Below are 71,839 nucleotides of genomic sequence, written 5' to 3' on the forward strand. Positions count from 1 at the left end.
CAAAATCATACATCTTTGTACTTTTGATCATTACTTCCACTGCTTAATGTAACTCTGCGTTTAAAGGAAATGACATGCTAGATCAAACCATACATTTGTTTCAATACTGAACATTTCTTGCAAGGATCTTGCTGAAGCAGCAAGTTATAAAAGGTCTCCTGATAACCCATTGCTTTCTACAGAAACTGAAGGTTTTATCTGTAGTTCACCCCATTGTTTTTAAAGCTGATCCAGATCACTTCAAGATGAGGCTGTCTTCATTCTGCAACTGCAAGCCATCATCAGCCAAATTAATCTTTGGTTTATTCCCTTTGTATTTAACAGCCTGTGATTTACCACCCCATCTATCCCAGTGGTGTGGACAATCTGGAAGCTACTGCTGAAGACAAAACTGTAAGAATTGTTTCATCATTTCACTGCTAGTCATTTGAATGGCCACTTAATGGTGACACTTTGGGAGAAAGATTGCTTTTCTTTCTGGGTTTCCTGCCAAGCTTTGTGTTAGCTGGTGTTGGTTTGGTTGATGAAAGCTCTTAGCAAAATAGATGTTTGTCCAAACTTTACTTCAAAGAGACATTTTTCATATTTCACTGCAATGACAACCAGAAGTAGCTGCTATTTATTTAGAGAGGAAAGGATTGAATGTGTACGACCAGAAGTTTCTACACCACTAGAACAGAACCATTTGGAATGAGGCGTTGCTGACAGAGGGTTATCAACAACACAAGTTTCTAGATGTAGTTTAAAAAAAAAGATAAGAATCAGATTGTTTCTATTTATACCTGTCTTTGCCTTGGTAACCAGAGACTGCATGAGGGATGCAGCATCTTCCTCACATCATAGATGGCTCCAAAATCCATGCACAGCCATGCAGTGTCACATGCATTGGCTGCACAGTTATCACAAGAACTGTCACGTTCATTTCTAACAGAGGATTTTAAATATTAAGCAGGACAGAGAAGATTTCAGAAAGGACGGTATATTAGTACAGCTTCACAATAATCTATTCTCATTTCTGTCTTATATACTCGATTCTTTGATCTTCTAAGTAATACAAGGACCATTGCTCTTAAACATGTAACTATCCCAAGCAGCTTACCTGCATCTGAAGTAGCAGGATTTACTTATAATTGAACACGTTATGCTGGCTCTATCAAATAGCTGAATGAGGTAAGAACAGACTTGAATTGGTGTTTCCTTACACTTTTTTGCTTACCTTATAATCAGCTGTTTCCTACTTTACAAGTTTATCTGCAGCTTAGGTGTCCTTTTAGCCTTCTGCTGTGTTAAAAAGCTGAATCAGGCTATGGTCTTGCATCTTTACTTTTGTGTTAAGCTCTAGCCCTGCTGGGAGAAAAAGCATTTCAGTTCTGGGCAACTATTGTAGCCATAATTCTTTGCTGTTGCATTTTCCTTATCCTCTTACTATCAGGATGGGTGGAAGAAACCAAGTGTCTTTCTCTGCCACGATAATACCTGGGTACTGTGCCTTCTTAAAAAATGGATATGGAAATAGGAAAAGCAGGTAAATATAGGCTTGGAATGAACATGGGGAATCAGGGCCCTTACTGAACTTCTAGTGGACCTGCTTCATTTCTAATAGCTTCACTGTCCAGTTATGATCTGGAAAGTAATTTCTGATCTCTTGTCTAAGGCTAGCGGAAGTCAGCGCTAAAGTAACATTAGCACGGAAGAAGGAGAAATACTTCTGAGAAGCAGGGCAGGATTGGTAGGGAACTTGCTGGGCTCCAAAGATACTCGGGGATATCTGACTTAGAAAAACATGCTCTTGGGATAAAAGCACTTCCTGCATTATCATCTTTGGGAACAAATGTACACATCCTCACATGCAGCCTTTTTTCACTCTAGCTGCTATTCAGCCAGACCCTTGCTCTTACGAAGTAAGAGGGGGGAATGAGTGGGGGAAGTGGGGGGCAGTTGGGAGCACTGGAGCGCTGCTACACTCCACATCTCACTTGGAGATCTCAGGCCTGGCACGCAGTACAGGAGATGTGGGCGAAAGCTGTGTGCCATTTGGGAGTCTCCCTCCATTTGCATGGTGGTTATAGTTTAGGCACAGCATAAGAGACTCAAAACTCATCCAAGCAGAGTTCTCATGTCAGGTGCAATAATTCCCATTGCTTTTCCCACACTGCCCATATAAATAATGAAAAAATAATTGAGATAATAGGACAAGCAGTTTCAAATTCTCCAAAGCAGCAGTAGTGGCAAGGGAGCAGCACTTCAGGACATAAACCCACAGTAAGCTGAATCATCACACCCGCTCTGGCATGTTTATTTGGAGAAATCTAAGTTGCCATTAGACAAGTATGAACTGGTTTGGGGCAAGTGAAATTTTGGTTTCCACTCCCTTACAGTAGCAGAACCCTAAAAACAAGCTTTAGTTCCTGCTGCCCCTGTGCAGCCTGTAATGCTCCTCCACAAAGTCTTTCATGCATCATGAGCCACTCTGTTGAAATCAACAGCCTTTAGATGTAGCCACATTTGCATTCGTGTGCCAGCCAGATTTGCTGCTCCCTGTGGGAAAGAGTGGGGAGGGATTCTGGAGCTGCTTATGCTCCCCGGCACTGAGGGCTGGCTGCTCTTGCCGCATTGGTGATGCCACTGGGAGCTGCCAAGCCACACAGCCACAGGAGATGGATACAGGGACACCTCACACTAAACCGTCTCACCCAAGGCTTCGTCCAACCTGGCCTTGAACACTGCCAGGGATGGAGCATTCACAACTTCCCTGGGCAACCCATTCCAGGGCCTCACCACCCCTATGGTAAAGAATTTCTTCCTTATATCCAACCTAAACTTCCCCTGTTTAAGTTTTAACCCGTTACCCCTTGCCCTGTCACTACAGTCCCTAACGAATAGTCCCTCCCCAGCATCCCTGTAGGCCCCCTTCAGATACTGGAAGGCTGCTATGAGGTCTCCATGCAGCCTTCTCTTCTCCAGGCTGAACAGCACCAACTTTCTCAGCCTCACATTCTGCTTCTCTGCCACGCTCCCCTGTGTGTGCCCCCCCCAAATGAAGCCTAGCTCCAATCAGGGGCTGAGGAACATGCCTGGGAATTCTGTGCCTTTCTGTGGAGTTCCTGCAGCAACACCTCCAGACAGCCAGGGTGCTGCCAGGACACTTCCCCAGCCCTCCCGTGGCCTTTAGCTGCCTTTGGAGCAAGTTCAATTGGAGACGAAGACACACAAAGGAGAGGTGCACTGTGTTGTTCTGCCAAACAAGAGATTAAATGGAGCCAAAGGTGAAGAAAAGCCCATGCACAAACAATGCTGCAGGAGCACTGCCGCCACACCACCCACCAAGAACAACTTCAGCTTTACTGACGTGGTCAGTGCACAGGTATCAGTATCCCATGGTCAGTGGGATTGATGTGCCCTCCGCAAGTTTGCCGATGACACCAAGCTGTGTGGTTCGGTTGATACGCTGGAGGGAAGGAATGTCATTCAGAGGGACCTTGACACACTTGTGAGGTGGGCTGATGCCAGCCTCATGAAGTTTAACCATGACAAGTGCAAGGTCCTATACCTGGGTCAGAGCCATCCCAGGCACAGCTACAGGTTGGGCAAAAAGGGAATTCAGAGCAGCCCTGAGGAGAAGGACTTGAGGGTGTTGGTCGATGAGAAAATGAACATGAGCCAGCTTCAGTGTGCACTTACAGCCCTGAAAGCCAACTGTATCCTGGGCTGCATCAAAAGGAGCGTGACCAGCAGGTCAAAGGAGGTGATCCTGCCCCTCTACTCTGCTCTCGTGAGACCTTACTTGGAGTATTGTGTGCAGTTCTGGTGTCCTCAACATAAAAAGGACATGGAACTGTTAGAACAAGTCCAGAGAAGGGCCACGAGGATGATCAGGGGACTGGAGCACCTCCCATATGACGACAGGCTGAGCAAGTTGGGGCTGTTCAGCCTGGAGAAGAGAAGGCTGCATGGAGACCTCATAGCAGCCTTCCAGTATCTGAAGGGGGCCTACAGGGATGCTGGGGAGCGACTGTTCATTAGGGACTGTAGTGATAGGACAAGGGGTAACGGGTTAAAACTTAAACAGGGGATGTTTAGGTTGGATATAAGGAAGAAATTCTTTATCATAGGGGTGGTGAGGCCCTGGAATGGGTTGCCCAGGGAAGTTGTGAATGCTCCATCCCTGTCAGTATTCAAGACCAGGTTGGACAAAGCCTTGGGTGATATGGTTTAGTGTGAGGTGTCCCTGCCCATGGCAGGGGGGTTGGAACTGGATGATCTTAAGGTCCTTTCCAATCCTAACTATTCTATGACACTATGACATTATGATTCTATAAGTAGTGTTGTGCTTCTGTGACGGTTACCCAGCTATTGAGGAACCGCCTCCAGGCTGGCGATGCGCACTTGCAGACGCAACATTCACCATGCCGGCGGGCTGGACAAACACCTTTCCTGTTCACTAACTTCCGGAAACCCCTGAAACAAAAGCCATGGGCTGGAACCACAGAGAGGCAGTGGGGACAACAGACAACAGTCTACAGGGTGTTTTGCATCTCATACCTTTCTGCATGGCACACAGATCTCAAAATGCAGCCCCAGCCTCCTGCAGGAAGCAGTGCCATGCTTTTTCCCTCTGGGACGCTGCAGGCCCTGCCGAGCCAGCGGCTGCTTGGTGCCATACTGCACGCTGCTGAGGCTTGCCTCCTGCCCCCTCCTCGCTGCCTCTCTCGCCGCGGCTGAGGGCAGGAGCGCTCCGGAGACCACCCACCCGCGGCCTCGTCCCTCTTTACCCGTGACCTGACCGCCTCCCCCGCCGCCGCTCCGCAGCCTGCCCGTGGAGCCCGCACCCGGCCCAGCCCAAGGCGCTGGGGGCCGGCTCGGGCGCTCCGCGGCGCCTGCGGGGCTGCCACGCGTGAGCAGCGGGCGGGCCGGGCGGCGAGGGGCCGGGCCCAGCGCGGAGCCGGGCCTTTCCCTGCGGCTGGCCCCGGCCTGCCCTGCTCTGGGCTCGGCCTCGGGCGGCGGCGCGGGGTGCAGCGGGCCCGGGCAGGCCGAGGAGCAGCGTGGCCGCTGCCCGCCGGGCGCGGAGGCCGCGGGGAGCCGGGGGATGGCCTTGGTCCCCTACGAGGAGGGAGCGGGCTGGGTAGCGCGGCAGCTGCACAGCCCTTCGGCCACCTACCGCTTCGTCAGCCGCACCATCCGCATCAAGCAGGACTGGCGGCGGCTCGGGGTGGCGGCCGTGGTCTGGGATGCGGTAGGTGTTCGCACTGAGACAAGCGTTTCTGTAGTGATAGCTTCCTGCAGCGCTTGCCCCGGCTTTCAGAATCACCTTATAAAACTATTCAATATTGTATTGCTAAGGGAAGGCTTCCCATCCCCCACCCCCCGCCCCTTTCTCCTCTTTCTCCTCCTTTTTTTTTTTCCCACCAAAAAGTTGCTATTTTTACTTTTTTTCCCCTCATAAGAGATCCTGGAGGGCTTTAAAGAAACAGGACACCCAAACCCCTGCATGCCCAGTGCCCGATACAGGAAATCCTCTTGATAACTCGCAGAACTCTCACCCATCAATCAACAGCGGCCCATAGTGTTCGCTTAACGCCCTTCAGAGCACAGCACTGCTGCTTGTAGTGTCAAGGGGTGCTGATAGATGTTATCTTGGGGATAAGAGCCTTCCAGAACAGAGGGGTCTGTGGCTGGTGCAGGGTTGCGGGGCAGTCCATCGTGGTACTGCTGTAGGATTCATGGGCTCCCATCGGTCTGGTCTGTGTCCACACACAGGTTGCACTTTTACCTCTAGCTTTAAAGAACAAGTGTGATTTTAGCAACCTCCTGGTACAAATTGATGCACAGTGCTGGTGGTTTCCTGATGTTGGCTTTGACAGAACTTGCTATGGAGAGAGCTCCCTATGAAGTAAACCACAACACCTAAGATGAAAACAGAGAGAAGTTTACTTCTTTGTTTTGTTTGTTTGCTTCCTTACAAGCAGAAGTTGTGATACTTTTACTTTCCCTGTGTCCTTCCTGACGCTGTGCCCATATTGTGCAGAAACCTTTTGAAACACAATGTGAGCTACTATGAAACCTTCTCCTGGACTTTTGCAATTCTGCCTTCATTGACGGGTGTTTGACACCCTCCAACTTTTCCTTTCCAAATACAACTCTTCTGCCTCATTTGGGGATTCATAAAGCAGTGTTACCACATCCGAGTTATAGCCTCTGTGGCTCGTTCTTCCCTTTGCATGCAAGAGTCTTCCATAAAGCTCATAAAAGGACCAAACATGCACACAGGAGGCAGAGAAGGGCTGAACAGTCTTGCTGCAGACCTGAAGTGCCTGACCCATGACACCTTTCCCATAGCCTTCTCTCTTGGTATAAATCAGAAACGCTTGTTTAGTGTGACTGAAATGAGCCCTGAGCTTAATTGCCTTTGTCTCTTGGCTTAGGCTGTTGTCCTGTGTGCTTATCTGGAGATGGGAGGCATTGATCTCAGGGATCGCTCTGTGATTGAGCTGGGAGCTGGAACTGGATTGCTGGGAATAGTGGCCACGTTATTAGGTAAGGGCTCTTCTGTTTGCTTGCTTAAAGCAATTTACAGCTGTACTCAGACTGACACTTTTACATCTACATGCATGGGACAGAAGTTAGCACCAAAGCTACATATGTGAACTGTGATGTTTCCTGTCTGAGTCATTTTCCTTTCTTGTTAGACTTCAGAGCCTGCTGCGTTGTTTATTGTAGAGATGGTGCCACGGCAGTTTACTTTATGATTGGGACCCTGTTGGGGCTGATGCCTGTTTCCATGGTATTCGGCTCAGCAGCATTCAGTTCTGCAGTCATTCTCCCCCAGGGAGAAAGTGCTGTGCTTGTCTTCTGCTTGTCCTTGTATGCAGTGCAGATAAAGCTACAGACAGAAACCACGCTCTGAGCTTGTGTAAGCCTTGTTAGCCTATCTTGCAGACAGGAAAACCAAGGTCTGGAGAAATAAAGTGATTTGCCTGTAATCTGCCTGTGGCTGAAGCAGGGACTGGGCACTAACTTGTGCTAACTGTCCCAGGCTGACTTTGTAATTCCAAGCTCTAGTGGCTGTGAAAAGTGCCTACTGAAATAAAAAAAGCAAAGCAATTTGACAAAATACAGTGATGCTGTGCAAATATCACACAGGCATAACTTTTGTCTGACCTGTGAAAGAGGCTCTCTAGATGCCTCTCTCCTACTGAACAAATACAGAATTGGAACTGGTTAATCTTAACAACCCCTGTAACTTACTCTGTTGTCACCTATGGAAAGGCAGGAAGTAACTCCTGTACTTTCATGCACTAAGAAAAAGCTCCAGAAAACACTTTTTGTTCCCAAAAACTTAATCTTCATGTGGAGTACACCTTACATTCTTAAAGGACTGATGAAGGATAGGATGTATGTAGATAGTGGTCTTTTTGCTTGTTTTGTTCTTTTGTTTGGTTGGTTTTAATCAGGCAACTCAGGGGAAGTAAGGAGCCTGCTTGACTTAGAGCATTGTAGTTCACATGCTGTGTTTATGGACATGGACTGTCTTTGTCTGAGATGTATACTTCTGTACCACTTTAGGTGCTCATGTCACCATCACAGACAGGGCAGCAGCACTGGAGTTCCTGGAGTCGAATGTTGAGGCTAACTTACCTTCTGAACTACGTCCGAGAGCTGTGGTAAAGGAACTGACTTGGGGAAGAGACCTGGATAACTTCCCCTCAGGAGCATTTGACTTCATCCTGGGGGCAGACATAGTTTACCTGGAGGAAACTTTTGCAGAGCTGCTGCAGACACTGGAGCACTTGTGCTCAGAGCAAACTGTGATTCTTCTTTCCTGCCGCATCCGCTATGAACGGGATCACAGATTCTTGAGGATGCTGAGAGGCCGTTTCTCTGTATCTGAGGTCTACTATGATTCCAGTAAGGAGGTTCATATCTATAAAGCACAGAGGGGTAGTCACAAGGATGACTTTTGACTCTCTGCTTTGTTAGTAAACCACTAATGCTGTTCAATCCTCCCCTTATTTCTACTTGATATACTTGAGCATGTAATTGCAATTGTGTTATTTCACTGGCTTCTTGTTCTGATGGTCTTGTCTGATCATTTGATCTGATACAGCAAGGATTGTACTTCTGTGTATTGAATCTCCATTTCTCAGTAGAGTTGTATAGGGTCTTCCACTGACTTTTTACCAAATGTAATGTTTGAAACTGATGTAAGTTGCAGAAATCTCCAGGCATCAAAAAAAGTCACCAAAAGATCTGTTTAAAAATCAATCCACACTCAATTTCTGTGAGAAGCCTAAAAAGAGATTAGGGTGGGGGGTTCCCTCTTATCACTTCCTTAACTCTTGAAAAGTAAAAGTGGGTAAAATAGATAAACTAAGACACCACCTCTAAATGCTCTAACACTTCAGGCATTCTGCAACTTGAAGATTGTGGTAAAAGAAGCTACTTAAGGGAGAAAACAACAAAGGCAGCTGCTATAAAGTGATTCTGTTGCTGTCACTGCTGAATTGAAGAGGCATAGGGAAAAAAAGAACAAGATTGGTGTGTATAAACCAATATTGCAGAGTAAATCAACTTAGAAATCAGTGGTGTTTTTACCTGACTTGTAAACATGGAGGCTATGCCTGCAGTACCAAAGCAGTCATAGGTCTTGAGTTGTCCCTAACAAGAAACCTTGCTTTCATATAGATCAAGTCTCCTTTAAGCATATACACATGTGCATGTGCCAGCACAGAAATTGACACAAGGAGACTCAAAGTCTTCTTTAAATATCAAATTGATCGTTGATTCACAAAGTACTGTTAAATCATGTTCTGTCTGCCTCTGTGGCTCACTCTATCTCCAAGAGCTGTTATTTAGGAGCCTAAGGAGCATGGGGTGCTGCTGTAAAGATTTTGTAACTGGGGTGTACTTACTCTTGTATTACTTGGGAGCAGTGTCTTTCTGTGCACAGTGTTCTAAGTAAACGATTTCATACCTTGAGCTTGTAACTCTGTGTTTATTCCACAAGATTCCATGTGAGAAATGCTGCAACCTGGAATCCAGCTCACACCAGCAGCAGACTTCCTCCTTTCCAGTGGTGGAAGAAGGGACCTGGTAAAAACAGTAGGCTAACAGAAGATGGCTACACTTCTAAATGCAGGAGTTGCTATAGTACCTTTTTCTTTGGTGGATGTGGAATTTCTTTCTTCTTTAGACTTAACTTACAAAGCCCCAGGTTAGGTTCAGGCTTTAAGGATCTGCCTGTCTTTGTCAGTGGCAACAGCAAACACCAGCAGTTGCTTTGGGCCGTGAACACTAGAAGCTCTCTACCACTTCTGCTTCCATCAAACTTCCAGCTGACAAAGATGCAGAGGGTCTGTGGTCCAGGAGTGATGTGCAGACTGTAATATGGAAATGACGCATTCATCATTACAGCTTATGAATAAGGCCCGAAGGTCTTGTGCTTCATCCTGCTGTGTCTTCCGCGTGTTTTCAGCTAAGTTTCTTGCTTGGCTTTAGACATGGGCTGCAGAGTTGTTGCTCTTAACACTTGCTTACAACAGTATCCTTAGAAGCCACATGGTGTCACTAGAACAGTACTTACGCAGCTGGCTGGGGCTTCGCAGTCTGGAACTAGCGTTTCCCTCCCCCTGTGAGGAGAGGAAGGCAGCAGCTTTAATTAAAACCAGAACATGGTATGAGCTTTAATGTGCCAGACTTGACTCTTTCTGCCCTATCTACTGCTTGAGCAACGGTAGAAAAACATTACCAGCTCTCCCCACTCTCTTCGCTGGCTCTCGTTTTTGGAGTGTGGCTGTAAGTTCTCACCACTCCTCTTGCTTTTCCTCCCCACTGGTGTTTACTTGTCTCAGAGCTACCCTGTGGTCACTATGTCTTAGGCTCCTCCAGGCTGAAGATGTCAGAAAGCGGTGTGCTGGTGCTTGGGCTTGTGAGTGCATGTGACTTGTCTGTGGGGAAAGCCTGCTATATGGCTGTGCTGAGCCTTCTCTAGAGGCTGCAGCTTGCAGTACTGAGAGCCACAGCCATAGTAGGAATATGCATGAAATCCTGCTTAAATAGCACAGAATCCAGCCCTGTATAGTACAGAATAAAGCCTAGTGCATGACCTACACACTTTTCCTTGCTTTAACAATAGGAAAAGTGTTGTACTTTTAAAGCAAATCAGTTTAATTGCATCTCCTTCCAATTGTTCAGAAGCTTTCAGTGTCTGTTCTCCCACTGCTGCTCTTACAGCCCATATAGCCTTCCTGCGAGAGCAGGAACGTGCCAGAAGAGACCAGGCTTGGCTTCTTTTGCTGTGTTGCTGTTGTGAAGCAGCTGTATGCAAATCCGAGGGAACATGTTTGAAGGCTGGAGCAATGCTATTGCCCATAAGGAAATACTCCTGGGGAAAGGGCACCTCAGATGAGTGCCTTGCCTGCAGAACTGGGCTCTTGGTGGCCCCTCTGCAGCTCAGGAAGTGGCACTTTGAGGAGAAGGGGATACCCTCTCCTCTGACTGTTACAGGGGTGCAGGTGCTCATTAGATTCAGGAGACCAGACCCAGGAATAACAGTTGGGCAGCCACCACAAGCACACGAGTTCTGGTTGTTATCTAAGCTACTGTGTTCAGGGGCAGGCAGCACCTGTGAGAACATGGCTCAGGTGAAACCTACAGCCCATTCCCACTGAAAGCACTGCTCCCACACCAGCCAGAGAGCAGTGCCTTTTGTGTCCCAGGGTGGGCTTTGCAGCCTCTTTATATTCCCATCACACTTAGCTTCAGCGAGGTGTCAGGAGCAAACCATGCCAGACTTGGAGGACGGAAGTGATTGCCCAATGAGTAGAGCACACAAGAGAGCAGCCCTCTGCAATGGATGATACCTCCAAACTCTGCTGTCCTGATCCTGGTGAGCTCCTGCTCTATTATGAGATGACACATGGTAATGCTTCAGTGGCTGTTTGGCAATGACATAAACACTCTGTCCAAGCACTGTCTGTCACCCTGTTCATCCCAGTGCTGGAGTCAGTGTGATTCCCCTTTGGGTGGTTCCATTGCATCGGTCCTGTTTTGTAACAGACAGTGTGAACTCATCTGTAGGGAGGATGCGTTTGGGTATGGGTCCCTGAGTAGTAGGGCAATGCATAAATAGTCTCTTGAGAAATAAATATGCACCCTAGGGAGAGGATCCAAGTCATAGGAAGTGACCAGATAAGACATGAACATGCTGTGAGATTGTGAAACTATCCCTGACCATTCAGCAAGGGAACAAACTCCTCTAAAATGTCATTGCAACCAAACTTATGTTTGATTAATATGAGGACACGGAGTATGAATTTCAGCTCTAAGAGCTTCAGGGTACAGCAGTGTCAGAAGAACGATGCTTAACCAGCAGCATGACCTACTGACTGCACAGGGATCTGTGTTACCCAATTCTTTTCAGTGCGAAATTCAAGCCAAACTGCATTTTTACCTCATGGACTAACCCCTGCTTGGGATTCTCCCTCATTACCGAGATGTAGTACGTGAATGGCATTATGAAAACACTTAGTTGTGGAAACCACAAAATCCTAGCTGTAATGAGCCGACCTTATTGCTTCCCCTTGATTTCACTGGAGGTGTGTTTACCTCGGTGCTGAATTTGTTTCTCTGGCTTTCATCCCAGTGTTTGGATCCAGCCTTGAAGATTGCATAATCAGGTCATGATCCTTGCAGTGTTTACTGCCTTCTGTTCTGCTCTGTTATTAACATGGGTAGTTTACAGGAATGCTTAAAAGTGAGAAAGACAGCAGATTTAAACTGTGAGAGGCAAAAGTCTTCCAGCCTTATTAAACAATGGGGCTAATTGTCACCAGAATGGATACTGGAAAGCAGGTTTACAAACACCAGGAGCGGAAGAGAAACTTTGTTTTTCAGGACTTAACCTCTCACTTCAGGATTTAACCTCTCACTAAATCTAATTCCATTTAATTAAGATTATAAAAGCCTTCCCATGGGGAAAACCTCATGAATACTTACAGCAGGCCACAGATTGTGAGAGGACACCATAGTTTGCTCAAGATATGCCTTTTCCTGTATTCCTGATTTACACTAAATTAGTGTAAATGGGACATCCTGCTCAAAAAAGAGACTTTGTAGAGTTTTTTAAAGCATGTTTATGTGACTGCACATAAATGTTTGTGTAAAAAGGGAGTTATGACAGTTTATACCACAAAGGTTACAGTAAGAAAAAGCACTTCTTTATGACAATAATTCACAAATTCACAAGAATCACTTTAATATACAAAGCAATTACTACCATCCTGAAACACAAAGCAGCTAATATGTACATAGTGTTAATAAAATGCATTATAACCCAGTACAATTTTGTTTTAAAAAAACACAGATAAAGCACAAAAAAAATAAGTAAAAAAAAAACCAACAACCCCCAAAAGCAACCCAAACCCCAAAACACAACAGGGATGTTTCTAGATTTTTGGGGACATGTAAATAAGAATTTATTTCCCCCCAAATAATGGATTTTCATTTAGTCTTTTAACTTCCACAAGTATGTGGGAGTCGAGTTCAAATACCCTGTTCTGTGCTGATGTGTGGGGGTAAAGAATCAGAAATGCAGAGGGGGTGAACTTGCTCTTACCAGCTTACATTACAAAGGGAGAATAATAACCTTCGCTCTGGAAGCTTCCCTGAAAAAACGTTGTTCCAAAACAATTCCAAATTATAAATCCAGAGTAGAAACAACTGATTTTTCACGTGAACAACCAATCTGTGGACAAGTCTGTGGAGGGGTTGGCTGCCATGTAGCACCTTTTCTTGCCCTGTTCCCCTTCCCATTCCTAGAAGTCCTTATAAGCAGCACAGTTTCAAACCTCATACAAAACTTGAAGTTCTAGAACTTCTTAAAATTCATGTTTTAATATAAATAAATGTCATTACACACACACACACAAAACATGGAGTGGCACCCGGATAAAACACAACTTGTGGAGAGCACCTGGACATCCTTAATTCTCGAGTGGCCATTTCCAGGTAACTAACTGCCTCAAGCCTTTCCTTCCCCATGCTCTCACTCAGCTATCCCCTAATTTAGAGAAATACATAACTGAGGCTGAGACAGGGTGAACTGACTGCTCCCAAGCCATGAGTACAGTACGTGGTCAGTGTACGAAGTGTGCCAACCATGGATCATTACAGCCTGCCCCTAGCCCCTTCCCTGCCAGCACACAGCTCCTGAGGATGGCTGACTTCTGCCGCCTCTCACTGATGAAAGTGAGACCTGAACTCACCACTTACACAGCAAGCCACAACCTGCACCTCCACTGCCAGGACACAAACAGGTCACCGTCTTCAATCTGTGCTACTCTAACTAGCCTGAGCTACTCTCTTTGCCGGCCAGGGCTTAAATACTTTTAGAAAACAAACTGCAAGGCAAAACTCTTGAAATGCAAACTCTTTACCAACTGGATCTGGTCCCTTTTCTCCAAAGATGTACAGGTTTATGCCGTATCCATCCACAGACCTGAACCTGCCACAAGCACACAGTAGGTAGGATTGAAAGCACCCTGTTTCTCTTCATCAGTCTGGCTCCTCCCAGACCAACTGAGCTTCATGATACATTCAGGTTTTTGCAAAATCAGCGTCTTCTACAGCTAGCAAATTCAAAAGCTCAGGGAAATGAGTTCCCAGGCACAGCAGAGAGAGCCATCAGTGTACTATACGCTTTTAAAACCTGCTCACAGTGACAGGTTTCAGGGTTATAGCTAAGCTATCACTGTTCCTGCAAAAGAAAGGTGGTTGTGCTTTTCTCATGTTTTTTAAAGCAGGGTGACCCACTGACAATGTACCTTTACTTCCTGGTGTCAAAGGATTGGAAAGCCTTTTGATTTATTGTCTTGGAATGCACCTTGTCAAATCTGCAGCCAAATCTCAAATTAAGAGAAGGGGAATAAAGTGGCTGAAAACCAGTTCAGCCTTCCTTCCAGATTCACCTCCCTTTCCCAACTGGGATCACTGAACTAGTTCTACTCTAAAAATAGTTCCACATCCATCCTGTACCTACTGCTCTGAGCCACCACACACTTAATACTTTTCAGTCCTCAGCGCTGCCAGTGCAGATCTCCTGCCATTCTGAAGTAATGCCTGCTGGATGCCAGGTGCTAATCAGCAAGTTAAATTTGCTGGGGGGAGAGGAGTGAATCGTGTGCAGGCAGCAGGATTACAACAACCGTGCCAGGAAGAAGCTTCTCAAGCAAACCCAACTGATCTTTTATTTTGTTCTGTGTGTGTTTTTTATTTTTTAGAATTCTTTTTTTTTTTCTTAAAAAAGTGCACATTTTAATTAAACATTTACAAAGAATATAGTGTAATAAAAATAAATACATGACCTTTTGGTTAGATCATTGGCAAATGTCACATCACTAACCAGCTTCCGGGGGGATAAATGACAATAAAAACAGGGTCTTTGAAAACCAATGAAATCCTTGATGAATTGCCATAGATTTGCACTGATACTGAACTTGCTTTGATGGGGAGACTTGTCTTTGACCCACAAAAAGCACTGGTTGTCTTAAATTAAAAAGACGTAAAATAGAGAAGCAGAGGCCAGTTTTCGCTAACAGAGGACTACTTGCAGCTGTAGGCTACTTGGAAGCCCAAATGTAAAAGAAAAACATAGTACAAATTTAGATCAGAAACTCTCAGGGCTGTTTTCCTTTTATTTTTACAGTTTTTTTCCTGAGCCTCTTAATGATTCCAAACACCCCACCAATTTTCTGATCAATGTACAAGTACCAGAGAAGCCTGCTCTAAACGCAAACACCAACTACAGAGAGTCAGAACCTACAGGTGTCTGTACAGTCCTGATGAGCATGACAGGCTAAAATTGTGCTTTCAGATACAAGCAGTGATGCTGGTAACTACCTGATGCTGGTGAAATCGCTGCTTAAATTAAAACGCATCGCCACCACCCCAGGAGGAAAACCAGAACTCTTACCAGTGGTTCCTTTAGAAAACAAACACAACACCTTAACAACCTTTCCAATTGTTTTTGCCTTTGATATATAGCTGCCAAAGAGAAAAAAGCACAAAAGTGAATCATTCTGGGGCTGGTGGTGGTTGGTTTACATAACTTTAAAAACCTCCATCAATGAAAAATGAAAACAAACCTCACAAAAGCCATGAAAGGTGAAATAAAGTTCTTGAAAACGAGTAACTGAGGAACAGCACAAAACAAATCAGCAATAAGCGCTCGAATAATGCAGCCCAGAAGGACTGGGGCGGGGGAAGCTTTCACACACGCACACATCCACACGCACCCAGACACACACAGAAGAAGTAAAAATCTTTTCTGACCTCCATATAACTATAATACTCAGCATTCCTGACTTAAAAGCTCTCAGAGCTGTAGATTATATACTGTGTGTATATATATATGTACATATATTATACATATGTATTTTCCAAGAATATCTAAATTAAAAGAGCACCTCTGACAATATCTTAACTGCCTGACTGGTGCTGTTGTTTTGCAAAATAATGACATTACAAAAATTATATTTCAAATCAATTCTTGTTTATTATGAACATAATGGATCTAGCCCTTTCTAACCCTCTCTTCAGGTAAAACAGGCTATCAATTCTTGAAAACTCACAACTGTGAGATAGGAAACTAACCCTCCCCCCTGCCAGCATAAATTCTGTCCTACTTCCAATGGCCTTAGTTTATAGAAGCTGATTACCCCAACCTCACTACTTGGTAAATAAAGTATGACTGGATCCCTGTGCCATGTTCTTTCCCTTTTTGAGTCAACATGAATTGTAAAGCATGTATGGACAACCCTATACTCGGTCTAATACATTTTTATTATTGTAATTTCAAATTTCCATTAAATAAATTCAAGTCCCTAAATCCTCAGTGCAGCATAAATAAAAATAAAGATTCTTGCAGATCCCTATGCATTTTAAAATAATGTTCTTCTTTTCCTTAATGAAACACTGGTTGCTAATGAGGCCTAGACTAGGAACACTACAGACTACTTGCAGACCATGCACAGCCAAACCAGTTACAGCTCTCCTCTCACTGCTGAATGAATTTGCACCAACCCTGTATGAGAAGAACCCTGTCCAGGTACCATTTTAGGTTCCCTGGTCCATCCAGCTCTGAGGCTCTGTGCCAAGTGACCATCAGCAAGTGCTAGATGGTGCTCATTACCCACTAGAACAGCTCTCAGATCACAGCTAGCCTCATTCAGGTTCACTGCAAAACCTCAAGTTTTTGCAAACAGAAGGTTCTACATAAGAAACAGCCTTAATGTAGGCATGTACAGACTCTTCCGTGTTTCTCAGATCTGGAGGAACCATTCTATATACATGTGCAAACTAGGCCATGAGCTTCGTTTTACAAGAACAACTCCTGCGTTATCAACATTTCTACTTCAACACTAGTTCTGGTAACTGCTGTATGTATTTGCATTCTCTGATGTTTTTTACAACAGCATTGCTGAGAATTTAGGGTCTTCTTCAAATTTGTATTGTTAAACTAGTAAGTTTCATCTTCCATTAAATAAAACCATGAGAATCAATTCTCTAAGGCAGATAAAAATAGACAATTTATAAATCCCCTCAAAATTAATGAAAAGGAATTCTTCAATCATTCTGATACTCAAGTTATCTTCCTGAAATACATAATTTGAAATTATTGATAACTCCAGATTTAACACTAATGCTGTAAGTTTAACCTTTTAAACTCCTTTTAAAGTCTCTTGGAAACTGAATGCCCTCTCAAACGAGAAAACTGGAACTTCTAATACTGGTTAACTGTTTGAGACTCAACTGCCCAGAGTCTTCCAAAAGTTCTTTCCATAATGTCACATTGATTGTAAAACCTTTTAGAAGTTCATGTTTGAAGTCTGTCTGAAAATCAGATAGAGTGAATGGGAAAAAAGGTATTAGTTAATACTTTGCTAGGCACGGCATTAGTACATAACCACAGTCTTATTCGTTTATCCCTATACATAAAAGTTTGACCAGAAGCCCAAAGTAAACTTACTCCATCAAATGACACAAGTTGATTTATCAAGAGACAAGCATCAGAGGGCCAGTAAACAAATTGCGCATGATTCTTCTGGACACATTCTTATGATGACTTCTTAACATTCTTCTGTGGTTCTTTTTGAGCATGATTCCTTCAAAGTCCTAATGCTTAGTACAGAGTTGGTTTTGAACATGAACTACCTTTTTAACAATGTAAATTTGTGAAAGATTGGATTTCCTCAGTGCACACACAAAACAAATCACCTTGCAGACATCTGAGGTGCAGGAGTAACTTTACTCACAGGAATAAATTACTTGGTAAATCTGACCTTTTACATAAAAAAAAAATCCTCTGAATAAATAAATTTAGCTAGCCTGGCCAGATTCAAATAACTAACATTGTCCCTTGCAAAGCAGGAGTTGGAATATTTGTGCCTGAAGTCCTCTTCAGTGTTTGAGGTTGTCCTGGTAGTTGTTATACCACAGTTTAATTTATGTATGGAAGGCAGCTTCAAAGTTTGAAAAAGTATCCAGCAAACCAGGCTGATGTTTCCATTGAGTACAGTAATTTCCATTACATAAGACAGTGGCAGGGCAACAGAAATAACCTCAGTGTTTGAGAGGACTTGGGACACAGACTATACTGTCACCAGGGAGTATGTATGTGGAGTTGGCCACACTTCAACTGCTTAGTTGCTCTGCACACAAACAGGTAGTGCTTTCATGTCTTACCATTTGGTTACTACACAACTGTTTTCGTAACATCACTCTTGTACCTTTTTTATTCTGAATAACTTTCCTATCCAAATACCATTTCCCAGACAATATCCTATGAAGTTGGTGTTTGCTTTTTGTGCATTCAGAATGCTGAATACGTTTGCACACACATAGGCTTTGAGAAGCAACAACTGACCAATGAAGCTCATTTCAATGAGGTTTGTTTCTGAGGTATGGAGAAGTTTTTACTAGTCCAGGAGGGCTTAATATAGATTACAAATCAAAATCCCTCCTGGGCTAGTTGAAAAGGTATGCTGTCTCCACACCAAGAACATGATTCTGAAGTGCCTTTCATTTGGCATGCCACTTAGCTGTGTATTTTTACAGTTCATAATGAATATGGGAAACCAATTTGGCAACCAATGCTTCTTCACTGCATCATGCACGCTCCATGTATGTGGCCCACAGTTCTCAGGACCAAGAGGCTGGGGTGGTTCTGTCTCTAAGGCAATGGAAAGAGCTCAGCACAAATTCTTGACATCATTACAAAAGGACTCTCCCCACAGTAACTTTCCAAGTGAACATTGTGACTCCTTGAAGAGGATGGGGAGACGAGAAAGAAGCCTGTTCTTCACGCAGAGATTGATGATGAAAATAATCTTGTGGGGGGGAGTGGAGGCAAGTACTTGAACATTCACAGTTTGATGCAAAGCACAGATGAAATATATTCTGTAGTTGCTTCAGGCAGTTTTGCGCATAGAAAAAAAGAAATGTTTAGAAAATAAAAAGTTTACTTTGTCTTTCTGGATATAGCCAGAACCAGTCTCTATCCCACCTGGACAAATGGGAATCCAAAATTAATCTGATTTGTGGCAGTAAAGGTCCTTAAGTGCTTTCAACTCCTCGATCAGTGTCTTGTTTTGGTTTTCAAGCACAGCCACTCGATTTTCTAGACATTTCACATACTCCTTTTTCTTCCTGCGACATTCACGTGCTGCCTCTCTGCAAAGCAAAAAACACAATTCAGATCCAGAACGACCACATGGGCACACATAGACTACTTAACTGTTCAGGTCAAAACTTTACCCAGTACTACCATTTTTAGACCACGGAGGTACTGTTAAGAAATGCAGGTCAGGAAAAAGACACTGAGTTCTTAGCAGTTGCTCCTTCACAAATCACAAACACTCAAGATCCACAAATCACTTCAATATGCAGATGCCAGTAAGTCAGCACCAATAAAATTCTGCTTCTGTGAGAAAAGGATCCTACTCAATGACAAAATTCTGCTTGCAGGATTTTTATTACAGCCTTCAGGCTGAGTTGAATGCTGCTGCAATAACTTCAGTGATTTTACTGCAATAAATAAATGAATAGTAAAAACATGTATAAGACCATCTATTAATCTCCTTATAGTCTTAACTATTCCCTTTGCTGCAGTCTTACAGGATGCTCAACGGTTCCAAAAAAAGCTGTATTTAGAGCTTTCATGTATTCGGTCTTGAGCAATACTTCAATTTTATTAATCATGTCTGCATCACTGCAATGATAATACAAAAACAACTCAAAAATTAACAGTCACTAGCAACCATATATTTCTTTGTCCTTGCCTGCTGTGCCAAGAACATGGCAGCATTAATGTGCTAAAGCAGATCTTGAGACAATCAAATCTGTAGGTCTTGCTTGTAAAGACTGAGCTGCCTGTAGGTAATTTGGTAGCATACTAAGAACACTAACAAAAAAACACCTGGAAGGCGCTAATGTGCTGCTGAACATGCTGAAGACAGTAACACCAAGGCAGAAGTTACCCTGCACAGCTACAGTAATGGTACCAATGGACAAAGTAAGCACAAGCATGTGCTAAGGTGGATGGGATTCCAGGCAGAGGGCTCTCCTCCTGCAATGCAGCTTGTCGAAGCAGCACACTGCAGACAGATACTAAGTGTACCTACTTCTTTGCCCTGAACGTTTAGATGTGAAGTAGAGCAGCTTCAGAAGGAGAGTCTAAGTGTCCCTTCACTGCACATACTACACAGATTGGTGATACCATCAGTGTTCTAGGAAATAAGAGACAAAACTGAACCCAGTTCTTCTGCTCATGAGATAAATAACAGCTGTAATACTAGGTAGAAAGAATGTCTGTTCCAGGACCTAATGGGTAAGACTCTAAAAGTAATTTCTGAAATTCAGCCCTACAAATGAGACTTGATGAAGAAAACCTCGTTTGGAAGCCCTGAAAGGACTCAGGGATCCATTAGTCACTCCTACAAGTACAATTTCACAAGCTTGCAGCACATGGGCCTTATGCAACTTGTAGTAATTTTGGGCTGTTACTTGTGTCACCGAAAGATTAAGTATTATTGGACCAGGAAGTGCACACTACTAACCTGTCTTCTTTCTTTCTGTGATTTCTGTGCCAGCTTGGGCTGCATATGAAGCCACCTCAAGTCTGTTTGCTTTAGTGAGTCATAATGAACAGCTAGCGTTATACTGAATTACAAGAGAGCTTTTAAAACGTAAAATTTACACAGAAAATTTGCACAATAATACCTATGAATATTTACGCTATAATCCTCCAATAAGAACCACCTCGCCATCTGCCTCGCTCTCCCCCTTTCCCCTGCTTTGCTACGGAGCCTAGATTTGCAAATATCTATTAAGCAGCCAGGCTAAAAGCACCACATGCAACACGATACTGTTGCAAAAGTTCTCAATTTAACTGAAGTGGGGGTAATTCCCCATTGTTTTTCTTGGCTTTCCTGAACAAAAAAGCTTTCTTTTACTGGAGGAAGACTGCTGACTAAATGAGGGGATTCAAAATGTTCATTAAGTTCTTCTCAAGTGCAGAGCCTGAAAGGATGACATCGACTATTCACTGGCATCAGAAAAATATATAAAAAGGGGACATGGGTGACATTCTATATAAAAACCTTTTTAAAGTGAACTCTGCTGTTCAGCATTATTTACCTCATTAAAGCCCCTCAGATAAGCCTCGGGTCTGCTCGTGTAACTTTTTATTGTGTTCACAGCTCAGCGATCTACAGAAGATAAATGCACCTGTACAACATAGTTTTTTAAGACTGACAGATGAAGTAAAGAGTGATTTCATGGGGCTATCCCCTGTCAGAGGGCAGGGAATCACTGCAACATACAGGCTCAAATCTGTGGCTTGCAGATGGGAGTTCAAGCCTGGCATGATGGGTCAACTCAGGCCCATCCCTTCCCTCTCCTGCAGCAGCAGCTTAAGGGGCATCATGCCCAATTTCTCTCTGCTGCTCCGTTCCTTACCAGCCTCCACTAAGTCCCACATCAGTAGGCTTGGCTTTTCCTCCTCACACACTAAATCCTATGGGGTCATATCTCCTCTCTCTCTTTCAACCCCCCTGCTGCCACCATTGGTTCCAAAAGACTTCAAAGCTTCTCATTCAGCCTTTTCTTGAATCTTTCTGCCTCTGGAGGATAAAACCCAAAAGGGCAAACAGCTACACAGAACAAGTGAGACAATGAAGAGTGCAGGTAGGTCAGCAGCAAGGAGAATGCATGCAGAAGGCTAAGGTAGAGAATCCAGGAAAAGAGACTACATGAATGTAGTTAGTTAGAAAAAATCAGCTCAGCTCAGTGTTTGTAAGTACATAACTGAAGTCACATAAGTCCCCCACCAGTGAGTATTCTCCTTATGGCAAAAAATTCATACACCTCACAGAATGAACCTGACACCTTTACTTGAGGTTTCATAGTCATAATACATGGCATTAGCAGTTGTGCTTCTTTGTTTTGCATCTTTAAATAAAGGCAAAGTCTTTAGAAAGAATTAAAAAAAAAGAAAGATTGGGATTCTTAGCACTTAACACTCCAGTTCTATGCAGAGCTGACTGGATAAGAACTGATCTAAATATACATGCCTGTTCTTCATTAGACGCACTTCTCTCTTCCGTGCGGCCTCTTCTGCTGGCTGGGTCGGAAGTGCTGGCGAGGATGCCATGACTACACCTGGTGCAATGGTGCTGGTAGGGGCGGTGCGAATCTGGTAAGTCTGCACATCTCCTGAGGCAGCTGAAAGGCATCAGGGAACATGATGTCAGTGTGGTGAATGTGCTGTTAAACACTGTGCCAAGAGCACCTAGTCTCCTATCTAACCATGTACTCTGGGCTACATACAGGAGGAATGACCCTCATCTGGGTCATCGTTGCTATCTCTGTCTTAGGTTTTGGGCATTCCTGCTGAGGAAGTCTTCATCTGTGCTTGGTAACTTCTTTATGTACTGCTGTGCTTCTTTTTCTCCTAGTATATTTCTTTTTACTTCTCTAGTTTCTGGGCAGTTTTAGCAGTTTTAAGATGAAGGATGGGACAAACAATATTTCTAGCTATGCTCCAAACACCTATGGTGCTTACACACGCTGCATGTGTAAGTACTTGGCACAGAAAAAAGGGTGTAGAAATGCAGCATTTACCCCAACAAGAAAGAGAATGTGCAAACTAGGCACTGAACTACTACTCTAAAATTAACAAGGTATTGGGTTTCTTTTGTTTATTTATCTAGGAGTGTGCTACATTTGCCTGAGCTTGTAAGAAAATAGAGCATCACCTAAAGAAATCACATGTTCTTAGGAACAAAAACACCAGATTATCAATGCAACTACAGTATTTTTCTCAGCTATGTATTTTCAATGATGCCTGGAGACCTCTTCGCTAGACAACTTCAAGATCAACTGCTTTACAATTATAAAAGCAGGAGTGCACATTTCTGTTATTTTTATAGACAGTTTTTTTATACCTCCCCAATTTTTAATAAACCAAACCATGTGTTTTAATACAACAAAAATCCCCAATTTATTCTAAGTTGAAGTAGCCCCGCTTGCTGTATGTGGAAGGCCAGACCAAATGATCTTTTAAAGCGCTTTCCTAAATTACTCTATGATTCTAAGTACTTTGTGACTAGTCACAAAAGCCACAATAGGAAGAAATGATGACTTGCAATTGAAAAAGGGAAAAGAATACTTCTAAGTTAAAGTGTCCTTCTAGGAAGAATCAACCAACCTTCTTTACTCACTTCAATGCTTTGCTTTAAATTTACTATTGCTGCAGATGACTGTCTGAGAGAACTAAGAATTTTAAAGCGATATCAGTTTTTGCAGAGATGTTAAAATAAAATTGTGTGCACAAAATACAGGAAATACAGCATGGAAAACCAAAAATAAGCATGTATTTTTAAGAAGTAAACCCAAAATATCCACAAATTTTATAAGCTGAAGGGAAAGGCTCTAAGAAAATGTGACAAATAGTTCTGTCCAGAATTTCCTTTAATAATTTTAGAGACTTAATCTGTGCCAAAGCTGTTAATTTTGTTTCGACATTTTAAGGAGCTAGGTTGGCAACTTGTGTCTGCATGGAAAACATGTTATACGGAATGACTGGCTGTGAAGTTTCTCACCTTGTACAACAACTTGGTTACTGGGTACAAGTATCTGTTGTCCATCTGTGGTCTGTGCATATTGTAAAATTGTGGTGCCAGGTTGGGTTGCAGCTGCATTGGTCATAGTCAACGTCTGGAGACCTTGTACTCCATCTGTGCCATTGTTAGACAACTGTATTGCTCCTCCTTGGGTAATAGCAACTGAAGAAAAACAATCAACACAGCATTTAAGACACTAATTTACTTATTAACTCACAGTACTAAACTTAGATATGGCACAATAATGATCTGAGTTAAATCCCTTGAACTCTTATACACCCTCAAATGAGACCCATTGCTTTAATGTACATTAAAGAAATAATGCTTTGAAAGTAAGTTGGGGGTTATTCATGAGACCTATATGGGGGTGGGGGGGGGGAACCCCACAGCCTAAACCACAGATTAGTTTCTCTGATAAAATAGCATCACATTGAGGAGTTACAATCCTCCCCCAGGAAATACTTTTTAATTTCTTAGTTAAGATTTTCTTCTTGGTTCGTTTAGGTCTTTTCCCCAGTCCTTTCTTCTTATCTGTAATTCCTCTCCTTTTCCATGCTTTATGCCTTTCGTTTTCCTCTGCTGCTATTGCTGTTCATCTTGTGTTTCACTTTCTTCTTGCTTTTGTTTTTTTTCCTTCTGAGTGTAATCCCCCTCTCTACAATGTGCTCAGAGCCTTCCTAGCAGTGTTTTCATTGATAAAGGTCCATTTTCACACATTTTTTTCCTTCAAGCAATCTTGAGTGGGTTTCTTTCCTTTCTTTCCCTCAGCCTGGTCATGCAGGTGTGCTGAAACATCACACCTCATTTGTGATCGCACAGAATTTCACTGTGTTCCTATACACAGACACACCAAAATCTCTAGCATCTGCACAAGCAGGTATTTTACAGTTACACTAGGAAAACACAATTAACCACATCAGTTTCAGTAGGCAAAGTGGCTAAGGAATAAACACAGATACAAAATTCTAAAGAGATTTTAAGAGGAAGATACAAACAAGCAAGTTCTTTCTCCCCTTTGTATATTTAATACTCTGTGTTTCTGTGAGACAGCACGTGAATTTTAGTTTTACTGCTGTATTCTCAAGCCTTTAAGTTAAAGCACTCTACCTGTGAAATACAGTGAATACACACAGAATCATATATTACATATTTAATTAAGGTTGCTGAAGTTCTTAGTTTTCCAGGACTTTCTAAAAATGTAACTGCAGACTGCAGTGCTTTTCCTATTAATGAGGTTACAATTTTGTGAACCAGTATTCATCATCTGCCAGGAAAAAAAGAAACTTCAGAATTACCTCATCTGGTTCCTGAAGTGAAGCTCATAAAAGCATTACAGTTAGTTCGTATTTTGCCTCAGGATGCATTAGCTGCACTAACTGGCAAGCAGTCCCAGAATGCTAACTGATCATTTCAAATACTTAAAATAGGAATGTGTTTAAAGGGCACGGTTATCAAACAGTCAAATTAAAATAACCTTATTTTCACCTCCTGCTTTGCCCTAGTCCAAACACTTATAGAAATAATAGTTCTTCATCTTCTCATCCCCACTTACTAGCACCACTGAGAAATTCAGACTACATACTGTACTGCCCACTGCTGGTTTGGTAAATGGGAGTTGGCACCGTAACAGTGGCGATGGCAGGTGCTGCTGTTTCCTCTTCAGACTTCTCTTCTTCGATCCTTGGCACTCCTGGGGCGTCTGAGGACAAGTCATTCAAAATTTTTCTGGCAAAGACAGTGTGTTGTAGAGATTTTAATAAAAATATGAGGAAAAAAATAGCCTATTTGATACATAATGCTGTGGGGAACTGAAAAGTGCAGTACGCCAGCAAGGAAAGTACGGGTGTAGAATGGAAAACCTGCACCATCTTCAAACTCTTACGGAGAGGACCATTCCAAGTGCCATTCATAGATGGGCAAGTGAGCCAGCATAGAACAGCTGTGTTTTAGTACACAAGACAAAGATGCCTCTCAAGGAGGTTCTTCTCAACCCAAGCATCAGCTGTCACAACCTTCCCTTTTTCTTAAAAGCATGTTTCTCTCTCATGCATTTTTACTTGTTTCTTGCTTTTAGCCACAGAAGGATTTGAGGAAAGCAAAAGTATGTAAAACCCCTCACTTACATTAGGGGAACTGCTCCATTTCAGAGACTGTAAACACCTCAGTCAGAGAGCTGAGTACAAAGGAAGTCAGCAGAAATGCTTGCAAAGAGGAACCCATTTATAGTGTAATGCCTGCCTGGGAGGCAATACTGAGTGTGTTTGAGTCAAGTCACAGTTATGTTTACAGGTGCCCTGCCTGAGAAAGCTGTCACAATAGCATGGCTAAAGAAAAGAACACGTGGTTTAATTACTTTCACAGGGTAATTATCCAAACTAAAAACTGCTTAAAACATCACTGCTACAGGTCCCACTGAACACGACTGTAGGACTGACCATAGCGGTTGCTGCAATTTGCATCATTTAGACCAAACAGTGTCCCTTAGAGAACTGTCAAGCCCTTTTCACTGCTGGCATATTCTATTATGTCACTGCAAAATGGTACTCAGGTAAAGAGCAACATCTTCTGTAATTCTCCTCATATGTCTTCCTGTGGACTGTCACTAGAACTCAAAGTGTGATGAAGCGAACACAGCTGTAGACCCCAAGCTCCAAAGCAACACTCATTTCCTTAATAAGGCTCTACGGCTTTGGGAGCCAGAACATCTGTACGGAGCTACTGGGAAGAGCAGTGATTCTGCTAAACAACTTGACAAAACACAGCTTTGCTGATGCTGTTTTGATGGTGTGCATGCAAGAACCCCAGCACTGCACAAGCACTCCATTGTGCCGAGCACCATTTGGACAAATGAAAAACTCCCATCCAGAGAGTTTGCAACTATGTGTTAGACCAGAAAGAAACAGTGGACAAGACAGATGAAGAGCCTTCTATTCTGTAAATCCATCTTGCCTCTGGGGCCAGTTACAGCATCTTGCAGAATGCAAACCAGGATCTTGCCAGCATAGGACCAGTCTGGCTCAGCCTTTCTGATGTGACTCCTACATTGGCCTAGTCTGAGCTGCATATGTACGTTTGACAGTTTCAAAGTTCTGCTGAGTCACCAGGACGTGGTTTGAGGACAGAGGGTGTGGTGTGGCGTCAGTGTGTGCAAAGGAGCCCATCTCAATGAGAAGAGAGCATGAACCAGTGCCCTCTTCTCAGCTTTGCTCTGTGTTTGCTTAGCTCTGCTGTCTCATGATACACAGCCATTCCCCCATATATAGTAACAGCCAGTGTCTCACTGCAGAAGCAGGATGCAAGGAAGTCTGTGGAAGCCTTTAAGTTAGCAACACTGCTCCTCACAAATCTATTAAGGCTAGGGGTCTTCAGCAATGACCTTCATTATCTGCACCACAACAGCCTTGAAGGCTGGTGGAAGAAAATACTCCGTAAGTGCTAATAAATGTTTGAGATACGCTCAGGCCTCCAGTCTGGCTTATATTTCTAAGGTTATGTGCATGAAGAAAAAAGGAGCATGTGAATTTTCTGAAGCAGCAGGAATGAACAAGTCACTTAAAACCAGAACTTCAGAGCTGTTCCTTAAAGCTATTTAGCATGTTTTAAGAATGAAAAATGAGATTTAGTGTAGCCAGAAAAAGTTGTACAAGGGCTTAATTAATAAAGTAACATGACTAACACCATGTGAAGGAGCACATCAATTGTTCTTTCCACAGAAGTATTTGTCATGACAACTGAAGATACCAGATGCCTACCACTACATTCAGCTCATACCCTGGCCTCTTAAACTTTAAACACAACCAATTTTGCTCAAGCCAAATTTTTCTCGGAGCCTCAGAACACCACATGTTCATTGAAAGCCTCCTGGGAGAAAGGAATTAAGTTTGACTGCTGCTAGCATTTCAACACTGATGAAAAACAACAGAGTTGACTTTTTGCAGACTACAGATTATACAGAAGCCACCTGCTTGCAAAGCTTCAGTGTATTTTATGTATTAACTATCCATTAAAGCTACCTCCGGGGGACCCAGCACAACAACACCTCAGCATTTCACAAATGTAGCAATTAGCTTATTCTCAGCTCATTTCTGTCTTAACTGAGTGTAACAGCTGAGGTTTCTTCCTCCTCCTCCTGTTATCTCTTTACATCCTGTTCATGGAAAACACATTGAGGAAGAGAGGCACCATTAACAACAAACTTAGAAATAACTATACAATCACACTGTTGGTCTCCTCACAAGAACACATCCATCAAGCAAAATGTTTCTGCTTTTAACCTCATACCTGTAGGAGGGTCGTCTGGAAAGGATTTCTCTTCGTTTCTGTGAGTCCGTGACACTGTCTACTGATTCCTGTGAATCTTCACTTTCTGCTATGGTGGAGATCTGTAAATAAGAACAGCAAATAAACTTAACAGGACACTTCCCGTATCTTTATTTTAAGGAAATGTTGACATCCTGTGAAAAACACTACAAGCATTCTGTAGTGTTCCTACCTAGTCAATGAACAGAAAGGACAGGCTGTTCAGTAACAGATCCAGTGACTGATGACCTGACAATTATCTACCCACGAAAATGTTCTTTATAATTTAAATACTCTAATAAGAAAATATAAACAGTAATTCCATGCGCTTTTTGTCTTCCGTGATTCCTTGTTTCCGTCCATTTTAAGGAAACTAAGAAAGATTTTTTAGTAAAATTTAGGGAGAGAATAACTACAACCAAGTTAAGAGAGCAGAAACATTTGGAAACAAAAGAGCAAAATACAACTGAAATTGAGAAACAACAATTTATAAATCACTGGGTAGATAATGTCTTAGAGGCTGACATCGGGGGAAAATTGTCAGGAAAATGTCAAACACAAAGAAGCTAAAAATCCAGTGCTGCAATTCTGAACATCTGTGCTAAAAAAAGACAAAGGTTTATGAAGGAAAGCTAAAACGTTTGTATCAATCACCTTTCAATAACTTTAAATTCAAAGTGCACCAAGAATGTAAAAGCATCTTTGATACATAAAAATAGAGACTGTTTTCCAGAAGACTACACTCATGTGACAAATGTACAAAAGCTAATGATAGTGAGTTGATAGAGAAATGCCTGTGTGAGAAACCCACCTCACAGTCTGTCATTTTATGCACTGTAGAGAATATTCCCAAAGGATCAAAAAGGTTGCTGGTGCCCACATCTCAGTTATCAGATAAAGGGCCTGAACAGGTCCAAGGCTGACAGTAAACCACCAGGCTTTAAATACCCAAACATGCTGGCTTTACACCGAGCCAGGTGAATTCCAAGCATGGTTTCATTGTCAGTCTCTTTATCTTCCACCTCTGGGCTAGTAACTTATCTGAACACTGCTTACCACCAATACATTAAAACTCTAAACTTTTGACTCCAATGGCTGAGGGGGGTAGAGCCTGCCAGAAACTCAGCACTAAAGCTGACAAGGGGTAAACACAGATTATGATCAGAATGACCTGATTTTAAAATGAAACAGTTTTTGTGCTCACTGTACTAATAGCAAAGGAATGATGTACAAATCCTTGCCCTGTGTAGAAGCTGCATGACAAGCAACTTCTCTTTCTGCATTCAGTAACACTGTGTTTAAAGTACTGAATAAATAAACAAATAAATAAATTACAGGGTTTACAGATCTCAGGCTACTTGTCTCTTACGTGTTCAAGCTACCTCATCATATTGTATTATCTGGCTTGCTTTATAGAAGAGAAGCTAAAGCTTTACAAGGCAAAGTTCAACAGTGAATTTTAAACCCATTTTTATGAGAGGACTGATAGGTTTATTTTAAGGACCACTAACAGACAGACACCTGTTTTGTAAACCAATGTAAGTATTTTTGAGGTAGCCAAGACTCTCGTTCCAGGATATCAGCCTCAGTAATGATTAAAGATTATTAAAAAACCCCACAACAGGGGTTCACTTCAGAATAGTATGAACTCTTACTCAACAAAAATGTATGAAAATACAATGGAGACAAAAAGTAGAATAATACTGTAAGAAAAAACATGAAGCTCTTAAACTCACTTAAACTCACCAAGTTCTACAGAGAAATTAAACTCGCAATGTTTGAAAGTGAAAAGTGGTTAAACCAGAACAGAAAACGAGTCACAGAGCAACACATACTGTACAGATTTTGCCTTTGATATGCTTTTAAAGTTTATATAAGCAAAACCACTATCTAGAACAAAACACATTAGAAATCTGTGAACTGGCAGGAGTACTTGAAAGGCCCAATTCACATATCAGGAATTTCTTCCATCAGTACCTGAACTGTCTGGACCTGTGGAGACTGAATAACTGATGGCTGAGCCGCCTGAATTACTCCATGCACTTGAACTGTCTGCCCATTGGGCAGCTGAACTAAGGTCACCGTGGGTGCAGAAGACGTTGCATGGGCCGCTGGCATAGATACCTGTAAAGAAGAGACAGTGAGCATAGATTAGGTTATTACAAAACCTTCATATTTTACTACCAAGAACACACTGTGGTCAAAGAATTATGTGTCTTCTAGACCCCGGTTACATGACCCAAATGTTTCAGCATAATACAAACTCCCCTGAACTGTCTAAACCCAACATCTGACCTACTTTACGAATTAATCTAATGCAGAATTTCTGCAGACTCAAAACACCACTTGTAAAACCACTGATAAAATGAGAAAAACACAGCTGCCCCTATTCAGAGGTAACCTAATAAAAACACATTATTACCTTACTTCAGTCAGATACTGCTAGGACTTGGGTGTACTCCTACAGACACTGCTGAGTCAAAGGCAGAAGCATATGGGAGTGGAGCTATTTTTGTTCTCAGTCAAGAAAATGCAAAGTGCTTGCCAGCTGTATGAAGTTAAAATTTTTAGGGAGTCGCATCTTCTGGACTTCCCAAAGACTAACCCATACTGAGTAGCTGGCAAAGCCCATTTAAATGAAGAAAACTGATCATGTGGTCATGGATTTGCAGTGGGAAACAAATGGTTTGCAGGCTGTTGCTGTAATTCAGTGTAACAGGTCAACAGATTCTAGTCTTAATTTCTGTGAGGAAAAAATTGCTGACATTTTAAACACTCAGCTCCTAAGCACAACTTTGTCTCTCCAGCACAGACCTGTAGGCACAGCAGCTATGCCAACAGGGATACACTAATGACTTCAGCAGCATACATTAGCACTGTGTGCACAGCCACCCATGTCCTGTGCAGGGGCTCAGGCTCTGATGGCAGTGATACCCACACAAAGCTGTTCACATCATGTAGGGAAGTCTGACTCTGGCAGGTCACAGGAACTATTACGGGCAGCTGAAGGGTCATGCACCAAGGCTGCTACGTGGCTGGGCAGATGCTCTGGTGCACATCCAGTACTCAGCAACTGTCTAGTGACATGATACATGTGTTCATGGCTGGGGGGGCTCCTGAAAGGCAGGAGTGTGCCAGTGCTGCTGTACCAGTGTACATTGCCCTCAGTTTGCATCTGACTCACACCATCACAGCCCTCAGGGAAGGACTATGATGTGTGAGCTGCTCTGGCAGACCTCAGCCAGGCTACGGGTCACTGACTGGCCAGCCATCTACTAGACACCCAGGTTTGGAAAATGTAACAATCCTCCACTGTTCAACATCATTTTCAAGGAATTCGACCCATGTAGCTACAATGTGAGAAGGGGCTGCACTGCTGTCCTACCTAATCTCAAACAGCTGCTATGTACCGGATGCAGAAGTAAATCCTCTGCTGTCCCCATGAACATGTGGTTCTCAAAAAGGTGCAGTAGCTCATCTCTGCATTTTCATAAACATCCACCACCTACAAGGAAATCTTGCTTAACAACAAAATTAAAGGGAATGACATGTAGACCTCTCTCCTCCACAGCTGTCTCTCCCTAATCCATAAACTTGTGTTTGCTTCTACCTTCCTTTTTTGGGAAAACAGCTGCAGCATTACATGGTGGTACTTAACTCCATCTGAGAGGAACCAGGGCTGAGATTAACATGAGCATACTTTCCTCTAGCAAATTATATTGCTTTACCAAGCAACCTTTTTTAATAGTGCACGTCTGACATTGCCAACAGTCCTTGGCAATCACAGCAAAGCTGATCAACCGGAGGCCACTCTGTGACTGGATTAAGCCAACAGCAGAGTGTAACTTCTGCAGATGTCTCTGACTCATACCTTGTGGAACTGGAACGAGTTTCCTTTTGACTCTAAAAACTACCCTGAACTCACTAAAATGCAGCAATTAAACTAAGCTTACAAGAGGGGTGACTTTATGAGATATAATGAAAGAAATAAATTGGCATAATTAGTTATTTAGATTTGCTTAAACCTCTGTTGGTATTTAAAATACCATAATAACCTAACATGATGTGAACAAGACAAGGATTCACGTTTAGACTGTTGTATCACCTCCACAAGGAATATAAAGCCTGGGGAATAGCTAAGGTGCAAATAATACAGTGAATGACAACAGAATAAATTAGGAAAAATATAACATATTTCTTTGTGGTTCATATGGATTTTAACCATAGCTGTGTAGCTTTTCCCTACTTGTAAAGAAATCTCATTCAAGTACTGGGGCAATTTTGACTGAGTGAAATGTACTCAACCCACCACATAGTTGCAAGTTCAGCTACCTGGAGATCAGTGTGTTAGCACATGAATTTAAAGCATTCTTGCTTTTCTGGACTAAATGGTAATGCATATCAAGTGAGAAGCAGCTTACTGGTTTTGCAAGAGAAATAAACTACTTCCACTCAGTTCACACTGAAGTGTTAGTCACACCACCTACATCCTGTGCCTAAGTTAGACAGTGAGAAAACTGCCCAGAGAGGCAAGCTGGTGCAGGGCAGCTGGTGGTGGCCTGTAAATTCACACTACAGCTTCACACAACAAAATCACCCTGTGCATTTTAACAGCTCCAAACCCTATACTATCACTTGAATGGAAGTGTACTAGATCTGGCTTACCAAAAGGTGTGAGGACTTTAAAAATACATTAATCATTTATGAAATACGTGATTTAACACCTGTGCCACTTAGAAGACACTCAATTCCCCAAACTATGAGGTTTAAAAAACCTGTTTGCTCCTTTCCAGACTGCAAACAGGTTTAAAATTAAATGGTTACAGGAGGGAGCTGAACATATTCTGTACTCATTTACACAATGAGCTTGCTTCTGGCAACCATCAATGTATCCAAGAATGAAAGCAGGTTCCAAAATTAGAGATGTAGCTAGGTTCACATTTCTTGTCTCTCTGAAATAATTTGGGGATAATAAATGATCTGCTGCTGTCTCTCTAAACAATTCTGTGAAATTCTGTCTCTCCAGCAATTCTGTGACATTCTGGAGACAGCAGGATAACACAAGCTGTTGAATTGTTCCATTTGATTATGATGCTTATAATATTAATCCCATCTGCATATTCCCTGCATTATTTATCTGCATTTTCAGGTTTTTCCCTCAGAATTAAACTGATTGCTATAGACAGGTTTCTAAAAAAGAAAACATAACAGCAAAACAATCCAGTCAATATAAAAAAGAGTAAATTACTTGTTTTGAGGAAAATACCTTTCAGTGGTACGGCAAAGAATGCTACATCATTGTATTAACATTACTAAGTTTACACACATACAGTTCTTCAGAGCTAACACAGCCTAGTGTGATAGGAAGTTAAAAATCTCTACTGCTTTAGAAATGTGAAGACAAATAATAAAGGAACTATACATTGCACCTCTTTCATAATCTTATCAATGGAACCTTCTCTCAGGCCCATGAGCAGGCATTATCCCTCTTAAGAAAATAGCCAATAGGTTAAACTATTACACCATATGATTTTATACCTGGGCTAATGTTGCAATCTGTGGTTGTGCCTGTACTGTCATCTGTTGGGTTTCTGCCTCTGTAACGGCTGCATCTCCACTCTGCTGGTTCTCTGCTCCAGATTCCATGGTCATTTAGTTACCTACAATCATAATATTGGTCGTCAGTCTGGGTTGGTATGCAAGTCCATTGTTCCTGGTGGATCTGGCAGCGATCACTGCAGTTGAATTCCCGTTACTACATACTGTTTTCATTTGCTTATTAAAATGTTGCCAAACTATCAGCATTCAGGCAAAATACTTTCATGCCAGGTGCCTGCCTCAGGTTGGTTTTGCTGTGTGCATGTTTCTGAAGAACAGGCCCAGCCTCTTCCAGTGAGAAATAATGTGGTTAGCTCATCTTAAAAAATTGCTTGAGCAAATGCACCATGATGACCTAGCACCTCTGCAATTTGGGATAATGACCACCACTGTCAGGAAGGGCACTTCCCTCGGTGCCAAGAGGACAATATGCCCTGCCACAGCCCCCCTGCTCTCCCACAACTGCAGTCTGCAGATAACCACTACCAATTGCTTCTGTGCTGGGTACTTAGTTTTCAGTCTTTTTCTGTGTGAACTAAATATGCAACATCACCATGCAAATTCTCTCCACAACTAGACTGTCCAGTCCTATGTCACAGCAGCTTAAGTCTTCTCTACTCCATAGTCTGAAAGTCAGTAGACGTAACGATGGAAGCCATTTTTACTTGAACCTTAATACAAATAAGTATTTTTATATTTAAAGGTACATAGCACTTTGTCATGACCTAAGTATTGTATAATATATAACTCCTAACACACTTATATTTCTAAGGAATATGAGCAAGCCTAGATCACAACGCACAACTCTATAAAAAGAGGTTGCATAACTTCCAAAACCATGCATGTAGGCAGAGTGCAATGAATGTTAAATTCTGCACTGATCTGTGAAAATTACTTTTCAGTTCTTATTTAAATAGTGATTATGAAAATATTTAATATATCTAAAAGAACTTCAAAATACAAGGAAATGTTCCCCAGGGTGATATAGCAATATTACTGTATTATACAGAACGCCAAATACCAAGCATTAAGAATGGATATTACCTCCAGAGCCACAATACTAATTCTGTGTACCACCCTGTGCTGCCCAATCTACTCAGGCCTCTGGTTACCCTAAAGCAGCACACCTATCTTCAGAGCTGGAGCAAACCACAGAGTAGAGCATTTCTGCTTGGGAAAGGGCCTGGAGGCAGAAGATCCTCAGATCATAAGAAGGGTGGAAAGAAGGAGATGTGTCCTTCTCCTTGCTCAACTTTACTGGCCACCCATGAAAAAGAAGTGTCAATATGGGTGGTGGTACTGTGACCGTATTAGAAACATTTCATCTTAAACATAGCTGGGGAAACTTTCCATTTCAATGCAAACTATACTTCAGTATTATGGGAAAGAATACTTTTTGGAGTTGAGTTGCCCAAAGCAGTAGAGTCACACTTCAGCCCTAAGCACAATATGAACGAATACTCTTGTCTTAGAATAAATGATAGCCTTCAATAAAGATAAAACAGCATTTCACAGTAGCAGTGATTTTATCTTGCATCAAAAGAAAGCAAGTCAATGTACGTAAATCAAAATCTGTATTTTCAGTATTGAAAGTGACTGTAAATCAGCTTGTGTCTGTCAGAACATGGGAATGTTTAACTACTGAGTATTTAGTTACATCATCTGTTTAGAAGCTCTTAGGAAACGAAAAGAAGGAAAAAAATTAAACCTGGTCTTCCTTAAAAACAAACAATGACAGAAAACACACAAGGTTTTTTAAAAGAAAAACAAACCCAAATTAAATTCTTTTGAGCACCTGGAATTTTTTTATGCCATAATTTTTGTCCCACATAAACCACGTATTAGTCTGCCAAATGCTTACACACAAACAATACTCTACCTATATGTATAATATATTTGTCAACTGGCCATGAAATAAGTTAACTGTAAAGTCATCACATTTTAAGTAGGTCCAGACATTACAATTTCTATTGCCTGTGTCCATGCAGATATAATAAGCCCATTCTTCCCTACAGCACCAAGTCTTCTCCGTGTTGAATTTCATCTTCCAGAAAGCACAAAAGAAAACCCATGCACTATTACTATTTCTAGTATGTCACCAAACAGATCTGAAAGACTGGGGTTTTCTACCCCAGCTTCAACACACGAGTTACATTTAAGTCTTAGTCCTCCACGTTACATGCCAAAGTTTTTTTTGAGTATTCTGCATTTTCAGCAGTGTGAATTACAAACCAGAGTACTGTAGATTTCCCTTTGATTTCTATAATTTTAAAGGAGGCATCTAGTTTTATCCCTTTGTTGTGAGTACCAGCCCGTTTGTCCAATGTAAGCAAACCAGCAACTTTTTCCCAGTTCCTATGCATGTATCATGGTGACTCCAGCCAAAAGACTGCCTCATCGGAACCATTTCAGGAGCAGATCTTTCGCATGAGCAACATCTCCCAGCCAAGAATCTGAAAATAACTTTAAAAAAAGCAATTTCCCTGCTACAAAAAATGTCTTGCAAAACCAGTAATGGTTTTGCTTGCTGACAGAAATCATAACTCCAGTATGGAGTCTATTTCTATACAAGTGGATTAGAAACAGATGAAATGCGCAAGTGCGAAGTCTCTTGAACCAGGTGTTTAGCAATGTTCACAAATGGTAGATGTTGCCAAATTCCTGCTGATAAATGCAATGTTTTCCTAGGAAGAATTTCCAGTCCTCTTACTCACTATTCAGTAAAGGACCTCTAGTTTTACGAGCTTAAGTTTCCACACTTGCATCATCTTTTGCATATGTAATCAGCAAAACCATTAACTACTTGAGGTGCTCCCTCCTCTACAACACCACCATTTCAGAAATCACATTCTTATTGCGATTTGCAAGCTCCTGAAAAGAACCTCCTCATAACGTCCAGTAAGCACCCAGCAATGCAGGAAGCTGCCTGCAAGATTTACATCTTGACACATGCAGTTTAAAGCGAGTTTCCCACACGACTTGTGGTTTTTGGACAAGCTTTTAGTCTTGTGTTATTTTCAGGTTCTAAGTACTTTTGAATTTGGTTCAATTTACATTGCACTTACACATTACAGCATTTGTATTTGAACATCTTCACTGCTACCTTTTACAGTAATTTGTGACAAAAGGAATTGTGGTTTTGAGCATCACAACATATCCCACATTCACTGATTACTACATTGTCTGATGTTTGCTTTAACGTTAAGTACGGTATGATTAAGACTGCAAAGATATAAAAGACCAGACATCCAGAACACAAATACTTATTGAGCTGTGTGTACAGAGAAGACCATAATGGCTGAAATTAAGATAGTCAATTCCTACTAGTTCTTACAATTTACAGTGTAACAGATGAAATTATATTTGATTTGAAACCTTAAGTTCCCCACACATACAAATGAACACAAATCTTTACACCTCACTTCTAATCTCTCGCACATTCCTCATCTACACAAGCTTTACTGACCAGTACCCTGATGTCCTGCTCCTGTGGATGCTCAGGCACAGCCTATCTTTTTGCTCCTCCTGCCCTGTTTGCAGCAGCCCAGCCTGCTCCCAGGCACGGATTTCCCTGGCAGCCACCACACCAGGACTTCTCTGCTGGAGGTGGGGGTCTGAAAGCATCCTGGTGGGGAGCAAGTGTCCAGGGCAGGAAGGCAGATGAGAGCAGAGGAAGGAATCTTCTCATTCCCATCTGCTTCCAAGCTACTTTCCACCTTGTCAGGAGAGGGTTCACACACCACCCCCCCCCTTAGAGAAGGAGTTAGTAATTGCTGTAGTTCTTCTTGAACCAAGTGTTCCAACTGAATATAACTGAAAAAACAGTTAGCTGTTAACAACCAGAGCTGGAAAACCAGAGTCTGCTTGCCTAAAACACCCCAGCTATGAACTCTGAACACAGCTTAAGAAAGTTGATAAGATTACCTAGTTTGAGAAGGTTTAACTCTTGCTTTTATGTAATACACAATTTTATTAGATCAAAAGAGCTAGTATTAAACTTACTAATACTTTCTTAATAACATACTTACTAATGATCTGGAATTCCAGAGGTGAAGAGGCAAAGAGTGAAACATTCAGCTGGCACCCAGTAATTTGTTTTAGCCAAATGAGGACAGGAAGAAAGATGTTCAGAAGATAACTAAAGGTATTAACTGAATTGACACCATGACAGCAACAGATGGATGCTATTAAACACAAACAGTTGCAGAGTGCAGGGAAACAGAATTATACACACTGTCGAAAAATCCAAAGGAATCTATTTTGTTAATGGCAAAAACCTGGAAAGTGGGGGCTGGACACTGCATATAGTTCACTATGGATTTTTGCTTAACATGCAGACAACATCTGTGACAAGAAAAGCTAAAGTGGTAGACAGTAACAGTAATAGGAGACACTGTGATCTTTGAAAATAACATTTGTATAGATTGTGCTCTATACATCAGCTGGATTACAGTGCAGAGGTTGGGAGCCCATCTTGAAAACAGGCTCTGTGGAATTTGGGTGCTTAGAGAAAGTAAGCGTTGGGGCAATGAAAAACTGCTGTATGAAGAGACTGGACAGAACTGTGCTATTTACTCTAGACTAAAGGAGAGAAATGCTTACAACACTAAAAACTGTATTTAAAGTAAGCCAGAAACATTCACTGCCTGATAAGAGCAGCGAAGCTGAACGGTATAAAAATTTAAATTTAACAATACATATGTGAGAAAAAATTATGAAAATTGATACTTTATGTATGGCACAAATAAAGCACTGCTGCTGTAAGCAATTTATCAGAATTCAAACAGGGGCTAGACATGTAGATGGATAACAAGAATATTCAAAAATATCCAGAATTAATACGGTTATTTCATATCAAAAGAAGTTCAGAACTAAGAGGAAGATCACGAGGCAGGATTTAAATCAATCTCTAGTTATTAAAAAATCCAATAAAGTTTTAATGAAAGGGGAAGATTATGTCACATGTATTTCTTTCCGGTTCCAAGTCTTTTGAGGTACCTACTGAGCTTCAGTACCTTAGAGACAGGATGTTGAACTAGGTGTGCTACAGATTCTGGCAACTCCTGTAAAGTCTGTTCGTTGAGCATCAATGTCGTGTATCTGGACTATGGGCATCACCTCCCTTCCCACCTGCTCACAGAGCTCAGACATCATTCAGTCTTTCCACAGCTTTCATATCATCACTCTTCAGTACCCACCCATTGATGTATATGTGGCCTCCCTGCTATTTCCTGCTTTCTTACTATTTCTTTCTCCTAACCTAAATATCCCCGTGAACTCCAGCATCTCTCCAGAATGCCAGGCTCTGCTCCTTGGTTTCTCCTTGCTCATAGGTTTCCTACTTTGCAAAAAAAAGGCTGCTTTTTGTACCCCCAGGATGGACTGGAGAAAAAAGGTGGAGGTCTTTCCCCAGACACCACTAAATCCAAGAACCAACATACCTCACTGAGGCTGTTACAGCAGATGAAACTTTCCACCCACTTTCATACCTGAAGGTCCGGAATGCCCCAAAGCTTTCTGTGCTTTTCAGTTGTACAGCTGGCACAGTAACACATTTTACTTCTCTCTGGAAGCCTTTCTTTTCTGTCTTCAGTAACATCGTGGTAACAATTCACTGTTATCAGTTAATGCTTATGTTGACAGTTATTGGCCATACAATAAGTATACCTTGAGGCAACATGGTTTGCTTTACACCTCAGATGTACTGTCACAGCCCACTCAGAAGCAAGCACAGCTTTACCAATTGATAGACTTTAAAGCTTCCTTCTCCTCTGCAGCCAGATGATGACTTCTGCTTTTATTTTATTACACACCCAGATTCTGAAGGACATCACAGCCTCCAGAAACAGTGCAGAGCAGAGATCCAACAAACCTATGCTCATTTTGAACCTGCCTTGCACCCCATCCATTAAACATTCACCCAGCCATTACCTGCAGAGGCCACCTCTACTGCCACATTAGGCTCCTGATCCAGTTCAATACCCAGCCTCCCAGCAAGGGAGCAACGGACAGGGCAGTGAGAGGCCTGAAGAAAAGGAAACTGAGGCAATGCCTGTTTCTCAAGCACTGTACTCAGATTTATTCATAGCAGGAGTGTCAGTACTGCCAGTTCAGGAAGCAAATACCCCTCCACTGTCAAAAGCTCTAGGAACTCGCTCTTGTATTTACTATATGTGGCTTTATAAAGCTACAGTCCATCATGAAAGCACTGAAGACGTCACCAAAAACCACTCTTTTAAGGTATTATTTGTTTTCACATGAAATCTGTAAACACTTTTACTGTCACTTTGCAGTGCAGCAGCCCTTTCAGCTACACCTCAACAGCCGCTTTATGAATTCCATTCAGAGGCTGCAGACTGAAAACATTCAGAGAAAAATAATTTTATTTACAGCTACCACATGGGACTTCGAATAACCAGTAATAAATGTTCAACAGGACAGGCCCATAATTAACTCCCTCTGTCACTAATGACTACAGTGGGTTGGCACAGGGATTGCAATTTACACCAGAGCTTCTCTGTCATCAGTCTGGCCCTGCCCCTGCCCCCTGGGTATGTGTTCCTCCTGCCCTCTCCTCAGGGTAACAGGACTGTGCACCACACTGCGAACACAACCTGTGTCTGTTGCTTTGTCTTAAACTCACCTTTTCCTACTTCTCTGACCTCCACACAGCCGCTCGATGACCATGACAACTTGTGCAAGGGCCAGGGAAACTGGGTGGAACTGGAAGTAAAAGAATGGCTTCAAGAACCAACTCCACTGAAAATGCCAAAAATGTTTTCACAGCAGGGGTTGGAACTTGATGATCTCAAGATCCATTCCAACCCTAACTATGCTGTCATTCTATGATTCAGATGACTTGCAGGCACACACAGCAATCTGCTAGGCAAACTGGAGAATAGAAAGCTGGGAAAATTCCTCTTGTCACTGAAGTTAAAATATGTGATTGTGAACTTACAAGCAAAATTTAATCTCACTGTAACGGGATCTTGCACAAGGCAGAATCAGACCATCAGCTGAACATAATACTTGTAGTCCCACTTGTGTCTCCATCAGCATGACACTCAGAGAAGTGTCTGAAAACTCTCTGCTGACTAAATATATGCTGTATCAGACAATGCAAGAGAGAAGAGCAATGCAGTATTTTTATATAGATTATAGAAGGAATGCAACGAGGAGCCTTGATTATGTGTAACAAACCTTTCTGGCTCATGACCTTTCCAATAAAACTTCAAGTAGCTACACCTCTGAAGTTGGTGAAAATGTCTTATATTTCACTGCTTTAGATATATAAATGATGAAATGACAGGCACTGTATACTCATTTTCCTTTTCACTGAAGAAAAAGCAGCAGCAGATTTTAAAACAAGGTCAGGAGACCAAAAAACACAACTACAGCTGCAAGCACCCAAATGAGTGATCATGAATGTTTTCTCTTAGCATAACACAAGAAAGCTGACATTTACCAGGCAGATGGGGAATCAGTATGCACAGGTAAGGTGTCTGAGTCAAAGTTGCTTAAACACTCTTCACTGCTGGGTTTTCCTGGTTTGACTCCACGCTGTTGGCACTGCAGCAGTATCTAGGTGTTTCTGTCTTCAAGCTTTTTAAAATGAAAAAAGATTCTGACAGCAATTAACTGAAGTTTATTTCTTCTATCACAGATTCAGTGAACAAATACAAGAGCATCCAGCGAGCAGTTGGTACATGCACGAAATGAAGTTCAATCTGTACTGCATTTTCTAGCTCAATAGAGAATCAAAGGACCTAAATGCGTTACAACCTTTGCCTTTGAATTTAGGCACTAAAAGTAAGGGTGAACCTTCCTACGGAGCTTAAAAATAAACCCCCTACATATTTTTCATTCTACTGATAATATATGTATTAAGAAAAACCACCAGCCAAACAAGCAAACAAAAAACCACTACCAACAAAACTACACAAAAACCAAAACCTTTTTCCTAATCTTATCTAACAGCTGGAATAGTTCGTATGTGAATATACCAGTTCTGCAAAGAGCCGGGTAGATGAGCCTGAGGGGGGAGAACAGAGCAAGCATTTCCTAAGGTATTAAAAATGAAAGGCAAACAAATGCCTCTCCAGTGCCTTATCCCCTTTCCATTTAGAAATCCCCCTAAAATACTGTCAGACTTCGATTACACAAATCAAAATGTCAAAACAAATCCCAGAAGGGTGATAAAGTCATTGGGTAACTGTTAGTATTATTATTGAAAACATAATCCACAAATACATACTATTTATAAATGCTCTGTCCTCATAATGCACTTAGGGCATTAAAAGACTAATTCATATACTTTATGTCTGTGATCCTTAACTTGTAAAAGGATTGTCATAACCACTTATAAACACCTTTACTATGTGTAGCAAAAAAGCCAAACAAACACACAAAAAAAAAACCCCCTGAAAGATGTCAGCAAACTGAATTTTAGACAAAACTGAGATTTTTAAGGATGTCCTGGGCAGTATATACAATCTGTTCACAGAGACCTCATAAGAACTGGCTTGTTTCTAAGAATTCAGCACATTTTATAGTTCTTCCATATTTGTTGCCAGTGTCATATTTATGAGATGCACTTACTTATAAACTGACCACACTTCACTACAGCTTGCCATCTGTTCTCTGACATTATTTTTAGAACATAAAAAGCACCTAATTTTCAACTTATCCTGATTTCTTGCAATTGCTACTAGGTGTAGAAAGTAGCTTTCCTTTCACAAAAAGAAAATTATGTGAAATTGTTAAAACACACTCCTCTTTTGTCCATGTGCCTGCTGGAAGTACTGGGGTTTATTCTGCAATATGTAGCTGCTGGTTAATAAAAATTATTCTAGCAGTATCATTTTATACCCAGACATCTTTAGCACGACATAAAATAAGGGCATCAAATGATTTTTTTATGACAGCATTTGGTAGCTAACGCTCCCTCTGAACACATCCTGAACTCTGGGAGCAAGCTCTTTGCAATCAGTACAGCAAATTAATAATCAGCATAGCTCCTCATGATGAGGTTTAATTTCTGTCCCTAGTCAAATTCTCATATACCTTTGACTGAAACAGCAGTGGGTGGAGAACTGAGGAGTAAATGACTCCATGAGATCTGATCTCTCAGTACAATTGATTGCAGTGACATGAAGCCAGCCACGTCCTGTATTTGCACTTCTAACTTCAGTGCTGAACCACGATCACACACTAGTTTTATGGCAGTTTTTAACAGAAAAAGCAAGATACAATTACACCTGTACTATCACTAGTGACGTTATCTTTGTGTATGTGTGTGTCTACAGAAGGGAGCCCCTGTGATGCTACAAGATACTGCAGCTTACCAATAGTGCTTGCTTCTGCCAACAGCAGGTACCTCACATGGTGAGGTGGGAACGGGACCTGCTCAGTTCATGGTGGAGACATGCTGGAATAAACCAACCATGGGGTGTATTAATGCAGCCTGAACCCAAGCAATCTCAAGTACAGCAATGGGTACAATAAACATATCTGTTCTGCAAGGCCCTGTGCCCAAGCTGGTACACCCTACCTCTTAGTACAGGTTGTTAGCTTGGGCTCAGCGCCACACAAAAGCACCTACATGACCCCTGAGTCATGGTACATGGCACAACCTGAGGTAGGTTGTACGTGGCTGGCACAATGAGCGATTCAGAAACAGTGCTCTGGTACCACCCAGCTATCAAAGATATGCCAAATAAATAATTTATTGGGTTGTGCTGGTCAACAAGCAGAACATTCTGGGCCACCTCCTTTCGTAGCTAACACTGGCATGTGAAGGTGTTCCAGCAGAAGAGGTAAGGCAGTCCAGAATGATGGAGAGTAAATTCTGCAAGTGGACAGAGACCTTCTCCCCCAGTGACAGGGAGAAAATGGGAGATGACAGAAAAGAGAACTGTGTCCCTACTAAGAATGAAAGAAGCATCCGGAGCAGAAAATGATGTCCAGTTAGCAAGGTTAAGGTCCACTTAAGGTAGATGTGTTCCTTTTTTCCACTGGGCAGACCCATCAGAACTCGAGATTTCCACTTGACCTGCCAGAATCATTCAGATGGATCAGATTTGTTCTCCTCCATATGCATTTCTGTGTCCTATGGCCTTTCACGGCCCCATCATTCATTCTGGCAGAGTAAGAACCACCTAAATACTGCATGAAATACTTTTTGGTACCATTTTGACATGTTGTAAGGACCTCTGTCCGCATGTCAAGCAGCCTTTAAACATCCCAAGTCAGAGGCATCAGGGGAAGAAGCTGCTGCAATCCCAAATCTGTGACAGCATGCTGCTCTATAGAGAGAGACTCTATACACATCTGCATTAAATAAACCATTATCTCTGACACAAGGAAACTGTTCAAACTTGTTCTTAGCAAACAACTACAGGAGCAAAGACTAACTGCTCAACAGAGCTACTGTCCCAGAGACAGTGAAGGAAGACTATGATGTTGTTAAGACAAGGGTATTTCCTAACTGTGCCTCCTGCACAGGCTTTTCTCTCTATATATGTGTTACAGAGATTCAGAGTCTTGATCACTGGGTCCATGACAAATGCTTCAGTGAACAAAGCTAAAGCTACTTTGAAATCATAAATTAGTAAATCCAGCTCTCTTCTGGTGCTCAGAGCAGATGAGGAACAACTCATTAAACAACAGAAATAAAACCCAGAACATTACAGGCTCACATGATTCTGGTTAACCTGAGTGCTCCAAGCCCAAGGGCCAAGAATACAACGTACAGTAATCTCACGCCTGTCACAGAGAATCACCTCCATACTAGCGTTTCCTTAGTTGTAGTAATTTAAATTACATACCAGGTATGATTTAATGGAAGCATATACAGGAATGTGATAAAGACAAATAACCATATAAGCATGTTTATTATTACCTGAAATCTTCCTTTTCCAAAGTAATTTGTTTCCAGAATCTCTGTTAATTTTACAGTGTGAAAATATTAACAGACACATCACATTTATAGGAATAGTGTACTGCAAGACTGGACTGAAGGCTCTGATTCTGATTGAAGATGACATTCTAATGTAATATGAATGTAAATTTACATTCTGAAACTTAATCTTCTGGAAAGACCCATAATTCAGGAGACTTTCCCATTAATAAAGCAAATGTTTCCTTTTCCATCCTGTAATGAGGGAGAGCAACTGTCAGTGTTTGAAGTTCTTCCGTTTGGTCTAAAACATTAAATTATGTATCTGAATTTCAGCATCCATTGTTTACTTCATGTAAAAAATAAAAAAAACTGAGATTTAAATACTCAGCAATACACCTCAGTGCAATTCTGCAGGCTGAAAAGGGTAAAAGTTGGAATCCAAAAGTGACACCAATCAGACCTGTTTTCTCATCATTCTTCTATTTCAGAGGGCTATCAAATGACTTAAAAAACTCAGGGCAAGTATGGAGCTTCAGGTATTATCAGCCCCATGGATAAACTTGACAAAAGAATTTTAGGTAGCATTCTAGAACAGATTTTGTCTGTTGGCGAGAAGAGACAGCTCCATCGCTAATGTTTCCAACCCACTTCTGAATGTCAGTGGCTAAAGGATTAATGTGTAAAAAATGCCACTTCATATATTTACACTGTAAGCTCTACAGGCATAAACTACTAAAACAAACAGTGCTCATTCGGTTTGATGCTTGGAATGTTTGTGGTATTTCTGGAGTTCAACCCATAGTGTAGGAGCATGAAGTTATATAACATGGTAAATATTGGAAAGCCCTATTTAAAAAAAACCACACTTCTACTGAGTTCAGAAAGAAAACACAACAAAATGGATGTTTCAGGCCAATGCTTTCACTGTTTTATTAAAAGAACATCTTTATAAAATGGTCATCTAAAAGAATTACTTATACAAAGTGGACAATTACCAGATATAAGTCAAATGTCTGAAACAAATGCAAAATAACCTGTATCTGCATAAGCAACATACTTTGTGTTATGAGTTAATAGCTTTGTTTCTTTCTTAACATGTAGTATAGACTATATTTTCCTTCAATCCTCTCAAGTAAGTGAAAATCTCTGAATTATTTCTGCAGCTGGTGTGCTATGGTAGAGTATGCCCAGGTATGCACAAGAAAAACATCACTTCTTTACAAAACCTGCCTTCTGAATGCACCCTATTCACAGAATTTATTGCAACATTAAAACTGAAGATTTGAGGCTTAAACCACAATTCAGATGTGGAAATATTTTAAATCCTGAAATTGCTCTGGCTTTACTAGTTATATTGAAATCATCTTTGGCTGGTCAATTAGCATCAGTCTTGGAGCAGGAGCAGGTACATTGCTTAAAGCACCAAAATTACACCTACAACCCACCCTCTCCCTAAAAACCAACTGAAATTAAACAGTGACCAAATTCTGCTGTAAAATGATTTAGTCTAATGCTCTAAACTGAGTGGATTCTGATTTATCTTTATATTTGCCTGGATGGTGTGGAGAGCTTCTCAAATGAGAAAGATCTCTCATATGCCTGCCTGGCAGATCTACTCTGGAGAAGTATCACCTCCAGAACAGAGAATAATTTACCTTGGTTCTCAAAGGTTTAACTGGAGTTTTAAGACCTGCATTACCTGTGGGCAACACAGCTGTCTCCACTGAACAGAGATGTGTCTTGCTGGCAATGGTGACAGTTGGAACTGACCCTGAGTAAGCAATAGGAGCCCTTGATGAACCAGAAAGGGTCAGAGAAAGCAACAGAACCTGTGTTTTCCATCAGTGTGTTGCACACAAAAGAGTATCTCAATTTTGCTTTCTGCAACTACAGTCTGACAAGGATTTCTGTTAGCAGCACTGCCAGGTTAGGCTCTGCTTTCCCCCAGATCCTCTCTTATTTACACCTTTAGAGCTGTCTGTGAGGCTGTGCAGTAAACGGGACTGGGCAACCAGTCTGTACTACAGACCAACCACGCAACCAATCTGTACTACAGACCAACCACATTTTTATCCCAGACCAGTTCTCCAATTCAGTTCACATCACTGCCTCACAGGCAGCTGTACCAGTACTACTGGCACAAGTGCAGGAACAGGGAAGGTGGAGCAGAGTCTACCCTGCTGCAACCAGGGTTGCCAATGAAAGCAAAGTAGGTAAAATAATGTGTTTAAGTGTCATAAGACTCCAGGAAGTTAACACAGATGCCAAAGAGAAGAAAACATCTATATTCTGTAATTTGATACTATTGCTTTACTGATGACTCTGCTTAAGAGCACGAGGCTGGAAACAGGATGATTATTTTTTATATAGTCAACATTAGCTCACTGAGGATTGGGCAGAGACATGCATTTTTCAAACAGGCATATCACTGCCATAGCGGATGTTTGCAGCAGGTAACACACTTCATTCTCTAGCCAGCCCAGGATAACATGCACTGGTTATACACACCACATTAACTGCAACTTTCAGGCTAGCAGCTTCAGTCACAATTATCATTTTAAAATCAGGAAGACAGGGCAAGGCATCTATCAGTTTACAGTAACAGTGAAACTAAAGCAAGGTTACCACCCAGGTGCCTTGGGACAACTGACAGGATCTACACCAACGTATTGGACCTGGACCCCTTCTGGTGCTTTACCTTTGAACTTCGGCTTGGTTAAAGAAAAGTGATACACAATTCTCCCTATCCGACTGGGACCAAAGAGTTACAATGATCCGATCTCTTTAGAAGACCGAAACTTGCCTCTGATAAGCAGAAGCTAGTTCAACCACACGGGTGTCACGAGGCTTTCAAAAGAGGGACTCTCGTTTTTTGGGGTTTTTTTTTCCTTCAACTGAGGCCCTTACTGTGTCCCAGCTTTCCTAGCAGCAAAGACAAACTGATGAGGCTCTGATCACCATGGACAGAGCCTGACTTTGCCTTCTTTCCCAATGAATCATGGATGTGCTGCAGTTCCCTAGGAGGGGTCTACTGACCCAGCTCTCTGCTGCTGAAGAGATGAAGTTGTGCCCCCACTTCCCTTCCCTGCATCTCCTTATGAATGTGCACCAGTGTTGGTGCTAACAATATCTTAATCACCAACTGATTCAGCTCACTCTCACAGAAGAAACTAACTTAACAAAAAAGGATGTTTTTCTCCTGGGTTACTGATTTGAACTGCTTCATTAGATTTTACATATAATGAAAATTGCAGCTAGTGTAAGGGATAGCTGAACACCACAGAACCAGGAGCAGGAGAGAAGGAAGGCGTAAGATGTCTGTCTCTTGAGAGCCACATGAAGTTTTATCAGCTCAGATGAAGCCACAGTAAAAGACTTCTGCCGGTATTATACTGTGGCATTACTACACAGTGCCCTTTTTCAAATCTTGGTATCTCCCAGAACTTTCCTATCAGCACAAAAGAGAAAATTTGGATGAGTTTCAGAAAGAGGGGCAGGGGTCCTACTTCTGTAGCAATGCCCTAGGCTTTTATTCAAGAGAAAGCTCTCTACAACCTATAAAGCCATATATTTACAAACCCTGCTCACACTGCATGTCACTTGGAGGAATGGACAGGCACAGCGGAGTTTGAGTCTGGGCCAGCTGCACAGAGCCAGAGGAACAGTCATCAGAAAAAGGCAAGAAAATAATGCTTCCCATCCAGTACTCCACAGGGTATAAAATACAAGCTAGATGAAAAGAGATCTTACATTTAAGCCTAGAAAAGGTGCAAGGGAAAGCAAAATCCAACTGATATTGGAACAGCAGTGGAAAACAAATTAGATTAAGGGCAGCATTGATCAGAAAAAATGCATGTGATATTGGAGCCAAAATATCACAGGAGTTGCAGGGTTGCTGGAGAGATGATTAAAGAGATTGCAGCAAAGAGCTGCAGGGAACAGCAACAGGAGTTTAGAAGTCTGAACAAAACACGTGAGAATAGCACTGAGCAAGTGAATGTTACAGCTGTTAAAAGAACACCCGAAACCACACAAAAGGTGTTTAATCCAAGGAAATAAGTAGCACAACAAACAGTATGTATATGTGATATTAAAGTTTGTGAAGGGCTTCTGCTTGTGTTCATTTGCTTATATTTAGCACACGTAAAAACTTGAGCTTAGCTAAATGATGCAGGGCTGCAGCAGGAAGAGCCACAACAGGATCTGTGCCATTCAGCTTAAGTTACAAGCATAGCAATAGCTGAAATTCGCATGTAGGTTGCATTTTGTTTAGCAACACTGCTGTTTGAGCGGCCCTCATCTTCCTGCTCCTTCCAGACCCACCCTTCCCTGCATATGCTTGTACAGATCATGTGCAGCCTGCAGCAATGAGGAAGGGATGACCCAAGTGAAAAATAACCAGACTTCCCACCCTGACAGATCATTTTCCCAGTCAGCTCTACCATGCAGTAACCCAAACACTTGTGCCAGTGCACTGGAGAAGACATGAACAAACCACCAGACAGAGGATGCTTCAGCCAGTATTACTGTCAAAAACCTGTATGTGGAACTATGGTTTCAGTCCATCAGGCAGTAGATAAGCTCTCAAAATTCCTGAAGTTTAGAAAACGTTTCTGCCAAAAGAATACAACCCAGTTCTTCCAAATGCAGAGGAAAACCATTTTGTTGATAACCTCTCATTGACCAAACAAGCTATAACTGGAACAATACTTAAGAGGATCAGATTTTTTACACATCACTTGAACTCTCCCCTCCAAAATGTGTGAGAACCTCAAGGGCAGAGATTTATGTTTCCTGCATGAAGGTGGCTCCAAAATAGGTCATTATGAGGCTTCCTGCAGCTTTGTCTGAAGTATCTAGTGCAGTCATGTCAGAGACCAACTGAAAAGTAATGAAACCTTTCTAACTGCAGTACAACCAAGTGATCTAAAACCAGGTATCAGTGTTTTCATGCTGGGTGATGTACAAAGGTCATTAACTGGAGATTGCTCAGGTTTTCATAACCACTATGAAGTAGGACTACACAGACTGCAGATGAAGCAACACAATTTTTGATTCAGAGTTAAATCACTGCCTTCTCATGAAACTTCAACTGTATGTAGGTAGGGCACCAGAGAGCTCAAACCAGATTGAGTAAGGTTGTTTCTGCAGACGAGGGTTGCTGTCATGTCCCATGAAACTAACTTTAGTGTCAGCTAGCATGGCCTTCTCACTGCACAAAATCCTTGAGAAGTGCAGCATGAGTAACTGATCCCCATTTGCTTCCAGAGATCCAAAAATAGAGGTGAGGTGTGAATATCTCATTTGTTTCAAAAGGGTGTCAACAGAAATTCCTAGTCAGGGCTTTATGTGCTATCAGTATCTGCACCTACAGAACTGTAGCTGTACTCAGGCAAGAGGCTGTTTGCTTCTTACTGCAGCAGAACACCTACTTTCCAGAATAAGATCAGCTACTACAGAATATTTTATCTTTGACATCAGTACCAGCAATAGCTACGCTGGTGCAGGCATCCAGGATGATGTGACAGTTTAAATGAGAAGTTTCTGAAATCTCTGTATCTGAGAATTTTCCCCCTTTTAGACCTTTGGGTTTTTGTTGGCCTTTTTTTCCCCACCCAGGGTAGCAGAGACCCTTTTATATATATGTACACACCAAAAGTAATGGAGGAAAAAATAAAGAACAGATGCAGACCATTGCTGCAGATCCAGACACAAAGCTGAGAGTACTAATCTAAGCATTTGATGTTCTATCAGTGAGATTAAAGAACTAAAAATTATTACACTCTTCTATACTGCCTGCAAATTATGTCACTTTAGGTCACTTGTAATTGATGCTTAAAAAATACACAACCACTTCTCTTGTCCCCTTTTCTCTCTGATCTGTGAGGATACAAAACTGGTGAGGAAATGCAGAGATCCATGTTAAAAAATATAGATCTAAGAGTCTTCCACCCTATTATAAAATAGAATGTTGTGTTTCTAGAGCTATAAAAACCAAGCAAGGATTTACTATTACACTTTAGTATTTAAATGCATATTCCATTAAACAAAGAATGAATGAAATACACCAATGACTACATTTTCTTTAATCACTATCAACACCTATGTTACTTACTTAAGCCCACAGATGTCTGTTAATCAATTTCAACTTTAGAAACCCTCTTTTCATGCTGGTATTATTCAGAGTGATGCAGAGCACCTTTGGCCTTCATTTCAAAAGGAGTGGTGGAAATGACAGAAATTCACGTACAAGGAAGGACAGGCAAATCACAAGTACCCATGTTGAATAAATGCTTATTTCAGTGAATTAACATTTTACTATAAGAAAACCCCATATTGATATACGCAAAGGAAGCAAGTAGAGTCTTAAAATTCCTGTATTCTGAAATAGTGTTTGGTGGTCACAATGGGACTAAACAGAGATATGCAATATTCCTAAATAAGTCTCTAATCCTTTGTTTAATAGGAAATTTGTTTGTAACCCCAGGAAGAGAATAAATCATGACAAGTGTTATTCCAGAAGCAGATTATGTGCAGGCATTTCAATATTTAAGAGGGGAAAAATGTATTAAACCAAAATCAACATGCTTTTGGGAAGAAATGTCACATGATCTGTTTAAAGAAGTGTTATTCTTGTATACATTTGAAAGGTGTTACAATCTTTGGTTAAAAGAAGTTTTGAAAGACTGCTGCACTATTTTTACTTATTACTGTATATAAAAATGCAGATATCCGGGTTTTGAAAGCTGAAATTAAGTCAAAATAATGTCTTCTATACTAGGCAACAAAACAGGAAAAAAAGCCCCACAGCAGCAGCACGGCAAGGCTCGTGTAAGGTGGGAAAAGGCAGCCGAGTTGACATCTGCGACTGAGGCAGCGATAGAGGTCAAATCCTGCTCGCTGAGCAGCACCTAAAAATCTGTGGGAAACTGGCAAAAGCAAATCCCAAACTGAGATTTACCAGCCACGGCCAAGCTCAAGTTCACGTCGGGTTAAAAATACTAACAGGGAAGAAATAACGCAGCAAAAGGGAACCGTATCTCTGTTACGTGATCTGCGCATCGGGCTTAAAGCTCTCCCCTCCGATCTGTGCCCGGAGCGGAGCGCGGTGTTGGGTGTCCGAGCACCATTACCCCTTTCACAGCCTGCTGCAGACGGCCGTGCCCCATGCTGCAAATAAAAGCAAACCACCAGACCAAGCGCTGGCCCAGAGCTTCTGTGCACAGATTTTATTAAGAACTTCTCGTTACAGAGCGCAGGAGCACCCCACGTCCTCGTTTCCATCACGGCAAGAGTTTGTTTATTTATTTATACAGCGCACTCGGGTCACCGGGGAAGTGAAACTCTCCGGGCGCGGAGCGCGGGGCCGGCCCGGCAGGAGGGCTGCCCGCCTGCCCTGCCCGCCGCCGCCACGGCCGGCCCCGCGTCCCTGGAGCCCGGCGGGGCCGCGCCGGCCGGGAGGCCGTGCCCGGGGCGGCCGCCGACCGAAGCAGGCAGCGCCGGGGGGAGGACGCGGGGTTCGCGGCGGGGAAGCAAGCCGGGGTGCACCCGGAGGGGCGGCGCGGGGAGGGGGCGCGGGTGGGTGCGCGGCCGCTCCCCCCCTCGTCGTCTTCCTCCTCCGCGGCCTCCTCCAGGGGCCGGGGGGCGCGATCCCCCTTCCCCGCCGCGGGGAGCGCCGCTGCTGGCTGCCGCCAGAGTCGCCGCCGCCGCCGCCCGGCCGTGGCGGCCGCCGCCGGGCCGGCTCCCATCCGCCATTATCCTTTGTTCGCGGCGCGGCGGCGGCGGGGATGTTGCAGGGCTCGGCTCCATCTTTAAAGCGGGCGCCCCTCCCGCGGGCGGTGCAAGGCCGGGCCCCCGCGTCCTGCCGCCCGGCGGCTCCCCTGGTCCCCGCCGGGCTCCATTTCCTTCCCTCCCCCCCGCCCCTGTTTGCTGGGCGCCTTCCTCCTCTTACCGGTTACCAGGCTGCTCCGTCACTGCTTTCGTTCGCGCCTAGGATCTCGCCGCAGTTTTATTCTCTCCCCCACGTAACACACCGCGTCAAACTACACCTCCGCCGCGTCACTCACACACACACAGGCGCTCCCAGCCCGGCGACAGGCAGGCAGCGGCCGACTGAGGAGCGCCAGCCAGGGAGCAAGCGCCGAGCGCGCCGCGGCCCGCACGGAAAACGCCGAGCGCTCACGGAAAACGCCGAGCGCCCAGCAGGCGGCGGGAACGGCCGAGCGCGCCGCCGGCCCCCGCGGAAAGAGCCGAGCGGCCGCGGAAACGAACGAAGCGCCCCGGAGCGGAGGCGGAAAGAGCCGAGCGGCCGCGGCGAGGCGCGAATGGCGCTTCCGCTCGGGGCAGCCCGCGCGGCAGGCACCGAGTGGGGTTCGCCGGGGGGGGGTGGAGGGTGCGGGGGGGAGGCGCGCGCACCCCCTTCCTCCCCCCCCATGCCCGCCTCCACGCGCGCGGGGCCGAGGCAGCCGGAAAGTGACGAGCGCAGACGGAAACGGCCGAGCTGCCCCTGCGGCGGGTGCGTGAGCGTGGGGCCTCACAGAGCCTGCAAGGGCGCCGGGATCCCTGCTCCCACAGCACGTCCCCACGGGCACACCGGCTCCTGGGGCAGCTGTTGGCCCCGCAGGGCTGCTCCCACCCCCAGGGGATCTCCTGCATGGCTGCCCCACTGCCGTGCATCCCACCTTCCTCAGACCCCCGGTTCCCACCCTAAGGGCCAGTCACCGCTGTCTGCACAAGCACAACATGGTGGGGTGAGGTGATGCGGCAGGGCCACGCTGCCCCTCTTCGGTGCCTCTCACCTGGCCGCTGTCCCTGTTGTCCCTGCCGTCCGTTCCCCACACGGGGAAGTGCTCAGATTGCTCCTCCAGCCCTTCCTCTACTGCCTGGTGTTCATTCCAGGTTGTGACTCCCATCCTGCTCCCTACCCTCTTGGCAGCCCAAAACCAGGCTCAGGGTGACTGCTGCTCCGTTGTCACCAAATATCCCCATGGAATCTCCTAGCCTGGAACAACTGTGCTCCAACGGTGCTGGAGGGGCAAACCCCACAGTTCCCAGAGCAGCTGTGCCCAAGGTGGCACTTTTCACCCATGGCACCGGCCCTGTGCTTTGCCACTTCGCATGGGTGAGAGATACGGGTTTGTGTCCTGTCAGAGAAGAGGAGCATCAGTGTGCTGTGGCTCACAACTGCCTCATCTCCAGTGCCAGTGTGATGTGTGTTGCTGGGATTTCAAACGCTGGATAGGTGAACTTTCCCTAGGAAAGGCCTTTCAAAGCATTGATGCCACCATGGAGCAGGCAATGGACCACTGGTGCTCCTCCTGAGTGAGCCCTGTCTTCTCTGGTTCATGCAGTTCAGTGCACCCCATTGTACACCCTGAAGAATTAACTGCTTGAACTACAACCTGATAGAAGCTACACATAGCCTTGAATCAACTCCTTTTCCTTTCACAAAACCTCAAGATGGCACTGCATAACAAGATTTGAAGCTCCAGATCTGGTTCCTTTTTGCAGGTGACCTCACAGCCACCCAGTGAGACCTCACTGCGAGGCCATAAGCGCTGCAGGCACCACATCAGATGACATGGGTGTGCAGTTTAAACTAGCCTTGCTTTTCTCAAGATTGAACTGATTTTATTTATGTTGAGTTTCATCTAACTCCATCCGAAATTACAAGATCTGGTGCAGAGAGGGATTGCAGGTTTGCTTTGATTGTAGTGATTACTGTTATTCTAAGATAAACTGCAAAACCACCTTTGATATGAAAAAACCCCAGGCAGAACAATAAACCAAGAACATTGTTTCATTGATAACACACACTGTGGCTTGGTCCTCCCCCAGTTTCCTGCTTCTGCTGCACTTCTCCCTCTGTGCTGCCTGCAGACAGGAGTTCCAGGGTTGCAGCACAGTGCAGCCCCTTGTCTATGCCCACTTCTCCCCCTCCGTGTGTTGACCTATGCTGTGCCTTTGGCTCATACTCTTCCTTTCTGCTAGGACATGAAAGCTCAATCCATTAAATAAAGCTTTTACAACTCCTGTCCTGAGCAGAATTTTTCTGCCATTTAAAGTTTTTGAGACAGGTGAGAAACCTAAAAGCAGTGTTTCTTATTTGGTCTATTCATTGGCAGTGAATGGAAACGCTTCTTCCTCCAAATCACCAATATAGGTGTGAAAGGCTTGTCTCACAATCCTGTCCTGCTCATTTCACTCTACTAGATACTGAGGTAGAAAGCTGGTTTCTGACAGTGTTTTCACATTTGAACTCTAGCCCCATTGCATAGAGTTTAAATATTTTAATGTGTGTATAATAAAGTATCTTCTATGCATTTTATTACCATGTACAGATTAAAACAAACTAGGTAATTGAAAATATGTCCAGCTAAAACATGGACATTTTGTCGTGTGCATTTTAAAGTTTGCTAAAACTCCTGTGTTTCGATGAGTGATTCTGAGATCAAAGCGTAAGGATTCAGCCTTTGTGCTCCTCTTAGGAGGAGTAAAGTACTTTCTGTGAGACAATACTTCTAAAGAGCAGAACAAATGTATTCATCTGCATGTCTTGTTTGACTCATGGATTTCTTCATGTTTTCCTATCCTTCTCTTTCCCCTTCGTGTTAATGTTTATGTTGCATCATCTTTTCTTGCTCCCTAAAATGACCAAAATCATATGCATTCCCCACCCTGCATGTTTCCCAGAACTGGATTGCTCACTTTTGTGCAGCAAGCATGAAGAATCACAGCAGTAAGCCTTTAAGGGAATAAACTCTGGTCCTCAACAGGCAATGAAAATGTACTAACCAGATCTCAGCAAACATCTCATCAGCCGTGGGAGTGCCACTGGTGATTCTGAATTACATCTGGTTCCCAAGACCAGCCTGGACTGCCTTTATGCAGTCAGGCAGCTCCTTGTGTGCCTCGGATCCTGCTGCCCATTTAGGGCCAAATACTCTGGCACCCTGCTGGTTCTTGCCAGCCATGCTCTCACAGCTCTCTGGCTGGTTCCTCAGCACTTCTCTCAAAGTCTGTCAGCTCACTGATGTGTTTGCGAAGGGCATCTTGCAACCGTGGCTACTTCTCTGCCAGCCAGCATAGGCTCCACATATAGCAGACAGCTCGAGAGAGCAATTTATCTCACTAAAACAGACACCTTGGATAGTCCAGATGCCTGAAGTGGCTTGAGATTACATCTGATGTGGTGTGTCTTTGGTATCTCCATCTTGTGCCCCATCGTTGAGACTTAGATGGGCAGGAGCTGGATTCATCCCTGATTCAGTCTGGCTCAGTGGCAAGGCTGGGCAAACATCTCATACACAACTGCTGTGAAACCTGACAGCTGATTCGCACATTTCCCCTTCCCTCACAGATTTTCTGGTTGGTTTTGCTTGTTTGGTTGTGTTGTTTTGTTTTTTTTGGTGGTGGTGACGGGTTTTGGGTTGGGTTTTTTTCCCCTCTCACCACATCTGAGAGAAATTGAGGCACTGAGCAAAACTGGAACTTCTTTGGGAGTGGAAGTGAAAGTCTGAGCTGCAAAGCCCCCTTCCCTCACTGACATCTACCTGTTTCTTTCGCTGTTGCCTCTTGGGGAATCTGTAGAAGATACTAATGATGTGCCAATTACCCCCAGAGTCCAAGAGGGAGGGTCTCACATGGGGAGTGAGCTGCTCTGCTCAGCAGTTTTCTTCTTCGTCAGCAAAAGTTTGCTTGATGGTGAGTGAAATGCAGCAAGATTAATTACTTTCCTTACACTTGAGCCTCAGAGGCAAATTCATTAGGTCTGCAGCTTCCAGGCTGTTTACCTTGGCCAGTGGACCCCTTGCAGATTGATTGTCCGTGTCCCAGGTCCCCAGAGGCTAATGGGTGACATATAGATCAGGAAGGATTTGCATTTGGCTGTAAGGTGTGGCAGGGCCACAATGCACAAGATGCAATCTGGAGCAGTTGACACTGCTGACACTGATAGCAGGCAAGGTAATTGTGGAAACACAGGCATTTTCAGTCTACACACAGCTGTAAAGAGAGCAGCACAAAAGTGCTTTTTAAAGGCCATATCCACCTCTGGGGATGATTTACAACAAAATGATCTTTCAGCATCAAACACTCAACGGCAATGTCTAGAGAAGCAGTGTGGTCTTGCACTGGCAGGGACATGGAGACGCTGATCCGTATTAAGTATGACATTAAGCACAAGAAGGCAGGATGTGCTGTGGGTATTCACAGCTACATTTACTAACGGACATTCTTCAAGGAAAGGGAGAAAAGGACAGTATTTGCAAATAATGCACGTGGAGGGGGACAGATGTTACATTAGACAGCCAAGTGTCCAGCACCTCAGTGTGAGGAGCATTGCATTGCACTTTCCATCCTATGCAAACAGAGCAACTGATTTTAAAGCAGATGCGGGGGAAGGTGGGGGGTGCCATGATGCCCTGGTGATGGACGTGGCAATTCAGTAGCACAGACAGAGCACTGAACTGATGACTTTCTGAGAAGATGAAGATAATAAAGAGGTTGAATTGGGTTTGTGTGGCAAGGTTTCTGTAGTAGTAGAGCTACGGGAGCGGCTTCCAAGAGAAGCTGCTGGAAGCTTCCTCTATGTGTGACAGAGTGCCAGCGCCTCTGGGTTAATGAATTTAAGAAGGGGGAAAAGTCACACTGCAGGGGCAGTTATAGCTAAAGAGAGGAGAATGTGTGCGAGCAGCAGCTCTGCAGACCCCAAGGTCAGTGCAGAAGGAGGGGAGGAGGTGCTCCACGTGCTGGAGCAGATATTCCCATGCAGTCCGTGGTGCACCCCGTGGTGAAGCAGTCTGTGCCCTTGCAGAGCAGGATGATGTCCAATAGAGACTATGATCCCATAGGAAGCCCATGCTGGAACAGGCTCCTGGCAGGATCCATAGAGAGAAGAGCCCAGGCTGAAGCAGGTTTGCTGCAGGACTTGTGACCCCATGGGGGACCCACGCTTGAGCAGGCTGTTCTGGAAGGACTTGCACCCAGGGAAGGGACCCACATGGAGCAGTTCATGAAGAGCAGTTAGCTTTTGGGAAAGACTCATGTTGGAGATGCTTATGGGGGACTGTCTCCTGTGGGAAGGACCCTATGTTGGAGCAGAGGAAGGAGCAGTAGAGACAATGTGTGATGAACTGACCACAGCCCTTATTTCCTGCTCCCCTGTGTCATTGGAGGGGAGGAGGTAGAGAAATTGGGAGTGAAGTTAAGCCCAGGGAGAAGTGGGGGAAGATGTTTTAAGATTTTGTGTTATTTCTTGTTACCGTACTCTGATTTGATTCTTAGTAAATTTACTTCATTTCCCCGAGTTGAGTCTGTTTTGTCCCTGACACTAACTGGTGAATGATCTTTCCCTGGACTTATCTTGACCCATTATATTCTCTCTGCCATGTCCAGCTGAAGAAGAGGAATGATAGAGCAGCTTTGGAGGGCACCTGGTGTTCCGCTGGGGTTAACCCCCCTCAGAGGTGTTATTCTGAAACCCAATGACAAAGGCATGTCAGCCCTCCATTTGCACTTCTGCTTCTGAGATAGATGGAGGCTTAACTTCAGACTCCTGCACAGAGCAGTCTTCTATCATTCCATAGCCTCTCAGGACCAGCTAAAACTGCTTACTCATCAGGATAAGGACAAAATCCTACAGGTTTAGCATCCGCCATAGAGAACAAGATTCACTGGACTCCCTGGACTCTATTACAGAAGAAGGACTAAATTCACAGTTAACACAGAACAAAGTAACCAAAAATAGAAATGTTTTTTTAACATCATCCCACTTAAAGTTAATGAACTGCAGCTCAGGTCTGCCCTCAGTGCTCTTGGACATTCATCATTGCTAAAAGTAATAAATCTTCCTGGCCAAATACAGGCTTTACAAGCAGGCAGATTGCATGCTCAATTAGTCCAAGGAAATTGGTCACTTTGCTTAACCCCTGCCATTTGAAATATGGAGCCCTGCTGCCGCACCATCCTGCTGGAGCGGGATCACGCTTCTTGCACTGATGGAGCAGCTGGGGATGGAAATCCTCCATCCCGAGCCAGGGACACCACAGTTCCCCACCACACCTCACCTTGTGTGGAGCAGAGCAGCTTCCTCAGTTCACACGCTGCCGCACCGGGATTTGCCTGCTCTGACAAAGCAATTTCTAAGCCCCAAACACTTTTGGTTACATTCTGTGCTATGTATTAGCCCATTTCTGCATTATCCGATATCATCCCCTTAGAAGCAGAGGGACTGTTTCAAGGGCAGGTGTGCAGGAACAGATGAGCACAAGCAGCTTTTTGATGCTTTGACAATGTGCTGTGTTTTCTAAGCACAGCCAGTAAAATACATCTTTTGGCTCTGTGAGCACACTGCAGCAAGCCCAGCCTGGCCCACTGTGTGAACAGCTCCATGTACACTAAAGAAAAGTCTAGCGTTTCCTCTCACTTCATGAAAAATGCCTCTTGAAAGTCATCGTTTTCTTGTCACTATAGATTCACTTTTCTTTGTCTTCCTCAGTAAGCTGAACTTCTTGTGTGTTTGACCCCTATTTAATCCCTGCTTAACCATTTCTTGGTTTAGGTTAATTTGTTCTGAGTTAACTGTGAATGTAGACCAAATTCTTCACAGAGTATCTTCTCATTGCAGAGACATCCTGGCTCATGTGGTTCCAATGGCTTCTGGGGACCGTCACACTTTCTCCAAAGATAAATCATGAATTGTGTTCCCTCTAAACCTCCTTCCCACCCGGTTGCTTCCTTTGCCTCTCTCTCCATCCCCTCCTTGGTTAAGTGTAGGTGTGACAAGCCTCAGGGCTGCAGTGCAAGCTCAGGTATGGTTTTTTGGCCTCTGTCCTCTGTGCTGCTTTCCCTGCCTTGGGATTGACAGGTGACAGCCCTGCAGAAGCTTGGTTATTGTTATTTCATCTTATGGCAAGTCCCTCATGTGCCAGATGTCAGCAAAACTGCTCTGGGCTGAACCTCTAAAGGTCACATAAGCTTTGAAGAGCATCTTGTGTTTTTTTCACGTGACAGACTGTCACACAAAAGGGAGAACTAAGATGAATTGCTGACCAGAGAGGGGCTTAAACATGCTATAAATACTTGGTTACACTCCAAACAATGGTGACTTTTTTCTTGTCTATTAAGCCCTTTCATCACATACTTCATGGCTTGTGGGCCTTGGTATACTCAACACCTTCCTGTTGCTTTCAGAGCTACAAAAAATGATGACATTGTTGGCACTCATTTAAGTACCAGACATGGCAAATACAATATGAATGGTTTAATGACCTGGTGTAGGTATGTGCTATGGGTACACGCAGGACCCTGCATGCCATGAACCCGTTGCTGCCATGAGGCCACGTGAGTTCTGCACATGAAGGACAAGGTGTTTGGGCTTCCCAGTAACTCACCAGTTGGAGAGGTTTTCCTTTCAAGTAGGAATGAGATTTCATCTGCCACAAATGGAGGAAAAAGCAGTTGGATGAGGCACAGTAGAAGTCAAAGCTGAAATGAAAAACCAAACCAAATGCAGTGACTGCTGTCAGAACGAAATGGGGAAGATGAGGGGAAATTGTTAGGAATAATTCTTGGAAATACTCCCAACTTTGGCCCTGACTGCCCACATTTTAGCTTGAAGGTGGCTACTAGGGGTGGTATATTCTATACTGCCCTGCTGGTAGATACCCTATTTCAACCAGCACAACCTGCTGGTTTTGAGTCAATTCCTGTCATACAGAAAATATTATTTAGGCTGACTTTCACACTTTGAAAAGATAGATTTGATGTCTCTTAGCTGCCTTTCCCCCATGTGAGAAGCTAGCAAACACTTATTTGGTGAATAATTTCAGTGGTGGCATGGAGAGGAGAGCCTGTGTGTGGTGCTTGGTTTCAGGATAGCTGTCTCACTACCCTGGTGTAACTAATGTATGCTCGACAGCTCCAATTTTAGCGTGTCCATTTACTATAAAGTCAGGTTGAAGTTGTGGGAAGGAGAGGGAGGTTGTTCGGAAGAGAAAAAACAGTGAAAACACTTCAAAAGCAGTGTAGGTTGATCTGAACCAAAATGTGGGCAGAGGAGGGTGGGTGTAAGAGAGGAATGATTACCATTAGCCTTCTTTGGTTTCCATTGCAGGCATGTGCTATCTATTACTAATTTAGCTGCATGAGGGAGCCACTCTTTAAAACATGCCAGAACTCCGGTCTGTCTCTCTGCCTGTAATATCCAAACAACAAATTGGGTCCCAGCTGGGCTGTGTTTATCAGCTTAAAAAGAACTGATTTTCTCTTCCCCACTCAGAAGGAAAGCATTGTCTGTGACAATATGAACCGAGATCAATGCTTTCTCTCAAACTCTGTGCAAATGGGCAATTTCAACCATTTAGTTGTCCAGGTACCGGCTTGGGCTCTGCAGGCTTTGACTGTTCCCTGTAACTGGTGGCACATCCCCATTGTCCATCCTTATCCCCATCATCCAACTCCGTTCTCATCCCCATCCTCCATCCAACTAGCAGGGTCCGTCATCGCCTTTTATCCACCACTGCCATCTTCTGCACAACTAATTACATTTTGACCTCTTTGCCCAGATGCACTGGCTTAAGTGAAAATGACTCTAAGCTGATTTGAATCACACTTAAACCAGCAAGCAGGAAGCCTTGGTTCAAATAACTGGGTTTAGCCTCTTTTTTGTGCTTGTTCTTGCCTATTGTCTTTCAGGTTGATTTTTATGGACTGCTAACTATTAAAGCACAGTGATTTGTACAATACTTCCACTAGCCTTGCTCTTATGTGTAGGTAAGAGTGAGATACTGTGTGTAATCACAAGTATTTATTTATCCAATTACATAACATGTGGCTATATAACTTCATTTGTTCTATGAAAATAGTGAGCCTTCTATACTAGATTTGTGTCAAACCGTCTGAACATAAATTAGAATTCAAATAAAAAATCAAATTACTTTAAAGTATTCTTATTTAACTATTGATAAAAGAGTTCAGATGGGCACAGTGTAAATGACAGTGAAATTGGCGTTTACAACAGACCTATTAGACAGAAGGGAATTGGACTGAGAAAAACATATTGATTTTTTTCTACACCATGTTTAAAGCAAAAACTGTGCATAGAGAAGAGATCTGCTCATTTTAAACATCTTGTTCAGATGAATGGGCACAAATGCTTGTTGTCTCCCTCCATCTCTCCCCCAGTGGTGTTGTGGGACTGACGATATCCCTCAGTCCCACTGAAGTGACCCCATGCCACTGTTTGGAACATGCTCAGCAGCATTTTCAGCGTTGCACAGAGGCTTCTGATGCTGCAATGTGCACCCACCTTGTTGGCTGCTTCCAGTGAGCCACTGCTGAAGGCTGGGGAGACAGCCCCAGGGTGAAAATCTGTGTCTGAAGAGTAGGTCCTCACCCATTGAAAAAATACAAAACATCCTGGTTTTCCTGTTCTTACAGCTGTGGAAGTGCGCACTCCCCTCCTGTTCTGCTGTGCTACAGAGCTCCGAGGGCCGCTTTGTGTTTTCACCCCACAGCTATGCCCAACATATGATGCTGAGATGCTCGTGGTTCCCAGAGAGCAGCAATGCAGCAGGTGACTGCGGAGCACTCTGTGGGCAGCTGGCTGCACCGTGCTCTCCATGGGTTGGTATCTGCTGGCCAACTTCTGTGTCACAGAGCAGTGAGCTCCGTGGCAGGCTTTGCCCCAGCCAGGCAGCAGGCAGCCTACATGAGCTCTGACACCAGCACTTCTCACTGGAAAACAGGAGTCTATTGACTTCAGATCTCTTTGGCAAGATAGCTATTGGTTGTTCCCCTTTTCTCCTTCTCTTAACTGGTAAGATTAGATATAAATGAGTTGCCACACAGAGCTATCTACAATAGGTTATTATACAATAGGGAGAAGGCAAAGCCAAGCATTTGGCTGAGTTTAGGCTATTCTGTGCCTTTCCAAGCACGATAAAATGAACAGTATTATCTCTGTGTGTGTGTTAGCACTTGCAGAAGGCTAATGGTGTCAAAACAGCAACAGAAAATGAGAACAGATTTGGAAAGACAGCAGTGTTATCCCTAGAAGAGAAGATTTGTGGTTTAATTTGAATAGTGTCATGTTGGAATGACTCTGCCCTGGATTGAGAGTAAGTTATTCCAAGAGAGGAACTCTTCTGCCCATTTCTATCTGTAGGAAGAGATTAAGGAGGACATCAGCAAGGATGCTGCCAGCAGCAGCACTTGAGGAGGCTCAGCAGAGAACATTCCCTCACTTTTATTTAGCTCCAGGGCATGGGTGATCTCTAGCACTCTGCCCACTACAACTGTCTCAATCTGCCAAATGCATTTAGCTCTCTGGGAGCATAACCAAACAAATAAAAGCAATTTAGAGATCCATTGCAATGTTTTGGTTTCATTCATGGATGCTTTTAGCAGAGAAGGAATAAACTGGACACTGTCTATCCAGGTTTCCTGCTGAAATTTGGAATTTCTGGTGAACTGCATCTGCATAAATCTTGATTTCTATAAAATAGAAATGCAATAGGAACTTTGTAGTCTGCAAAGCCATAGACAGATCTGACCTCTCCGAAAACAGACGTTCATAGTTGACATGAGACCGGCTCCAATTTACAGTGGTTTTTGTGCTCCTGAGCACTGAATTTCATCTTCCTCTCATTCTGTGGGCTTGCCTTCATCACCACTTCAACGTGGCTACAGCATTAACTCCAACCTCTCAAACAAGAAGGTGAGATAAATATCCCAAAGCCACTATTGGCTTCAAGGCTTGGCAGCCCTTATGATTGTGGTGATCTCTGAGGAACAGGAGGGATCATGAGCTATAGAGTGAGAAAACAGTGCAACATGGAATCTTTTCAGTGCCAGATTTTCATGGGTTGGCTGACACAGACAGCTCAGCAAGGCAGAAGTGTGAGAGCCACAGAAACCCAAAAATGCAAGAGAAAGCACCATGCTACAGCACTAACTCCTGGTTGACAGAAACATGCTGTTTCTGTAATCATGGAGCTCCATCAGAGCATGCTGACCCCAGTCCAAAAGGAATAACCTTGGGTTGAACAGCTGTGAAGTCCAGATAACCTGGGGTTAGCTTCATCTCCAGAGGGCGTCGGGCTGGATGCCAGTTACTTAGCCAAGTTAAAATTGGGATGATGGTGTCTGCTCTGTTAGGGAAGCTCACACAAACTACCCCAGGGTCAGACAGCTTGTGGGAGAAGTCTTGTTTTCCCTAGCACTGATTTCTTTGTGCTAGATTCCTGCTTGCTAAGGACACCTCACCCAGCATGAGCCTGTCAGTGCCTCAGAGCAGTGTCTGCTGTGCCTCATTTGGAATGATAGCTCCGCTGCCAAATATCCTGATAGTAGTGTTCTTTGATCATTTCTTTCCCCATTGTTCCTCTCATGTCACCTCTGTGGGGAGGTATGTCAAGTGATGAAAGGTTTATAGGGAACACTGGTATTTCTGATCTGAACAAAGGATGCAGTTGGAAAAACAGGCAGACTTTGGGCTGAGCCCCATGCAGTGTGGGGCAGAGGTGTCTGACAAGTGGCCTGTGTGACACCAGTGGTCCCCAAACTTCTCTGTCTGTTTTTACTGCAGCAGTGGATCCAGAGGGAGGTATGACCTTTCCCTGCAGATCTGGTCTTGCTTTTGGGAGGGCAGGAGTGGGTTTGTGTGGCAGGGTTTCAGTATTAGGGGGGCTACAGGGGTGGCTTCTGTAAGAGGCTGCTGGAAGCTTTCTCTGTGTCCAGTAGAGTCAATTCCAGCTGGCTCCAAGACAGACCCTTCACTGGCCAAAGCCAAGATGATCAGCAACAGTGGCAGCACCTCTGGGATAACATATTTAAGAAGGGGGAAAATCCTTCTGCATGACAACAGCTGGAGAGAGGAGTGAGAGTATGTGAGAGCAACAGCCTTGCAGACACCAAGATCAGTGCAGAAGACAGGGAGGAGGTGCTCCAGGCAGTGGAGCAGAGATTCCTTTGCAGCCCATGGTGCAGCCCATGGTGAGGCAGCTGTGCCCCTGCAGCCCATGGAGGACCCCACACTGCAGCAGTCAGTTCCAGAAGGACTGCAGCCATGTACAGGACCCACACTGGAGCAGTTCATGAAGAACATGGGAAGAACCCATGCTGGACATGTTTATGGAGGACTGTCTCCTGTGGGAGGGACCCTGTGCTGGAGCAGAGGAAGGGTGTGAGGACTCTTCCCTGAGGAGGAAGGAGCAGCAGAGACAGTGTGTGATGAACTGATTGCAGCCCTCATTACCCATCCCCCTGTGCTGCTGTGGGGAGGAGGCAGAGAAATCGGGAGTGAAGTTAAACCTGAGAAGAAGGAAAGCCGTGCCCAGTGCCGATGAGGATGGGGCTGCTGCCCTGCTGGGGCTCTGGCACAATGTCCCTCCCCGGCACCACAAGACAGCTTCTGGGAAACCAAGATTGTTATTTTTATTCTCCTTTTAAATCTTCCAAACAAGAACTTATGTGCAGCCTAAGCAAAAAGTCCTGAGGCTGCAACTAGCTGAGAAAAGAGCTGTAATGACTGTATATGTTTAATGGCAGATTGTAAATGACTGTTGATGTGTCAGCTGGAGGTCTTCAGCAGAGCAAGACCTGATTTCGAAATGGTAGCTGCCACCCATTATCTGCAATGAAACAAATGGAGATACTTGTGTGTCTTTGCTTGATGCCGTTTTATGTTCCAGGTTTGGAGCTTTTCCTTGTTCCTGTGAAGCAGGCTGTGCTAACAGAAAGGAAAATGGCTTGCAGCCGGCTTCTGCGAGGTGACTCATGCTGCTAGGGCAGCCTGAATGCTCCAGGGCTGCGTTCTGGGGCCTGGTCTCAGCTGTGTACCTGCTGCCCTGCTTCCACTGCAGTCAGGAAAGGTGAGGCCCTAAAGACAGAGCTAAGCGCCTTCACCTCTTGATCCTTCACCTCTTACTCCTTCCTAACTCCTTGTGTGGACAGTACTGTCCCAAGGGAAAACACCAGCCGACAGTCTGCTTCAACCAACCATGGTACTGGCAATGGCATCTCCTCTAACCTCAGTCAGACCAGGTTATCTCTGTTCCCATTGTTTGCCTTCCTACCTTTGACCTTATCCACCTCGATTTGTGCTTAGAAAGAAAATAGTCATTTCTTACTCTGTGTTTTCTGTTACAGAGGCTGCAGAGTCATACAAGCAGTGTTTTCTGACCCAGTCAGGGAAAAGGATGCAGTTCAGCTCAGTCCAGATTACTTGGCTGGTACAGACCCTCGTGGCTTGGAGTTATCTCACCCTTTCTAAAAATATCCATCTATATCCAATGCAACAACCAAAAAATCTGTTTTGAAGAAAAATCGGAGTATTTTGATACCTTCCCATTTGCTCTGTCCCTGTGAGTGATCTGTAAGAGTCATGCAAACACCTTGGCACTTCAGACACTTACTTCCTGGGTGCTGATTTTGGGCTGGTGCCTGTCCAGTGCAGGTTCCTTGCCCGGTGCTGGCCATTGTTCTTGGGTGCAGCCAGGATGGGGTCTGCTTGCAGGAGGTTTTCGGATGTGCATGTTACCCCAGTGCAGCCCTGCCACGCATGCATTATCAAGGCAGAGCTGAAGATGGCAGCAGGAATTTGGTTTCCCTGTCTGCATATTGTCTCCTTGGGAAGTGCAGCTGCAAGAGGGGCTGCTGAGGAGTGCAAGTGGGGCTGTGGTATGGTTTTAATTACACCACTCCTGGGGTCACTGCAGAGAAAGATGAACCGCTTTTCCCTTGCATTTAACCCTATCTCATGCACAAAGAACACTGAAGAAACCCCGAAATCTCCATCTGTGTCCTGAACTGAGGTGACTGCTTTTCTAGGGATCCCCCATCTTGTGTGGGGACCATGGGTTGTACCCCAGACCCACACGCTGCCTGCTTGCCCACACTTCCATCTAGAGGGACATCTTCGTGCTGCCTCTGATGGCTTTCAGGAATAGGCACCACATGGGTTTGCAGTACACAGCTAGAAAAAGAAGTTCAGGATAAAGATGTGTTCTGCATGCTGGACACCTTGCTTGCAGGGGATGAAGGCCGAGGACCTGTCCATGGATGGCTGGGGAGGGGGCACTGTGGTTTTGCCTGCTCTACCGAAGGGGAATGACAGCATGAAATCTGTCCATTTTATAGCATTAGGCAAGGGAGGGATGCTGGTGCTCTGCCAAATACGCAGTCATGAGCACTTGACTCTCAGTCCAACACAAGAGGCCAAGGAAGACAGCAGGAACTTTATTCTGCATCTTAATTTATAGATGTTTCCTTAATCCTCTCACAAGCCTCATCTGTTTGAGAAATCAGGTTCATATGTCATCCGTAATGTCTCCTTCCAGACAAATAGCACCACAGCATCTGCAATTTCCATAAGTGTGTTGCACTTTGGAGACGGAGATACATGGGACACTTCAGTATAGCTCGCTTTTAAGTGCTGCAGAATTTGCCTCATCAACATGAAGGTCTATATGCTGTTCAGTGCACGCCAGTATTAGTTTCAGGTTGCTCAGATGCATCAAGCACAGAAGAGCCCGTGCTCTGGGAAGGCACTGTCAGGTGATGCATTGCCCAGATCCTCATTTAGAAGGCAGAAATTGAGGACTCAAAAAAGGGTAAAAAAAAAGAGGAAAAAAAATCAGCCCCATAAACTTTACATAATTTCCTGAGTTTCATTCATTTTGCTGTAATTTTACACATGTCTTCACATTAAGTGCTTATATTGTCAGAGAAGCACTCAGGGTAAGTAATGTCACTCAGCGAGTCACAAATGGAAGCCATGTCAGCTGGCGTTGCAAAATGGATCTATAACTGGCTTTTTGTCCCTCAATTTGAGATGATCTAATTCAATTTCTGTGATTTACGTCTAGGAGCGGATGCTTACCATCGTCCTGCTCCCTCTGTGCACCTGGGCTCGATGTCTTCCCCTCTTCTGAATACCCCGGGTTTGGGAGGCAACTAGGCTCTGCAAGGGCAGTGCAGGTGTGTCCTGCCTAAACTGATTTGTGTACCAGTGACTGGAAGAGGGAGTGTTCCTGTGTGTCCTTGCTGACACCCCAGGATAACAAGTATCATTCATGCCAGCCCTGAATGTGGAGATCATTGTGAATCTGCCTTTGTAAGAAAAACGAGAGAGGCATTTGGGGTGAGTTATGGAGACCTGCAAGAATTTACTGCGGCAACATGGAGCTGCCACTGATGGCAGTGGCACCCGGTGCCAGCCCAGGCTGCTGCTGCTTGAGAGCCTCCTCTCCGTGTGTTTGCTTGCTATAGCTCTGACACAAAGTCTCCTGCGTTGGTGGGTTTCTGTGGGTTTCAGTGGGCTTCGAACCAAAGCTGTGACATATAAAAATAAACCATCTATAAAATCTCACAAGCTACCATGCGGGCAGCGAAAGAACCGGTGCTTAATGTACTATGTCTGATTTAGCAAAAGAGGTGTTGCTTCTCAGTATCAAATATGATTAATATTGAGATAACCAAGCACATATGGCATAGGCTTAATACATTCATCTTTGCGGACGCTGTTTGTGAAGGTACTCACAGCCTGGTGAGGTGCTCCTGCTCTTGTTGGCAGTGGGGATGTGTCAGCCACAGATGAACCCTGTGGACCTCAAAGCTGCGGCTCTTCCCAGCTCACCCCAGAGCATCGATGTATGAAACCCATTTACTCTAACAGCACATGCTCCCCTGTGCCTGTGTGAGTCACTGCTCCTCCGCATCCCCTGGAATGTGGCAGCAAGCCCTGTTCCGGGCTGTGAGGCCAGCGCTGGCCATGCCATGGCTGTTTGCAGGTTGTCAGGCTGGTGTGCGGGGCAGGGGCTCAGCTGAGGGCACACAGGGTCTCTGCGCTCACCTGAGTGCTGCTTTAAGTCACGTACATCTACACATGTACACATGCATGCACCATGCACTGCTGCACCAGGCTGAGCCAGGCTGCAGCACTGTGGGTAAGTTCACTCTGCTAGCACAGAGCCTCTTAATACTCACAGTCAGCAGTGGTGTCTGTCTCTGGTGCTGCCCTGCTGTAGGGTGAGTATGAGCTGCTGACCTGCTGCAGGGTCCTGGTGGTGGTGGTGGTTTTGGTGTACAAGGAGCTATGAAAGGAGAGATGATCACCCCTTGTCTTGCTCATCGCCTGGATGCTCACATCTGTAGCTCTGTGAACAGCCCCAGGTGAGCTCCACCCTGACCTTGTGGGCCAGGATTTTGGGAAGGAAACATGCAGGGCTGCCTTTGTGCATCCTGTGCTCTGCCATACACCGGGTCTGCATGCTGTGCTCCCTCAAATTTGGGCAGAATTTGCCTCTAGCTGCAGCAAGGGCAGGACAGGCAGACTCCAGCCATGACCCTGGTGGGTCACTCGTGCCTTCCTGGAACCCTCTACCCTTGCTGCATCGCTTTCAAGTCATGAATATATGTATTAACTACAGAATAGTCTTAAGCAAGCATTTATCTTGCAGAGCAATGGCCGCTGTTAAAGACTCCGGGGATGGATGTTTAGGAAAACAAGCCCATTTGAGTGCAGGGCTGCAATGAGGCTGTTCTCACAATAATTTTTTCCTCGGGTTAACAGTTTCCAAATAAGCAGGTGAAATAGTCTGAGGTGATTAAAGCAATAGAGAAGATTAGTTTTGTTATATATAATCACCTTGGCTTCTCTTTTATGCGTGGAGTGATTTTCTCAGCAGGATGCATTATCTATTTTAGGGAATACTAGACTTCTTTTCTTCCCTCCTTTTCTTTTTTTCCTTTATGTAAATCAGCTTTTTAATCTTTTTGTGTCAATTTGATAGACTGTAATAGCAATTCTGTTCAGTAGTAGTCCCCCCCCTTCCCTGAACACTTCTTTGCCTTTAATTGCCTTAATTGTCCTGATTTGAATAAATCTGGGATCACACCTTGGCTTGTGGAAATCTGCTGAGGATCTGTGGTGCTCTGCATGGAGCTGCTCCTTCAGACCCCAGCTCCCATGCGTGGGGTCTGCGGGGAGGTGGGAAACCCAGGCAGTGCCTTAGCGAAGAGGGAACCAATGCTGGACCTCCTCTGGGATGGGGCACAGCTTCATCTCCACTCTGTTCCACTCCTGCTCCTACAGGGGTGGGTGCCTCCTCCTTCCCATCTTCTCAAAGGGGTGAAGTTTTGGGTTAAATGAGGCAAGCCTCAAAATGCACATGCTCTTTTTTTTGGCCATTGGTAGATGCAGTGCTGGGGCACTTGCTTCTGCAGGATTTCCTCTCCCTGTGACTCAGAGGAAGGTACCCATTTAAAACACTTATTTTAAGCGGCACAAAGCAGCAGCTCAGCTCTGCCAGCCTCACTTTGTGGGGAGGATGTGGCTGCTTGTAAGGGGACGTTCCCATCTGAGCCCCTGTGCTGCTCACTTCCTCAGGGAGCTGCAAGCCCTGAGCTGCTGCTCCGCTTTGGATTACAGCCAGAAAGAAGGGAAAGGTGTAATGTGGCATTTTATTGGTGAGCTGAGATAAGTTCACCCTGGTAAAAGAAGTGTTTCCATCAATCCCAAGGCCTCAGCGGGGCACCCGCGCTGAAAGAGGCAACAGGGAGAAATGCCTCCATCAAAACGGGATGTGTTCATGACAGCGCGTGAGCTGATACAACCTGTCAGGTATACGACGAGGCGGAGAAGAGCTTGAGAAATGATTTCATATAGACCACTTGGAAAACAGTCTCCGGAGCAGCCCGGATGAGAAGGGCTCCCTTGGGAGTGCTGGGAAATGAGCGTTCATCTGTCAGGGATGTCTTTAGGAGAAGGCGGAGATGGCTGTGGGCTGCCTCCTGTGCTTTCTGGCCCTGATGAGGGGCACAGATCCCTGTGTTTGGGATGCTGCCCATACTGGGAAGATCTGGAAATCGAGGAGGAGGTAAAACTGGGATTTATTTCCAAGGAACTTGTGCCCTGAAGGCACAGGGCAGCCCATAGAGTCAGTCCTTCTTGCTTGGCCTCTCTGCCCATGCCCCCAGCCTGAACACTGCCAGGATGAGGTGTATGTGCTCTTTTGGTTAAGCCGTCACAGGGGAACTCACCAGCTCCGGGGTCACCACCTGCATTTATAGACAAGTTAAGTGTTATTGAGAAATAAAGAAGGAAAAGGCGAGATGATTATCGGGGAGGAATAAAGGTTACAGTCAAAAAAGGAATTAAGAGAAAAACAGCAAGTTGACCATTATTAGGGAGGGAGATGCAAAGAGATAAGGGGTGGGGGGGGCACAAACATCTAGTACAGTATATTAGACTTCGGTGCGGATGTAAGTATAAAATGCTCCACAAGTCCTGTAATTGAGAAAATCCATCAAATGTGCTGACAGCTGTTGTAGCATTTCCAGAAGCGATAAAGCTTGAATTTATTTCACTTGTGGAAGGGGGCAGTATCACCTTCTGGCGGCTCTAATGAAATGCCATAAAATTTGAGGAAAAACTGTGCTGGAAAGTAATAAAAAAGGGCAGTCGGCAGTGGGGTGTTTGCTGAAACGCTGTTGGAGGGGATGCGGTGGGGAGGACCTGCTCCCACCGGACACAGCACCCAGCCCATGGGCCCTAGGCAGGGATCTGTGCCCCAGTCCCACTCCCCGCAGTCAGTGTGGTGTGCTTAGAGTGGAGCATGGTGGGGTCTTGGTCCTTAGCCCCGGCCCAGAGGCAGGAAGGTTGAGGAATAACCTCATTCTGGCTCAAGCAGGGCTGCAGAGGACCTGGGAAAGGCTTGCGGCTTCCGCCGCTGCTGGCACCCAGCTCGGAGCTGAGGAAGTGGGCTTAGGTTTGGGTTTTTATTTTAAGCTGTATCATCTGGGGCAGGAGAAAAGGTCATCGCTCTGAAGTGCCTCTGGTGTGGTAGCTGGTGGGCAGTGAGGTTGTTTCCCTGTTCGTTAACTGAAACTACATTTGTGATACAGTGATAACTTATTGGAAGACTCCCGGACTCTGTAATTTAGCCCAAATTTGCTGGCAGGAGAGCACACCTTTTGCATACATTTTTTTTCCTGGCTCACCATCATCTCTCACACAGTCGCTGAGACGGTTTCCTTCCATTGCCTAATTTTGTGTCAATGCCGCAGGCACCTTGGGAGTGGGCATTACTACCCCCAGCTGGCAAATATTATGGATCTAGGTAATATGTTTAAACAAGAGTGGGAGGAGACATCCAAAAATAGAAGAGAGGGAAGGAGCAGTGCCGGCCATGCAGAGGGAGCCCTCTCCTCTTGCCTGCTGCTAGCAGGGATTGGGAGCAGGGGTTACCATTCACACCTTGCCTTCCCCGGCTGACACAAAGGCAGAGCGGCCAGGAAAGCAGAGCAAGAGCCGTTGATTTGCTCTCAATTAGGGCTTTGTAATGTAAAATCCCCCATGCCATATAAAAAGCTCGGGGTGAGACCATAAGAGTGATCTGGCTAACTGATACCCCAATTGTTACAAGCAGTAAAACACTGCTTAATGATGGTTCCTGCTCCCCTGTGCTGCTGGCAGCATGACTGTCGCCACTGCCGTGTTCCCGACAGCATCTCCCACTCTTGGGCACCTCCTGTGGTTGATGAACCTTGTGGGGATTAACTGTATGGAATGGCAAGTCTGTACTTTGGTCAGGATGTGGTTTCCAGTAGCTCGGCTGGAGGATGAATTATGGGAGCGGGAGTCTGCTGGAGTGGGCTCAAATCCAGGGAAGCATCTCATTGCCAGCATGCACGAGGTGGGGCTGCTCGTGCTCCACAGCATCCTGAGCGCCTTCCGCACCAAGCCACAAAACAGAGAAAGACAGAAAAGGTGTTCTGTGAAAGGAGTACAGTGTTCCTAAGTGGAGTTGTCTTGTTGCGCACACACCAGTGTGCACTGGCCAAATTGCAGAGGATGAGCCCT

General features: G+C 44.1%; 2 protein-coding genes across 3 annotated transcripts; one reads left to right on the top strand and one right to left on the bottom strand.

Annotated features, from left to right (window-relative positions):
* The first annotated feature begins 5,028 nt into the window (after nt 1-5,028).
* Nucleotides 5,029-8,976, top strand: METTL21A (methyltransferase 21A, HSPA lysine). Of its 2 annotated transcripts, none has more exons than XM_034065431.1 (3): nt 5,029-5,233; nt 6,423-6,534; nt 7,564-8,976. In XM_034065431.1, the coding sequence occupies exons 1-3, from the start codon at nt 5,087-5,089 to the stop codon at nt 7,959-7,961; spliced, it is 657 nt and encodes a 218-aa protein (XP_033921322.1). In that variant the 5' UTR covers nt 5,029-5,086; the 3' UTR covers nt 7,962-8,976. The 2 variants fall into 2 exon arrangements, with proteins under 2 accessions (XP_033921322.1, XP_033921323.1); XM_034065432.1 differs by having other exon boundaries at nt 6,423-6,526; nt 7,474-7,846.
* Nucleotides 8,977-12,228: 3,252 nt separating this feature from the next.
* CREB1 (cAMP responsive element binding protein 1) lies at nt 12,229-52,132 on the bottom strand. The gene is made up of 8 exons (XM_034065272.1): nt 51,926-52,132; nt 33,015-33,136; nt 29,454-29,600; nt 27,459-27,559; nt 24,760-24,902; nt 23,157-23,339; nt 21,627-21,777; nt 12,229-18,726 (listed from the first exon to the last, which is right to left on the bottom strand). The coding sequence occupies exons 2-8, from the start codon at nt 33,126-33,128 to the stop codon at nt 18,582-18,584; spliced, it is 984 nt and encodes a 327-aa protein (XP_033921163.1). The 5' UTR covers nt 33,129-33,136; nt 51,926-52,132; the 3' UTR covers nt 12,229-18,581.
* Nucleotides 52,133-71,839: the final 19,707 nt, after the last annotated feature.

The sequence above is a fragment of the Melopsittacus undulatus genome, chromosome 8 (assembly GCF_012275295.1).
Source record: "Melopsittacus undulatus isolate bMelUnd1 chromosome 8, bMelUnd1.mat.Z, whole genome shotgun sequence".
NCBI lineage: Eukaryota > Metazoa > Chordata > Aves > Psittaciformes > Psittaculidae > Melopsittacus > Melopsittacus undulatus.

Coding starts and splice junctions, on each gene's coding strand:
- METTL21A (XM_034065431.1), top strand. CDS start 5,087: ATGGCCTTGGTCCCCTACGAGGAGGGAGCGGGCTGGGTAGCGCGGCAG. Junction 5,234..6,422: donor CGGCCGTGGTCTGGGATGCG/GTAGGTGTTCGC, acceptor CTCTTGGCTTAG/GCTGTTGTCCTGTGTGCTTA. Junction 6,535..7,563: donor AATAGTGGCCACGTTATTAG/GTAAGGGCTCTT, acceptor GTACCACTTTAG/GTGCTCATGTCACCATCACA.
- CREB1 (XM_034065272.1), bottom strand. CDS start 33,128: ATGACCATGGAATCTGGAGCAGAGAACCAGCAGAGTGGAGATGCAGCC. Junction 27,560..29,453: donor CACAGGTCCAGACAGTTCAG/GTACTGATGGAA, acceptor TCTTATTTACAG/ATCTCCACCATAGCAGAAAG. Junction 21,778..23,156: donor TAACCAAGTTGTTGTACAAG/GTGAGAAACTTC, acceptor GATGCCTTTCAG/CTGCCTCAGGAGATGTGCAG.